This window comes from Heteronotia binoei, chromosome 9, assembly GCF_032191835.1.
Source record: "Heteronotia binoei isolate CCM8104 ecotype False Entrance Well chromosome 9, APGP_CSIRO_Hbin_v1, whole genome shotgun sequence".
In the NCBI taxonomy this organism is placed as follows: domain Eukaryota; kingdom Metazoa; phylum Chordata; class Lepidosauria; order Squamata; family Gekkonidae; genus Heteronotia; species Heteronotia binoei.
Window position 1 is genome coordinate 24,910,283 of NC_083231.1, and position 60,948 is coordinate 24,971,230.

The following is a 60,948-nucleotide window of genomic DNA, read 5'->3' on the forward strand; positions in this document are numbered from 1 at the left end:
AGGCTCCATCACCAGAGGCCCATGTATGGCCCCTCTCCTTCTGATAAGACTGCTTGCCAAAATCTGCAGGTGGGACAGACCTCATGTTCCCAGGCAGATTGCAATTTTGTTTTACATTTTCATTCCTATCACGCTCAGCATTTGAGAGAAAATCTACCTGTAGGTCATTTCCTGCATACCTGCAGAAATTCTACCTTTTGGGAGACTTTAATAAACAAGCTGCCAGTCTTAACAACCAATTTTTCAGAGCGGGGATCTCCTAATTGGGTCATCCATAAAGCAATTGTGAGAGCCAGAGAGACTGATAGAAAAACTTTATCCCAGGACAAAACAAAAAAATATTCAAAATAGAATTAAATGCACTTTTGATTTTACTTACCTGGCTAACCATATTTTAAAAAATCATTCACAGACACTAGGACATTGTTAGCCGTTTACTTGGTTGTACAGTGCCATCTACCGTTGGCTTCAGGAAAACTCAAGAGTCTAAAAAATATTTTGACCAGAGCAGACCAACTTCCATCAGATCAAAGTAGGAGTCAAGTAGCACCTTTAAGACCAACAAAGTTTTATTCAGAATGTAAGCTTTTGTATTTACTTACATTCTGAATAAAACTTTGCTGGTCTTAAAGGTGCTCCTTGACTCCTACTTTGTTCTACTGCTTCAAACCAAGATAGCTGCCCACTTGGATCTTTCCACCAGATCAGAACAACTTCCCTATAAGGGGTCATCAAAGATGTAAATCTGCCCATTAGCATGGGAAACAGATAATATAGACATAGGAAATGAAAGGATTTATTTAAAACAATACACTTAGTTGTTCAACCAAGAGATCTGTGTATTTAATTCCGTATGAATGCAAATGGAGGTATGTGGGATCAAGTGTGCGTGCAATTAGAATCAGAATGGCAGAGCATAAATCTAGAATACGCTGCAAAAATTATGATGCTCCATTGGATGAACATTTTGATATTATGAATCATAAATCTGATTTAAATTTCTTGAGACTGTGAAATCACGATACTCCTGGACAGACACAAGGTGCCTCTTATTGCAAAGAGGCACAATGGATATATAAATTGGGAACCCTCCATCCAAGAGGTTTAAATGTTAGCTTTGACTTATATCTCCTTTTATTTTATATGTTAAACCAGCTGAAAACAATATAGGATACTATCTCTTTAAGAATGCTCAACTTAGATCCAGCTGTTTGCAATTGTGAATGCACTAAGCTTCAGGATTTGCATTTAACCACAGTATCATAGACTCAAAGAGTTGGAAGGGACCTTCAGGGTCATCTAGTCCAACCCCCCCTTCACAATGCAGGAAACTCACAAACACCTCCCCCTAAATTCACAGGGTCTGCATTGCTGTCAGATGGCCATCTAGCATCTATTTAAAAATCTCCAAGGAAGGAGAGCCCACCACCTCCCGAGGAAGCCTGTTCCACTGAGGAACTGCTCAAAAGGTCAAGAAGTTCTTCCTAACATTGAGCCGGAAACCCTTGATTTAATTTCAACCCATTGGTTCTGGTCCTACCTTCTGGGGCCACAGAAAACAATTCCACACCATCCTCTAGATGACAGCCCTTCAAGTACTTGAAGGTGGTGATTGTAACCATGCTTCTAGCACAGCATATCAGGAGAGGTGATACCCAATTTGAGCTTTACCACTTTGAAGAACGCAATCAGGACCTCGGTAAGTAAAGTTTATAACATAAAGGGGTGAGTGACTGTGCATATTGAATGTAAATCTGTATGTTTGGATAGTAACACTACAGATTCTGTATTATTTTGTACTTGTTTCTTTATTTGGTTCAGGCTATTTCCTCTTTTTATATTGCCAGCCTGAAGAAGGGCTTTGATTCCTGAAACACAGATTTATCCGGAAATCATGCAGAAATCGTGTAGAGAAATACTGAAAAATACTGCTCAGAATTCTTTTCTGCATGGAAGCATTTCAGTAGTTTTCTTGATCTGGACCGAACTGCAACAAACTCTATACCTTTAAGAGTACTTTTTTATGTTCCCATGGAATGAAATTTGTTGGTTACTAATTCAGGAAACATCCAGTTTGTTAAACTTATTTATTTGTAACAACAATAATAATTGATTCCTTGTAATTTGCACATATGATAAGAATACAGATTTCATCATATCAGAGTCTTTCAACATAGAGTGCACTATTTTGTTACCAATTAGCTTGGCATGCTGATCTAAATGAGACCTTGGATAATAATAGTTGGCAGTCTATCTGGGACTCATCACTTTTCACTGCAAAATCTCTAAACATCTTCCTACAAAATTATAAGGTTGTGTCGTGTTGGTAGTACCTAACTCCGCTTCGTCTTTCGCATGTGTTTTCAACTACCTTCCCTTGGTGTTGGAAGAGTTGTGGTGCTAGAGGTCCTGCCCAGTTATTCAAACTGGTGGTCCTGCCCAGTTATTCAAAAGTTCTGGGGCTCTGTAATAACAGAAATCACAAAAATTAAAGGCATTGAACTTCCCTTTAAATCGCAAGTTATACTTTTGAATATTTGGGATGGTTTCAAAATTCACAAACCAACAAAAGAATCAATCTGTTGATGTGAAATGCACCATGGCTTTAGGATGAAAGGCAGCAGATCCTCCATGTCTGACAACTTGGTATAACTAGCTCTGGGAGTACTTTGTACTAGATAAACTTGCTGATACTACTACTACTGCCCAAAGCAATTGGTTATTAGATAGGTGGCTCCTTTTCCTATGTTACATGCTGGGCAAGGACATTGTGTCTGGTCGTGATGTATGCTTAAACACTATATTGTCATTGTTAGCTTTCCACTAATTGTATTATAAGCCAATGGTCGCTAGATCATTTATTTATTAGTTGGTGCTTCATAGTGTTTTTTCTGTATTTCCTGCTGTATTTCTGTAAATATCTATATTTCAATAAAATTATTTTAAAAAATTGGGGGGGGAGAGAATACTGAGAAGGTGGAATGCAGCTTTCCATTTCTCTGGAACACCGATTTCACACAGTATGGCACCATCAGGCCTGTGAGGTCATGCTTATTAACCCCCAGAGAGCCTACCTATCCCTCCAGAGCTAACCCAAGTCTGCTTAAAAGTGCCCCATTATGCCTCAAATGTAATCACAGTTGGGCACAGGAGAACTGTAAACCCTCATCCCCGCTTCCCCAATCCATACTCCCTTTCCCTCCAGAATGTTTGAACCTCCAAATCACTGTTCTTGTAAAAGCCAGGAACCAAAGTGTTGGCTTGCTGTTACTCTATACTGTATTCTCTGCTTGGGCTATGAAATAGAAGTATTTTGGAATGGAGGGCTTTTTAAAAAATAACATACATATATTTTTAAAAGATTACTTCGTTACGTCCACTTTCAATGAGGCTTGAAGAAGACGGGGTCATGAAAGTAGGACAAGATCCCCCATGCTGTGATGCCAGAGCACCTGAAGACCAGCTGGCTCAGCAGGGAATCTGATGATACCATCTTTATTATATGGTCCTGCTGAACTATTCTGTTGGATTGAACATCGTAGTTGGTTTTTATTGTCGTGCTGTTGTGATTTTATTATTTATGTTGTACTCTGCTCTGAGCCCCTATGGGGAATGGGCGGAATATAAATAAACGAATAATAATAATAATTGCCAAACAGAGCCCACATAAGAGATTCCAACCAGGCCTGTAGCTAATCAGGGGCCCACGGGGCCTGGTCCCCTGACAGGTTTTTTTTTGGGGGGGGGGCTCACCCCTGGGCTGTCCCTTTCCCTCCTGCTGATTTAAATCTCACAGGAGGGGCACCCAGAAGCAGCCTCTTGCCCTCCCATGCCATTTAAAGAGTCCACAAATCAGCTGATCAGTGGGGTCTAAATCATGCTAGTGGGACAGCAGCCTCCTGCATGATTTAAAAGCCCCCCCCCCCACGGCCCCTAGCTAGGGACCTAATTCCCACCCGCTTTGGAGGATTCTGGGAAGCCAAATCCGGTTAACCAAAATGACTAAAATATCCAAAGCTCCACAGATAGATTCTTTGGCTCCAAAGCGGAAGTGCATGCAGGTATGGGTGCTTGCTAGGTGATCTTTGTTCTCCTCCTCCTCTTCTTGTCCTCCTAGCAAGATCTGCAAGGGGCATCGGAAGCACACTCAGCAGCAGCATACAGCAGTTTTGTTGCTCAGCACCCTCGCCAGCCCCAAGTGCAGCAGCAATGCAGCGTCTGGACCTAGTGACACCATCATCCCCTTATGGACTACAGAGAACAATTATTGCCTTCACTAGGAGAAAGTGAGCAGGGGGGGTCTATGGCCATCCTGTCTGCATTGTCCAGAAAACTCCTTCTCGGAGCCCAGCCAACATTTATTACAATTTCTGAAAAAGCACTGCAATACACTGCCTAGGACCAACATACCTGCTGGACCGTCTCCTCCCATATGTATCCGGGAGGTCGTTACATTCAGCCTCCCAACATCTGTTGGCCATCCCCTGCCCAAGAGACGCCCATCTTGCCTCAACTAGGACCAGGGCTTTTTCAGTCCGGGCCCCAACCTGGTGGAATCAGCTCCTTACAGAGATCCGGGCTCTTCCTGGCTTATTAGCCTTCCGTAAGGCCTATAAAACAGAGCTGTTGGATTTATTACAATATATTTTTTTCAAAGTAGGCTAGCTGCCAGGCTTTTAGTTGGAGCTGCAGGCGTCTTATTCTTAATCTGGTTGGCCTTCCCTGTTGGCAGTGTCATCTGTGCTATAAAATGGAATAATATCTGCCATCTTTATAGGGTAACATCTTGTGATGATGTGAGATAGCCAGGCTGAGCAATATTGTGATGATGTGGAAATTTTCTGAGTGCTGTTGTCTGTTCATACAATGTTTTTATTGTACTTTATTGTTTTATTACATGTTGTACTCCGTCCTGAGCCCTACGGGGAATGGGTGGAATAGAAATATACTGATAATAAATAAAGATATAATGGAATGTACACACACAAACCCACCCCCCACTAATAATTACAAAAAACCTTGCTATTATTTGCTTAAACAAACAGTTGCAGCTCCAAAACGTAGGTCGGTAAGGTGCTGGTTGGACTGCAGCAGGTCCGTAGCTACTGTGGGGGCCAGGTCACTCAATTCAACGCCCCCCCCCCTTCCATCTGTATGGCCCCTCCATTGAAGGGCCTCCAATCTGCCCCTTTGCTAACCACCACTCTGAACATTTATGGTGTATGTGTGGGGAGAGCTGTGTGTTAGTCTTAGTTTGTGGCATGGAAATCATCTTCCTCCCGTTTGCCAGCCGCTGATTCCTCCTTTCCCTGTCTGGACGCACTTCAGGCTCTATGATGTGCCAAGTGTCATTTTGGGCCCTGCAGCCACCCCACCTAAAATTTTATCCCCTGCCCCCCCCCCCCCCCCAATTTTCTGGCTACAGGCCTGGACTGGAATAAAGCATTAATATGCATTCTACTTGATTCATTCTCATCTTCGGACTCCAGGGTGAGAATAATTCCAGTTCTGATGATTGTATTTAGCATATGTGTAGAAAATGCTCAATTTCTTATAATTTTGGTTGCAGCTTTACTGTAGCATTACGGCCTGACGAAAGATCGAAATGCAGATTTACCTGGGACATCTATTGCCATGGTTATTGCTGCAGGTTTAAATCTAAGTTTTGTGGTTCAACATTGTATATGCATATACTGCATTCTTTAAGATAATAATAGCAAGGCTCTTCGTAATTAGTGAATTTTTTGTGTGTGTACATTCCATTACTACAGTGCTTTTTCAGAATTTGCATACTATTTAACACTCTATAGCCATTTATTTGCTACACAACATTTATTACAAGTCTTGAGGAGCCAATAGAAGAGCACTAATAAAGAGGGAAAACAGGAGGGACGACCTTTTCCAAGTGATGTGCTTGCCCTTGAGCAGCCTCATGCAGGATCCAGGTGAGCACTTTTGCAGGGATTTCTCTCTCTCTTTTAGCATTTAGTTTTGTAGTATGGAGCAGTGGGGAGGCCTTGCCAGCATCCTTCTCCAAGTGCCAAGGTAGCCCCAGCAACTTCAGTGACCTTTGGCTCAGGCCTTTCATCACTCTTAACCATGCCTGGTGGAGTCCAAGAACCCCCCTTTTTCCAGCTTTTTAAGCTTTTGTTTTTATTATGTATTCTAGTGACCCTAGAGATTTCCTGTTTCAATCATTCAATGATGAGGAGCTTCAGGTCAGCCAAGCACTGATTCAAAATGGCTGCCCGTGATACTACCTGCCAAGCAACCAGTTAGAAACGCTGCTCCCAGCCAGCCTCTTAAACATTCCAGGCTTCAAACAAAACGGCAGAGGCCTCAAGCCTACCAGTATGGTTTTCATGCTGTGGAATTGTTAGCATTATAAGATTACTCCCAAAGATGCAAAATAATGAAAAGTGTATAAAGCAGCTGCTCAGAATTTTTTTTAAAAAATAAAACTGAAAATACTAACCTCCTTCTTTGACAGGGACACTTAATAGGAAGCACCCTAGAAAAAATTGTTCCTGAGAAACTGTTTCAGTGCAACTGCGCAGCTCACATTTCACCTCCTTTGCACTTGAAAGACCTACATAATCCCATTCCCTTGGATCTGGGGCACCTGAGCTAAGAACGCCCCCAATTTAAAAGGTGACTCCAAAACTGTCAAATGGAAATAGGAGACAAAATCAAAGACATTTCCGACAACATTTGCAAGTCCTTCTTATGGAAATTTCTGCAGAGAAGAAACAAAAAACTCCATAAGCTGCCACAGACAGAAACTACTATCTCAAGTTTTGCATGAACCAAGAGTGAAAGTTCTATAAATGTTTGGATGAACCAGAAGAGTTTCTAGTGGGCCTGGTTTCTCCATCATAAAGTTTCAAGCTGTACCAGGTAATGAAGTGAAAGAGAAGTACAAGTGCACCTCAGAACTTTTCTTACCTGAAGGGTTTTTTTGGACTCAGTAGGCCTGAGAAACAAATTTGACAATCTAGCCACACAGGCGGGAGCAATTTCATGCAAGCACTTAAGTTAACTCAACAGTTTCATCTAGGTGAAGAGGGGAAGGAGAGAAAATCTTGCTCTTCTTCCAGAATCTTCCTCAGAGACATTGCAAAGATTGGTTGAAAAATGTCAGGAGATGTATGGCCCATGTTTCTATCAAGTATTGTCTATGCTCTTAAGTCACATCCTTATCATATCCCAATTCCCTTTTCCCATTTGTGTTACCTACTTTGCCTCATGCTACATCTAAATGGAGCAGTACAGATTGTGGATGCCAATTCCTACCAAAATGTTTATCCAGTTCAACACAAGGATTTTCCTGATGCATTTGAAACAAAGCATAGATGTCCCATCTTTAAATACAGCAACAAACAGGATCCTAGTAACTATTGACTAATAAGCCAGAGAAGTTGTTAGGAGCAAACTTTACCCCACTCTTCCCTTGGCTCAAAGAACTTGCCCACTCTTTATTGTCCCTTACTAAAAGTAAGGCTCAGGAGGGCTGCTGTTCAAGCTTAGCGACTTCTGTTAATTGGAATCCAAAAGTATTAGCTATGCCAAGACAAAAATTGTGGCATTTGGGAAAAAGCCCCACAAATCCCAGTGGTCAACTGATGGAAGTCCCCACAGAGCATTGTAAGAACTTCAACAATCTGAGTTACCTGCTTGGAAAACTCTCCTAGAAGGCCCACTAAACCTACAACTCTGCAGACATTGGGGGCCATTCTAAAATTCTGTTGCACCAAAGGAGCAACAGAATCTTGCCCTGAAATTCTATCAGAGCAAGGCCATAGCAAAGACTTAAATATTGTCAAGAAGGCATCCCCACCACCCACCGGTGATATTTGTTGCGAGGCCGTTGAGAATTGAAGAAGAGACAATCTCTGGAAACGTGGAAGATCTCATTAATCTCTTTATATTCTTCTGTGGAAACATTTCTCACTCACCCTCTCCTAGCAGAGGGTCAGGCCCCTAGCTATGTGGGTGGGGCTTCCTATAGAGGCCCCAACCCAGCTGAGTAAGAAGGGAGGGCGAGAGGCCAGCTGCGAAAGCAGGAAGACCTGGCCTGCTAGCCCTGCCTCCATCTCCCCTCCTGCTGAGTCAAGCAGGCTGGGAGACTGAGAGGCAGCGGGTCTACGTGCTTCTCACAGCCAGCTGGTTGCAAGCAAGACAACCTAGCCAGGGCCAGAGGTGCAAAGGCGACCACTTTATTACTGTCCCTCCCTCCCAAACAATCCCCTTTGACTGTTACCAGTTGCCCAATCACAGAGTTCCGTGACCCATCACTCATGGAGAATTCCATCCTATATACTGCCTTCTACTCATGCATAGTCTTGCAGTCCATCACACCTGCCAACCCCACTTTTTTTAGGGGGGGGGGGCTTTAAAAAATCTTGGCTATGCCCCTTGCAGAGGGTCCTAGATGGAAGAGCACTGAGGAAGAAATACTGTTGATCCAAGGATTAAGGAAGCCTCCAGCTATTTCTGAGCAGAATTTTGCATCTCTTCCCCCCCCCCCTTGATAATTTATTAACATGTAATACAGAATTGGTTCATTTATCCTTGCAAAGAATAATCCCTATGACACCAAATTTTATTGATCTGCGATGATTAGAATTGCCAAATTTACAACCCTGTTTTGCAGTCTGGGAGATGCTGTTGAAAAATGCTTGTTACTGCTGTTAGTGTGAAATAACTTCTTTTGAGAGTTGTCCCCACACTCAGGCACTAGCCATCTCTTCATCAGATCAGACTGGACATACTAGGTACTACAGATTTTGCTCCCTATGTATCTGGATAATAGCTGGATAATAGCAAAAGCATGTACAGGAATCCAGATTTTGCTGCTTTGCATTTGCAAACAAAAGACTACGCAGAAGGTGAATGACTGGTCATATTTTTAATGATTATAAACATTTTCATGGAAAGAAATGTGTGAGAAACAAGATGAAGCATTTGCACCCAGAAAGAGATTTATACAATATCAAGTAGATTTGATAAAATGTTTTTTAATAATACTGACTACTGATGCAATGCCATGTTTTGTACTAACATGTCATGTTACTTTGTTCAGATGACCGTTGTTTCAGGTTTCCACGGTTCCTTGTCATGTTACATTGCTTATTATATGCATCATCCTATTGATTACACTGATCCTTGAGTCCCAGTGAGAAAGGTGGTCTAGAACAGGGGTGGCCAAACTGTGGCTCAGGAGTCACATGTGGCTCTTTCCCACCACCCCTTCGGCTGGCTTAGAGAAGGCATTTCTCTCTAAAAATTGCTTTCCAAGCCAAGCCAGTTGATGGCTTAAAGAATACATTTAAAGTTCAAGTTGCTTTCTTTCCACTTTTCCCTCCCTCCCTGCCTTGTGGCTCTCAAACATCTGAGGTTTATTTTATGTGGCTCTTCTGTTAAGCAAGTTTGGCCACCTCTGGTCTAGAATGTCAACACATAAATAAAATTGTGAACTAAGTCATGCTCCAAGAGAGCACAGACTGGTTATGTCTAGATGTATTCTTAGTTAGCACCATTATAAGCTGCTTTCTCAGATGCTTGTTTTCTCTCTCTCTGTAGCTCTATGGGAGTCAGCGAGATGACTACCTGAACTGCACTGCATTGCATTGCTTCAGTGGGGGGGGGGGGGGGCACATGTCCAGCCTGGTGCAATTAGACAGACATCACTATATGCAATCAGGACTGGAGGCCAGGTGTAAAAAAGCAGTGCCGCCAAGGTGGTGGAATTATTCGCATGCTTCCTTAAGCAAGGATGCTGCATTGTCAAACAGTGCACTAGAAAGGACTCTGATGCTGAGCTCGAGTAAGCAGTAATTACCACACTCTCTGTGTAAAGTGCTGTCAAGTCACAGCTGACTTATAGTGACCCCATAAGGGTTTTCAAGGAATGTGATTAAGAGAGCTGTTTTGTCACTGCCTTCCTCTGCAAAGGAAGACTGGTGATTTCCCACCCAAGTACAGACTCCGCATAGCTTCCAAGGTGGATGCTATTCTGTATTATTCCGTATTCCCAAGACTACCTTGGGAATCGTCTATTCACTCGCCTTAGTCAGCTAAGTTCTCCCAGAGATGTAGCTTGAGAAAGGAAGGGAAGGAAATCTTGTTTTCTTGCTTTGGCAGAAAGATGGGAACAGGACCGCATTAGAGTACTATACGTGCACCAGTGCTGGCTTGTGCTATGCAACACTTTCCCAAAGGAAGTGAAACTAGGCTTGCCAAGTCCAATTCAAGAAATATCTGGGGACTTTGGGGGTGGAGCCAGGAGAGACTGGGTGTGGAATTGGGAGAAAGGTTGTGATAAGCATAGTTGAACTCCAAAGGCCATCACATTTAAAGGGACTTTTAAACACCTTCTTTCCGCTGAAAATAATGAAGGGTCGGGGCACCTTCTTTGGAGGCTCATAAAACTGGACCCCCTGGTCCAATCCTTTTGAAACTTGCAGGTTATTATAGGGAGAGGCACCAAATGCTATACTGAAAATTTGATTTCTCTTCCTCAAGCAACAGCCCCCCCAGAGCCCCACAGATCAATTCTCTATTATATCCTATGGGAATCAGTCCCCGTAGGGAATAATGGAGTAGCCAGCAGACATTTCCCTCCCCGCCCCTGCTTTCTGATGGCCCTGAAGTGGGGGAAGAGCCTCCAAACCAGGGGATTGGCAACCCTAAGCGAAACAGTAACTGCTAGGCTAACAAACCGGTCACACTGCCTGTGGAAAAACAAAGAAGCAGTAACACTGATCTTTTCTACTTAAGCTTAAAACCAGTGGACAAATGAGATTTGCAGTTAAAATTAATCTCACACAATTGAAGATGAAGAGCTGGATTTATACCCCACCCTTCACATGGGAGTCTCAGAGCAGCTTACAATCACCTTCTCTTCCTCTCCCCACAGCAGACACCCTGTGAAGGAGGCGGGGCTGAGGTAGCTCTGAGAGAACTGTGACTGATCCAAGGTTACCCAGCTGGCTGCATATGGCAAAGGAGGGAGAGGGAAATCAAACCTGGTTGTCCAGGATAGAGTCTGCCACTCTTAACCACGATACTGATCAGGCTTTCAGTTATTTTAATTTCATCTAGATAAAGATCTGAGTTCTCATTTTAATACACTAATTTTAAAACTATTTTTATGTAAAGATCCTGTGCTTTAAAAGAAAGGCTGAATCTTACTTGAGTACACCAAGTGTAATTAAAATATCTAGTCTCTTAAGGCATGATCTTGAGTATGTTTGCTGACTTTTTCCCAAGGTGTGTGTGTGTGTAAGAGTAGCCTTTTTTCCCCAAGTGTAAATCTATTAAGACTTCTATTAGCTACATTGCATTTGAAACATCAGCAAGGTGAAAGTTCTGAATTAATTAAACCCTTTAAAGACTTCTTTTCTCTCCTTTCACAAGACGGCTTCGAAACATCCACATCTCCTAAAAGCAAGAAATTGGAAAGGTGGGTTTTGTTCTGTGCACAGCATAATCACCACTCCATAAATAAGAACTAATCACACAAAAAAGGAGTTTCCTGCATATAAGTGATATGACAGACCCCTGTTAATTCCCTTTATTCAGGAAGGGTTTTCCCATCTCTACTCTCCTAACAGCTAGAACAACATAAGAAAAGCCACGTTGGATCAGGCCAATGGCTCATCCAGTCCAACACTGTGTCACACAGTAGCCAACCCCCCCCCCCCCAGGTGCTATCAGGAGGTCCATCAGTGGGGCCAGGACACTAGAAGCCCTCCAGTTTTGGTACAGTTTATGAATAAATCCTCAAAAAGGATATTATAGCATTGGAAAAAGTGCAGAAAATGGCAACTAGAATGATTAAAGGTTTGGAACACTTTCCCTATGAAGAAAGGTTAAAACGCTTGGGGCTCTTTAGCTTGGAGAAACGTCGACTGTTGGGTGACATGATAGAGGTTTACAAGATTATGCATGGAATGGAGAAAGTAGAGAAAGAAGTACTTTTCTCTTTCTCACATTACAAGAACTCGTGGGCATTCAATTAAATTGCTGAGCAGTCAGGTTAAAATGGATAGAAGGAAGTACTTCTTCACCCAAAGGGTGATTAACATGTGGAATTCACTGCCACAGGAGGTGGTGGCGGCTATAAGCATAGTCAGCTTCAAGAGGGGGTTAGATAAAAATATGAAGCAGAGGTCCATCAGTGGCTATTAGTCACAACGTGTGTGTAGATAGACAGAAGACAGACAGACAGAAGACAGATAGATAGATTTTGGCCACTGTGTGAAACAGAGTGTTGGACTGGATGGGCCATTGGCCTGATGCAACATGGCTTCTCTTATGTTCTTAAAACAAAAGACAACTCCTTCTTTGTCCACCACAGAACAAGTGAAGTAACAAGGGGAACACAGGAGTTGCCCAACTTTCCTTATGATGAGCAGAAATGGCACTAGAGAGGTTAGTAATTTAAATAAAAAACAAAATTTATTGGACATAACTGGGTAGGAATAAGCAGACACTTCTAGGATCTTCAGGTGGACACTGTTTCTGCACCACACTTGGTCTCTTTGGCACTCTCCTAGAGACCTCCTCTGTGACACCTCCCAAGAGTCTCTTCTTCCCCAGGCATATTTCTTTTTCCAACCACCACAACAGTCAAAAGTCAACTCCCTCTTTAGAATTCGGTGGGCTTGTTCCAACCAATGGGAGAGCTAGGAAAAGAGCTGTCAATCGTAGCCACTCTTCCCTCTCTGCCCCGCAGTTTTGCAAAATCACCCTTTTTTTGCTCTAGTCCGCCACAGCTGATTAAACATCCCCCGTGTATTATCCCATTATATAATGTATAGCGTTGTATTACCGACAGCTTTTAAAAAAAAAAAAAACTAGAGAGCCAAAGGAAAGCCTCCAGCACTTTCAAGAGGAAGAACCTTGTAATTGTTTAATTAATTTTGGATTGCATTAAAAAGTATCACACGTTCAGTTCCTAGCATTCAGTAGGGATGGGACTTAATGCCAAGAGCCACACCTAGCTGCTCCCAAGGTAGGCACTGGCACTGACTGTGAACTACTTTGCTGCCAGAAGCCGCAAGAACACTGAATGCTCTGAAAAATGAGAGCTGAGCAATAATTCTGTGCAAAGCAGGAATTTTCCATCTAAGCAAAACCTTCTCCTCACCAGCAACTTCAGCCACATTGAGGAACACAAGTGAACAGATCAATTCTGCTGAACTAACTGCATGGAAAACATTTTTTTCAAAAAACACCCCAAAGCCTTACCTGCATGCCGATTGGTGAGGCGATGCCGTACTTCGTTTTGGCAATTTCTATCATTTCTCTTTCAATGTTCTCTTGAGAGGTACCTTTCACATCGATATAATGGCAATCGCTGCTGGCGTAATGGCAAGAGATTGCCTGCGTACGTTTTTTTTTTTAAAAAGGCAATGCGATAAAGTTAAAATGGCTACAAGGGAACATTTCTGACGCTAAATTTATTTTTTATTTATTTACCTTCGATTTATACCCCACCCATTCCAAACACAGACTCAGGGTGGCTAACAGTCATAATAAAACCAATAATCTCAGTGACAAGTATAAAACATAAACAATTTACAATTTAAAACAAGATATTAAGTGCTATACAGAGACTTGAAGCATCAGAGGTTAGATGATGGGGAAGACCTCTGCCTGAGACCATGGAGGACTGTTGCCAGTCGGAGTAGACGGTACTGACCTCGATGGACTGACGGACTCGATAAAGGCAGTTCAGAACTGTGCTCTCCCAAAACTGAACTTGCCCAAGGGAGGGGAACGCGAGGGAAAGCTGCACATCTCCCAAATGCATGTGCAGCACATAATGCAACTAGTGGTGGTTGCACATGGATTGAGCCTCGGAAGTGCATGCCAAATGCACCAACAATGCTCATGCTTCCATCTAAGCGCAGGGTCTCTCACACACTCCAGTCTCTCCTCCCTCTCTCTACAGGCATCCTCCGTCAACGTGTTAGCTTGAAAAGCAAACTCCTTAAGATACAGCAGTCTGAAACCTTGCTAAGTGATTTCTCAAAGAAACAAACTGAGTCAGCAATTCCCATTCAATATTAGTGCATTAAATGCAGAATTGCAGTGCAGGATTATGCAGCACAAACAAACACGAGCGCTAAATCTTTTGGCCTGACGAGCAGGCAAGGGGCAGCCTAGTGCCGACACTCGATTTCCTTCTCAGAACTTTCAGTTTCCTTTTGAGTTCTATGACTGTCTTTGGTACACATGTGGGTGGCTGGTATAAGCAAGGGGTGGCCAGCTGTGGCTCTCACGCATATTGTGTAGTTCTCTAAACCCCCACCGCCCCATCAGCTACCTTGGAGAAGGCATTTGTCTCTTTAAATCACTTCTTCAAATCACACCAGCTGGCAGCTTGGAGAATGTATTTAAAGTTGTTTTCTTTCCACCTCTACCTCCCTCCCCCCTTTATTTGCTTTCTTTCCACCTTTCCTTCCTTCCTTCAGGCTCTCAAATATCTGATATTCATGTCTTGCGGCTCTCAAAGATCTGACATTTATTCTATGTGAGTCTTACGTTAAGCAAGTTTGGCCACCCCTGGTATAAGCTTTCCATATCTTGTTCTCACTGAGGGGTTCTCTCAGATTTTGTTGCTAATACTTCCTGAAAGAGGATGGCTCTTTCCCACAGTGTCCTGGCTTAAATCTATTCAGGTGCAGTGAAGGGCCTTGCCCTCCTCCCCCGGGGTGCCTATTAATTGGCAAATCTGCCTCTCGCTTTTCGTGGAAGGCCTGCCCCTCCTCATAAGGGTGCTCACAAGTGTGCTGGCTTGCAAGCAGACAGCTGGAAGCAACACACACATCTGTCCCATGCCTTGGTTCTCTCCCACTCCTTGTCATACATACCAATGATCTCTAAAAATGCTTAATGCAAATAGGCCTCTAGAAGGCAGGTCCAATTGACAGCTGTGCATTTGTCCCTCTGGGTTCCGCAGCAGAGGAAAACAGGCTGCAGGCCCAGCTGCGAATGGCAAACATTGCATTTTATCATTTCTCTGCTGTTGACAGTTTTTATTGGGCTATAAAAGTACAAAACAGTCACAACAGCTACTGTCCACACAAGCTCTGACTTAAGTCAGCATAAAGTGAAATATGCATTGAAAAGGAAGAAACCTACTGAGACTTAAGTCACTTTCTAAAACTTATTAAACACGATAATGAATTTGCAGCATCAAACGTTAATTAAAAAACATGGGAGTGGTGTGCATGATGCAACTGGCTTTTAAAAACCCATGGCTGTTCAAAGCGTGACTTTTGACTTAGCCGCTTACCTTCCGAAACCCATTTGTCCTGTTCATTCCAGAGCCATGGATCAGTAAGGGATGGAAGAAGACCGTGTCCCCTTTTTCCATGCTAAGGTGGATCCGAGGAGCATCTTTGTCATAATCACGTACACCGTGGTACATTTTGTTCACTCCACCCTGGAAATCAGTTCAACTCAATTTATTTTTTATGGTCTACGACCAGCACAGAACATTATACACACCACTCAGAGTTTTAAAAGTGGTCCATCAGTTAAATGGGATATAAAAACGAATTAAAATTGACCGTTCAGAGACTAGAGTATTACATAAAATATCCCTTACAAACTTTACAGGCAGCAGCAAAAAACGTTGCGCAAGAATCTGTAGTCTGAACATTCATGCCCATAAGAAGCTTCCTGAAAAGCCTGGAGTCAGAACAGTTCATGAATCACTTCCACATTCTGACAGGTCACTCTTCAAAAGCACAAAAACTCTTTAACGCACTAAACCACCTGGTGTGTATAAAGACCTGACTTGATGTGTCAAGTCATGGCCAACTTATGGTGATCCCGTAGGGTTCTCAAGGCAAAAAGGAGAGGTGCTTTGCCATTGCGTAGCAACCCTAGACTCCCCTTGGTGATCTCCCATTGAATAAGAGCTAGGGCTGACCCTGGCTAGCTTCTGAGAGCTGACTAGATTGGGTGAGCCTGAAGCACTTTTGATCAGACTTAACGAACATAAGAACTGCTTAGCACAGTCAAGCTCAAGTCCAGCCTAGCTCAGCAGTGTGTTTTCAAGAGGCCAGCCAACTATTGCTCCAAGTTAACGTCCCCACAATTAGAGAAGATTTTCTTACACACTTATCTCCTATTTTGACTTATTTATTGCTTCAAAGTCATTCCCTCTTAACTGAATCCATATGGGTGTTGACCCTATAATGCTTGGCTTGTTGTTTCTGGTTTGTCTCAAAATGTCTACATCCAGAGCTTTTTTTGCAGCAGCAGCAGCAGCAGCAGGAGCTTCTTTCCATATTAGGCCACACCCCCCTGATGTAGCCAATCCTCCAAGAGCTTAGAGGACTCCTAGTAAAGGGCTTATTGTAAGCTCCAGGAGGATTGGCTACATTGGGTGGAGGGGTGGGGTGGCCTAATATGCGAAGGAGTTCCTGCTACAAAAAAAGCCCTGTCTACATCATTTTATATGCTAATTTGCTTTTCAGCCCTGTCTATGTTTGAACGGTTTTCTTCCATTCCATTGTATCTGAAGAAGTCTGCATGCACACCAAATTCATACCTCAAATACAGAACTTTGTTGGTCTTAAAGGTGCCACTGAACTCTTAAAATTTTATTCTACAGAAACAGTGTGAAAGCCAGTCCCACATCACCCCCTGGTAATTCACACTGAGACCTGCACTGCTACTGAACACAGAGAAGGTTCCATTTTACTAGCATACCTTGGAGAAGTCTACCCAATTCAGACTTGTGGCTTGGGAGACACATGTGGCTCTTTCACACGTTATGTGGCTCTTGAAGCCTCCACCACCCCATTGGCCAGTTTGGAGAAGGCATTTCTCTCTTTAAATCGCTTCTCCAAGCCATGCCAGAGCCAGCAGCTTGGAGAATGCATTTAAAGTTAAAAGTTGCTTTCTTCCCACTTCTCCCTCCCCCATCTATTTGCTTTCCTTCCTGCCTGCCTCTCTTGTAGCTCTCAAACATGACGTTCATTTTATGTGGCTCTTACGTGAAGCAAGTTTGGCCATCCCTGCCTTAAGTTATTGCAGCCTGCCCCCCCACACACACAAGCAGTCCAGTTCATATTTCCCCCCTCCCCCTGCCTCTGTTACAATGTCTGGGGTGGAACTCACAAGTGTCATTCATTATATATCCCAAACTATTTATTTAATACCTTTGTACCCCACCTTTCTTCGCAGTAGGGACCCAAGCTGGTTTACATTGTTCTTCTGTCACCCAACTCTGAGTGTGACTGGCCCAAGGGCACCAAGTGAGCTTCCATGGCATGGAGATTCAAACCTGGGTCTCCCATATATCAGTCCGGGGTGGTCAAACTTGCTTAACTTAAGAGCCACACAGAATAAGCGTCAGATGCTTGAGAGCCACAAGGAAGGAAGGAAGGAAGGAAGGAAAATAGATGGAGGGAGGGAAGAGAGAGAGAGAGAGAAAGAAAGCAACTTCAACTTTAAATGCTTTCTCCAAGCCACTGGCTGGCTTGGCTTGGATAAGTGATTTAAAGAGAGACATACCTTCTCCAAGCTGGCCAACGGGGCTGCAGGGGCTTCAAGAGCCACACAATATGTGTGAAAGAGCCACATGTGGCTCCCAAGACACAGTTTGGCCACCCCTGTATTAGTCCAACAGTCAACCAATTTTTTTTTTAAAAGCAAACCATCAAACACTGCAGCTGAAGACTCCATGGAACAAGACACTGGGATAAAGCCAAGATAATTAAGATTGGTTTATGCTTATAAAAATAAGCCTGGCTCGCAGAGTACAATTCTAGTCACCACACCTCAAAAAAGATATTACAGCACTGGAAGAAGTCCAGAAAAGGGCAATTAGAATGATTAAAGGTTTGAAACACTTTGTTTGTGCAGAAAGGTTAAAGCACTTGGGGCTCTTTAGCTTGGAGAAATGTTGACTCTACTCCCCAGTCCACTGGAAGAACGGAGTCTTTCAAAAGGGTCTGACTCAATCAGATAAGCAGCTATGAAACTTTTCAACTCCTGCCATGCTGACAGAATGGCAGCAATGAAACTACAACCAGCACAAGCTTCTCTTCACACAATCTAAGTTTGCTGCATGAAAGTCACTCCACAGTTTATGTAGCATGAAGGAGAAAATTTCTTTCAATCTATCCACAGAAAAGACCGGGAGAACCCCAAGAGGCTCTCACATCTTACCAACTAAAAACAAATACCTGCCCTCCCAATCTGATAATCCCTTCCTGTTTCTGTCGCTCACTCTCTTTCCCTCACATATAAATTACCTCCCAGTCTGGGTAATCATGCTGTTTCAGAGACTCTGTATGAGTTCCCGGCAACACAACCAGGCATCCGTTGCTGCGGTCGACTCTTTCCATGGCAGTCCAGGCACAAACAATGCGCTCTGCAGGTCGGAAGGGGAAGTAATGCAAGTCCTGGTGCATTGGGTGTCGAGAGGTCTTCTTGCCTACAAAAAAAACTATTCACGTTAGCTTACTGGCAGAATGATACATAAAAACAGGGATGGCCCAACTGCAGCTCGAGAACATGTGGCTCTTTCACACATATCGTGTGGCTCTCTTAAGCCCCCACTTCCCCATCAGCCAGTTTAGAGAAGGCATTTGTCTCTTTAAGCTCTTCCACCCTCTTCCAGCTGGCTTTTTCTTAATGTGGAATTATTTTACCGTCATCACTTAAAACTGTGTCATGATGAGTAACATCAAGATTGTAGCACCGAATTAATTTGTTGGTTTTAAATTTGATCATTATAATTGATGGTTTTAATGTAATAGTATATTTTAATTGAGAAATATAATTACGTAATTAGTGTATTTTATTATTTTATTATTGTAATCTCTGCATTTTATGCCAAGTAAGCCGCCCTGAGCCTGCTTCGGCGGGGAGGGAGGGATATAAATTAAAAATTATTATTATTATTATTATTATTATTAAATCACTTCTTGGAAAATGCTTTTAAAGTTTGCTTTCTTTCCACCCATCTATTTTCCTTCCTTCCTTCCAGCTGGGAATTTTCTATCTACTTTGGAATACATGCAGGTTTCTTATTTTATTAGTTTTCATATGGAAAGATCTTGAGTACTAGAAGCATTTGTGAAATTAGGTTGGTGAAATTACGTTCAAGGGACAGAATTATATTTTGCCAGTTGTCTAGCCCCACCCCAGTTCCGCCTCTGCTATGACTGCCTTCAGTGGGGCTAGAGTGGAAGGAGTCTTGGAGGAACAGGAAGCAGCTGCTGACCACTTCCTGGGAGCTGTCTGGGCAATCACTCTATCCCTCTTCCAGCCTGGGCTGTCAGCTTCTACGGGGATCTGCCAATGGTGACAGGAAAACCAATTGGATTCCTCCTCTGGGGAGGTAACCTCCTCGCTGATAGTGGATGGTGGGAAGACAGATGTGCTTGTAACGGTGTGAATTGTGGCTTTGTAATGTGTTTGCTTTAGTGTATAAAACTGCGCTGGTGCTGGCCCTCGCCATCACTGTTATCTCGTCTCTTCCAGTGCTTAGTTCTCTCTAATAAAATCCTAGCTTTGTAACCAAGTATGGGATCTGTTTGAAGTTCTTAAGTTCTGACACAGAGTGGGCAGGTTATAACACTGAGTTATTTTTAGGGGAGAAATAGCCCAGCTTGGCCAGTGCTAGAGCCCTTCTTTCAGACTTCTATCACAGCAGCTCAACAAGTATGCAGTTCCCTTTCCAAGACGATAAAACCCAACAGTATTTTAACATTACAATGTCTTCTTGTTTGAATAGACTGTTTTATTTCTCATCTGGTTAAATGTTCCTTACCGGGATCTGGAGGTTTATTTATCAACATGGTGTGCATAGCCATGATGTTTGGTCCAGTAAAGCATTCAACGTATTTTACTATCTACGGAAAACAAAAAGTGTTTATTTCAAAAACTTCTAGATAACAAATGGGTCTCAAGGCACTTGGCTCCACCTATTGCAGAAGACATTCTGACACCCTGTGCCCACAGAATGAAAAATGCTGAGGACCCAGGATGTAGGACATCAGATATAATCACATGATGTGGATCAAGTTTGAGCCCAGTGGCATCTTTAAGACAAACAAAGTTTACTTTGGGTACAAGCTTTCCAGGCACATGCACACTTCTTCAGGAGAAAGCTTATACCCAGAATCAGGGCTTTTTTGGTAGAAAAAGCCCAGCAGGAACTCATTTGCATATTAGGCTACACCCCCTAACACCAAGCCAGCCAGAACTGTGTTCCTGTGCGTTCCTGCTCAAAAAAGCCCTGCCCAGAATTAAACTCTGTTGGTCTTAAAAGTACCACTGGACTCAAACTTCCCCCCCCCCCTATTGCTTCAGGCCAACACGGCTACGATGTCGACAGTAAATGTTACTCATTTAAAAAATGAGAACAGCGAGGCCTAACAAAATGTTATGTGGTCAGTGAACCAATGCTGAAGAAGCAATCCATTTTACATATTACTGATAAGTCACCTAAATTTGTTTCCAAGACCACTGGGCTCTGCAAAAATTGGCAACACACAAGTCATGGTCACAACCCACCAGGGACATCTTGTTGAAATTAATATTCCACACCTTTAGGGGCCCCGTGCCAGCTCCCCCCCCCCCGTTTTCCCTTTGCTTGCACCCCTCCCAGCCTGCACGTGCAGCCAGCAACTGAGCCACTCTTTACCCAGCTTGCCTGGTGCAGCTGCTGCTGGTGTCATTGCCAAGTTTGTCTCTCTCTGCCTCTCCCCCACAGTTTTGTCAAAGGGGCTTTTGCGAAGGTGCCTGGCAGGCTGCAGTCATGGGCGGTAGGGCGGGAACTCTGACTTAGAGAGGATTTGCAAGGGGGCCCCCAAGATTTTGACTGCCTAGGGGCCTCCACAGGGTTTAATCCAGCACTGGGTAGGCACCAAGTCACCCATGGGCACCACAGCTGGGAAGCATGCTATACCACAAGTGTGGTTAGATCTCCAGGACTAGAGACACCTGGATTCCAGTCCTCACCCAGCCATGAAATTCTCCAGATGACCATGGTCCAGCATATCTTCCTACCTATCTTTTGAATTAGTTTGAAGATGTTATTCATGACCAAGGTTCCCTTTAGTGTGAGCATGTGAGCAAATACGCACAGATTTTTGCTGGTCTGCTAACAGCTTTTCAGTCTAAACGCACAGATGCTTCCTCTAGGCTAGGTTTACATGACGGACAAATGTAGGTTTGCTCACAACTTTAAAGCTAGTAGCTCACACTGTAGAATCCATGCCCACAAGAACCCCCAGCTTAGAGACAACATTGTTTATGAGCTCACATATAATGCAGATACAAGTGAACTTCGGGACACTAAATAAGTTTATTCTTTTACCTGAGGCAGGGTGCAATATCTAAAAAGTTCTTCATCGTGCTGAAAGTCCTGGATTTTCGTAACTGCTGTCTCATCAGGAACAAACTCTGACTTGGCGATTGTGATATCTCTCATGACAACCAGCCCTGGCACTTTCAGTTCTCTTCTGCAGATTCGCGCAAACTCCTCTCTAAAGAGAAGATTGTAAGTGGCAGACTTTGAGCTACTGTGTGGCATTTAAAAACTGAGACGAATTGTTTACACACTGAAAATTCTAAGTAAATGCTAGGATCAAGAGATCCACACAGATCACTCTACACTGGGGGAACCTTTTTGCCCTACTCCTGTATCAAACCGTTCCCATTTTAAGACCACCATTGAAGACAGGCTTTGCCGTGTTCTCTTGAAACACCCTCCCCCCTCACACTTTTGCACCAACTATTTAGTCAGAAGGTGAGTTCTAGCTTGTATGCTGTTTTGTAATCTTTTGGGGAGGTACAGAGGCTCAGTGGTAGAGCATCTGCTTGGTAAGCAGAAGGTCCCAGGTTCAATCCCCGGCATCTCCAACTAAAAAGGGTCCAGGCAAATAGGCATGGAAAAACCTCAGCTTGAGACCCTGGAGAGCTGCTGCCAGTCTGAGTAGACAATACTGACTTTGATGGACTGAGGGTCTGATTCAGTAGAAGGCAGCTTCATATGGTAGCCAGTTCAAGGTTGACTCAGCCTTCCATCCTTCTGAAGTCGGTACCCAGCTTGCTGGGGTTAAAGTGTAGCTGACTGGGGATTGCCCCAGCAAACCACACCATAAAAAGTCTGCCATGAAAATGTCATGATGTGATGTCACCCCATGGATCAGTAACAACTGTGCTTGCACAGGAGACTACCTTTACCTTTAATGTCACTACACGTGTATTGTTCCTGTTGGTATTCCCTGCATCTGGAAACAGGCTACATCCAATTTGTCAAATGCCAAACTGAAGGAGGAAAAACAACCAGTTTCTGTAATGCAACAAGTGTGTTTGCAGGCAAGTTCAATCAGTCTAAGTAGTTGTATTTTACCTAAAACATTCAATGTCTTCATCAGAGACCAGGTTTTTTATGAGTAGATAACCATTCTCCTCATAGAAATGTCGTTGTTCCGGGGTTAAAACGTTATTGTCCAAAGTATAGCTATGAAGATAAGAAAAATAACAAGTATCAGAGTCGTTATCATCACGATGAAGAACATTGCAGTACGGCGGGATTTTTGCAACAATGCAAAAAAAAATCTGCGTGTGCTGAATATTTTATGAAAAAGGCTACCTAATGTCAAGTTAGTCAGCCGTGATAGCTGTTCATATGTCCCCCAACATGTCCAATTCTTTAATTTTGTTCCGCTCCATCCTGTCCCCAGTCTTCTCCTATAACCTTTGTGGCACAAAGTTGATTTAAGAGAACACAGTATGGAGTGGATATCTTAAACAGCTTCATTTGTGCACATTATGTTTCTAGGTTTTTTTTCGTTTGTCACATGCCACCCAGAATGGTATACGTTTCAAGACATAGTTGCTTTGGTATATTTGTAGATTTCTACAGATTTGCAACTTTATGTACGATATTTTTAAGTGAATAGTGACCAAAGGCCTTGTGGGAGATGATTCTTGGTCTTTTCTTGGAACTCTTTATATTACCAACTCTACGCTACTTTATACCAGGGGTGTCAAACACGCAGTTCAGGGGCTGAATCAGGCAACTGGCTGTCATCTGGTTCCTTCTCCCTCTCTCTTGCTTCCTTCTGCATCATAGCTTGCTTTGCAAGCCTTGCTGAATTGGACAGGAGCTACAGAGCAAAACTTCTATTTTCTCCATTGGCTGAGGCTCCTCCCTTGGGGAGGAAGGGGGTAGGAATAGCTTGCTTTGCCAGGCTTTCTCAATTGCAAAGAGCTACTGAGCCAAGCCTCTCTTCCTTCTATTGACTGAGGCGCCTCCCTTCAGTCCCTTGGGGAGGAAGGGGGTAGGAATCATTTGCTTTGCCAGGCTTTCTCAATTGCACAGAGCTACTGAGTCAAGCCTCTCTTCCTTCTATTGACTGAGGCTCCTCCCCCCCAGTCCCCTGGGGAAGGAAGGAAAGAGCCAGAGCTTCCTTTGCCCGGTTCCCTGGATCTCATGGGAGAGATACAAAGAAAGCACCTTTAAGACCAACGAGTGCTAATGTTTTAAGCATGTTTTAAGGTTGTTTTTTTAAAACAAACAAACAAACACACACCTTTGTGTTTGTGTCCTTTATAAAGTTTCTCTCTCTGCTACCTAATCTTAAATAGGTACACATATGGCCCAACCCAACATGGCTCGGCCAGACAAGGTCTCACTTATGTCAGACCTGTCTCTCATAACAAATGAGTTTGACACCCCTAACCCTATAAATCTAAGGACTATTTGCTTTTGTTTGAATTCAAGAAGAAATAAGGTAAAATATAACATACAAGAACTGTGCTGGGTGTTTTGCAGAAACAACCTGGGATGAAGTAGGAAATGGTGTCTTGAGAATAAATTAAGGAAATAAAAGAGCCATATTCTTGATCGTTTTAATTTCAGAACAGATTCAGAATAACATGATCGAAAGCTACACAAAACAATTCTATTACAGTTATTTCCCATGCTTATCTTAGGTTAAATTCTATTAGCACTTTGGACTTAAAGATAACACTGAAATGCCAGCGGGTACGTATGTTTGCTGTTTCAGCTCAACTGAAGCAAATGAAGAATTGTTTTTTATGCCCTGCTTTTCTCTATCCGAAAATGTCTCAAAATGGCTTATAATCACCTTTCCTTTCCTCTCCCCACAACAGGCATCTTGTGAGGCAGGTTGGGCTGAGAGAGCCCTGAGAGAACTGTGACTGGCCTAAGGTCACCCAGCAGGCTTTGTGTGGAGAAGTGGGGAATCAAACTCAGTTCTCCAGATTAGAGTCCACTGCTCTTAACCACGCTGGCTCTCAAAGATATACATGTGTACCTTGCCCTTCTTCCAAGCAAATCATACATAGGCACACACAGTGTCATTCCTATCTCCTTTACCCTTACGATAATACTATCAGTCAGGTTAAGTTGAAGCGCAGTAACAGGTGAGAGCCAGTTAGGATCAAAATGTACCAGATGGAGAGATGACAATCACGTGAACTTGGCAGCCAAGGAGCACTTCAAACGCAACTCTCCCTAGCAGTATGGCCCAGGGGTTAGAGAGCTGTCTATGAACTGTTGCTGATCTCCTAATCCTATGCATTCTCATTTTTTTTGCCTTGGGAACTATTCTAGTCAACTCTGCCACCCACTATATGCCCACCCACTCTGGGCATTTCAGCTGTTCTGCAGAACCAGAAATAAAGAAACCACTGTGCACAGCCATACTAGAAAAAGCTTGTCATGCCTTCAGGAGCCATGAAGATTCAGGCACATACGTTAAGATGAACAGATTACTCACATTCAGGAAGTTGCATAAACAAAGGTTTATCTATCAAGCCACAAATTATGAAGTGGAAGCAAGGATTGCCCTGGCAGCCCACTCAGCGTCCCCCTCCCCCCATTTTTTCTGGGAATCAGCAAGCCTTCATGAACAGCACAGGGGCAAAATGAGGATATGCAGGTATGTATGGAATCAACAGAAATCACACACTGGGGCTGTTCAGACTTGACACTATAATCAGTTGTTGGTGCTGTTTCATACTGGATTAAAAGTCGCTGATTAGACAGCAACATCTGCCTCATGGTACTAACTTGTAGTAGCCCCTCCCAATCCTTCTCAGAACTAGAATATTTTGTTACCTGCTCCTTTGTGGTGTTTTTTGAGTTCTCCGGTTTCACCTCGTAGTTTCCCTGTCTGGATAGTTCTCAACCAACTTCCGGATGTCTGAAGGCTGTCCCGGAGCAAAAGGAGCCTCAGATATCCGGTTTACGGTCGCCATTTTTTTTTACTGCTTAGCGATATGCGCATAACCGCATGTTTTAACCCGTGCATGCGCATGCGCATAATGCATGCAAGTGCATAATAGTGGAGAAAAAAGAACTGCATGGTGCCGTCGTGTGGACGGCAGAAGACGGTTTCACCACAGAGTGATTCGAATTGCTGTATGGCAATCTGATCGATAATATCTGGAACAAAGATATTCGGAACAGAACCAGGTCAGTTTAACACGGACTCAACACGCTGTGTGAACAGGCCACTGGGTGGTTTCACACAGGAGATATGCCCCGACCAAGCTAAGCCTCCCATTCGGATTAAAAATGCATGATCACACAAGCACATCTGCCCTCCGAGCTGCACTCACCCCATCTCCAGATGCCTCCCAACCACATTAAAAAGCTACCTGGATTTTCCTGGTAGCATCCCCCTGAATCGGATGTAGGCCGCATAATCAGCTGCTGTCTGAATGCCCCAGGGTGACTCATAAGCGGAAGAGCTGTGTGATCGCACCAAGCCATTTCCGGCAAGGTCGGTGGGGGGGGTTTCCCCCTTCACCCCTCTCTGAGATGCGCTCCTCCAATTCAGCGCACACATGGGGGCCTTTTTTAAAGAGACAACCCTTACCGCAGCAGGTCCGTGGTTAAGCCAGGCTAGCAGTGTAAATGGGCAGCCACTGACTGCTGCCGGGATCCTGTCACTTCAGCAGCAGCTGTCTGATTGCCCAGAAACGGTTCAAACTTTAACGGATTTTTTCTGAACGGGATAAAATTGTGTAAATTTCACAGTGTAAAACCAGCCTCAACTGCTTCTCAGGTGGTATGTATCCGACACATTTGGAAACAGACCTGTGCTTGAACTGATGTGACTTCCCTCCTTTACATGGTATCTAGCCCATCCTCTGATCCAAAAGGATCCTCACTGTGGCATACATAAAATACAATTAAAGTGGGGCTGCTACCAATCCTCCCAGGAGTCTTGTGAGCAAAAATTCTACTTTGAGAGTCACTGGCGTTAAAGTTGTGAGTTTGCTCTGAGTCCATTTTTCCTGAGCGAAGATAAAAATGTGTGAGCCAGAAGCTTAAAAACAGAGCTCGCTCACACTAATTCAGCTTCCAGCAGGGGTGTCAAACATGCAGCCCAGGGGACGGATCAAGCCCCTGGAGGGGTCCTATCAGGCCCATGAACAAATCTAAAGTAGGTTTTCAACTTACAGATACAAACCTGAACAGCATACTCAGGACTGCTACAGCACAGACGTTGTCTCCTATTTTTGATGCAGTAATTCAGAGCAAGAGGTGCCAGCTATCACAAACTCTTAAATAAACAAAATATTGCAAGAGTGCTAATGTTTTAAGCATGTTTCATTTTAAGTTTTAAAAAAAATCTTTAATTGTATTTGTGTCTGCTACCTGGTATTACATTTCATGACACACATGGCCCGGCCCAGTAAGGTGTCATTTATGTCAGACCTGGTCCTCATAACAAATGAGTTTGACACCCTTGGCTTAGAGGGAACGCCACCTACCACAATCCTTGCTAACCTGTAATACTGCTATGGTCATCTGCCTCCACCTTATTCTAATTTTCATTTTGGACACTGTGGCCATTTCCATGCCCTTTCATCTCATCTCAGTTCCAAGTTCCAGCCGTTGGAAATCCTGCAGCCTCACTGGAACACGTGCCTTACTATTCCTTCTTGAGTTGTGGGTATTTCAGTGTTCCCGGACTCAGCGAGGTGAGCTGGGTGCAACTCCTGGTCATCCAAGGAGGTGCTCAGCAAAGGAAAGGTGCTGCACTTGCTCCTGCACAGATCCTTCCATCTACCAAGACGTCTGCCCAAACTGCTCCTCGTGGAAGCATGTTTACTGAGTTAACAAACAACACATCTCACAGGTAACTAGGTGGCACACGCATCTCACCAAAGGAGCACTTGGGGAGGGAAGCTTAACATACACTCATTAGAGAGACAACCACAGAGATGGCAGAAACCAACACCAATAGCATTAAAATAGCCAAGCACTTAACAGGTGCCCCATCTTTAGTGCTGAAACACATTCCTGCTTCTTGGGGGCTGGCCGTTGCACCAGTAGAAGGTAACATTCTTGAAGGTGAATCTCAGACTGAAGTTTTCTGGGGGTTCCAATCGTTACTAACAGCCAGCCCCAATGCCACCTGCAGCTCCTTCAGAGGGAAGAAGAGCCCAGACCGTGCCATCAACTGCCAGGGGCCCAAAGATACTGCAACACATACACATGCTGTTTTGTAATTTTGTTCTAAACCAGGGGTGGCCAAACTGCAGCTCAGAAGTCACATGTGGCTCTTCCACACATATTGTGTGGTTCTTGACTTGACTTGGAAAAGGCATTTAAATCAGTTATCCAAGCCAAGCCAACTAGCGGCTTGGAGAATGCATTTAAAGTTCCTTCCTCCCTTCCAGCTCTCAAACATCTGGTGCATCTGATGTTTATTCTATGTGGCTCTTTATGCAAGCTTGGCCACCCCTGTCCTAAGCTATTCTGGAAGCCAATCACAAAGCAGAATATGAATGCAACAAGCAGCTGCAGAATCTTCTACAGCGAATCTAACTAAGAGAAGCAACTGGTCCTAATACCACATCATGTAAGCAGACAAAGCAAGCCACACACAACGAGGCAGGAAGACCTACATGCTCTCTGGGCATGCAGAAGAACATGACTATGTAAAATTAACCAAAAAAGGTGGGTGTGCGGAAACCCCAAATACAGCCTTTTGATAATTGAAAGCACTTCAGAAAACGCAGAAAGCTAGGAAGCTGAGATGTTAAAAAGAAAGAAAGCAGGGGAGGGAAAGTTTGCCAGCTCAAGCCTCAGAAACTATTGCGTGCCCTATAATTATCACAGTTTATTACCAAGCTGTAATGGTTCATTGGTTTTCCTTGTTTCAAGATAGCAGTGAGAGATAAACACAGGCAGGTCCATGCTATCAGCCAGACTTTTGCTGGTAGTTCTCCCCCAGAGAAGCAGCCGCCCTAAAGTGCCTCCTGTGCCATGCAGTATTTCAAGCTGCTCAGCAGTAATCCAGGTGTGGGAAATAAGGTGAAATAACCCCAGCTTCCTTAGGTCTTTATGCTTTCTGCTGCAAAATGCCCCATTATCTAGCAGACTTCACCATTCCAAGTCATCGCAGGGCATTTATACTGGTTAGACTAAATGCGTTTCTGCCCAAAGTTTTACAAGGGAGATATCATCAAGTCCCTTTAGGCAACAGACTCTGTTCCTGTGGAGCAAATATTCCCGACTCAATTCAGCATATATTGCTTGATTGTTCCTTTTATCATAATCTCCATAAAAATTTATTTTGCGAGCTTTCTTTCTCCCCACATTTGTCTATTCTGCCACCCTGTTATTATTTATTGAACGATACTGAGGTGGAGGTTAATGAGGCTATGGCAAATTTTTTGGCTGACATCCTTAAATTTAAATCTGACCATGTATGAATGCATCTGTAAACTTGGTTTCATTTTGATTTTATCTCCAATGTTTAAATTTTTATATTCTATGTATTTTTATTTGCAACTATTATGCCATTAAAGGTATGGTATGGTATGGTATGGTATGGTATGGTATGGTATGGTATGGTATGGTATGGTATGGTATGGTATGGTGGTGAAATAAGGTTTCAAACAGGAGTCTACCTAGATGATACTGATCATTAGATTATCCATAAGTTTAAGGAGTTATTGGTCATTTTTTTTTGTTACAAGAATTACATTATTATGCTTAATTATGACAAAATGCATTTTTAGAAAATGTTTTCCATAAGTGGGAACTGCCATGTATGCCCAAAATAAAAACAAAATGTAGGCATCTATCTACCATCCAGCTAAAAAAGCTTTTTCAGTATTAATTATAAATCAACAACTACAGAAAGAACGCTCAGAAATGATACGGACTACAAGTTTCAAACATCGAACACTACAGGTGGTCCTTTGAGCAAGGTCTGTTTTTTGGGTCCACAACTTAGGATTTTGTATTTTATTATATTACTATATATAATTTGTTTAGATTTTAATACTGAAGTTCAGGTGTCAAATTTCAAATTTTTAATGGATTTCCTAATATGACTTGTCCTGTTTGTTTGGACTGCACCGGTCATTGACTGCAATAATAAAGTAAGACAGACTACAAGTTTCACAGACAGAACATTTTGATAATGAAGAAAAGTATTTATCAAAATGTAAAAGGCCCTTTAAGATAAAAGAAGTGAGAGGTTTGCCTACGGCATACTATTCTGACTTTCAATTAAAAAAATATTTCAGCAGGGTGGTGCACGGCAGGATGCTTGAAAATGCCACTCCATTTTTAAGGAGATTTTATCTCTACTTATGTTACATTTTATTAAATTATCAAAACCAGCACATTCTAGCACAAATTTTAATTAATTTAGGATCAGCAAGTTTGGGTTATTAGGATGCTCTGTTTTATCATTTCTTTTTGGTTTAGTAAGAAGAAAACTCCCTGCAGCAGCCAGTGGATACTCCAATGCGGGGAGGGGGGGGGGGGCACAGAATGCAGAACAAGCCTAGACCCGCACTTCTCCCAAAAGTCAGCTAAACAACTAACACCTGATAACCTGATCACATGGAAAGTCACAGTGAGTGAATCTTCCAGCGCTGCCTCCCCAAACAAATGCAAGGCTTTATAACTGGATTCAGAAGCTCTGTCACTATCAGACTGTTCTATTACTTCAGTAGATAAACTATGTCCAGGAGATGGTTCGGTAAATGCCCAAACAGCACCCCATTTTATTGGGGAAGTTTGCTGCAAGGGAGGAGAAATTGTCCACAACCCACTAAAAGACTATTTGCTAACCTTTATAGGAGACCATTGTCTCCTCACCGGTGAAACAGCCACCACAGATACTTAGCCGCAGCTAATTTCAATTTCTAACTGGATCTATAACAGAATACTCTAAATGTTCACGATCCAAGAGGACCTCCACAAAACTGGGTGAGTGGGCGACAATGGGAAAGTTCAGGCAGCCTTTGGCCCTGATATGCCACCCCCCCCCCACCTCACATCTGGTGAGTATAAGGTTTTTTCAAGCCATCTACATTTGTATACTGAAAAGTGGGGTTTTGCCTTGGTAAATCCAGGGACTGTCCTGTCGCTGACTGAAAAATCAGCGTGAACATTGAGATAGAGCCCATCAGGTCACAAACTGGAAATCACATGTGCTTCGCTTCAGCCATGCTGCAGCTCCCAGAGCGTTTGTATGGAAAGTGCCCCAATCTGGATATCCCAGGCAAGCCTGACCTTGTCAAATCTCAGAAGCTAAGCAGGGTCAACTCTGGTAAGTACTTGGATGGGATTCCGCCTGGGAATACCAGCAGTCAGGAGAGCAGGAGCAGGCTTTATTCAACCACCTCTCTCAATATCCTCCAGAAGGGGTCAGTCACTAGTGGTTGCCATGACTTCCAGGTGCGCACATACATCTAAATACAAAAAATGCAAGAAAGGGCCCAGAAATTATTAATTTCTCTTGCTACACCCCTAAACTTGTATTAGGGCTGTCAATTCCCAGGTGGAGGCCCTCCCCTCACTTCAGGGTCATCAGAAAGTGGGGAGGGGAGGGAAATGTCTGCTGGGCACTTCACTATGGAGACCGATTCCCATATGGTAGAATGGAAAACCGATCTGTGGCTAACTGGGGCTCTAGGGGAGCTGGTTTTTGAGGTAGAGGCACTGAATTTGCAGCATTGCATCCAGCACCTCTCCTCAAAATACCCCCCCAAGTTTCAAAAGATTGGACTCGGAGGGGTCCAATTCTATGAGCCCCAAAAGAAGGTGGCCCTATCCTTCATTATTCCAAATGGAGAGAAGGCATTTAAAAGGAGTATGGTCCTTTTATGTGAGTATGTGATGGCCAGAACTCACTTCAGAGTTCAATCGTGCTTGCCACATCCTTGTTCCTGCCTCCACCCCCCAAAGTCTCCTAGCTCCACCCCCAAAGTCCCCAGATATTTCTTGAGTTGAATTTAGCAACCCTAACTTGTACCTATGTGGGTCTCCACCGGAGAATGCATGCTGAGGACGAGCCAGCTTTTGACACCCCTCAGAGGTGGTGGGGAGATTCTAGGATGAAACTGTATGCACCCAGCATTTAGGTACATTCTCAGACTGACACCAGTGATTTGCACATCTGACCCTAATCTCAATAGCAAGAGAGGAGGAGAGCTAATCAGCACGCAACAGTATCACTACACACCTTACGTAAGTTGCAGGTACAAAGGTTGGAAGGAAAATCGCGCAGAGTTTCAAGTTTTGCTGGATTTTCTGGGGGAGGGGGGGAATTATCACTGCTGCCAGCACCAAAGTTCTAAAATGCAATGGAGAACCCCCACCGTGCATCCTTAGGAAACTGCTAAAAGCAGTGTAGAATCAACACAGCCTCTAATGAGTTATCAAGGTGGCCAGTGTCAGAATGCTTGCTGTTCTGCACAGATCTTTAACAGTGTCAACAACAATCTAAATGTTTTCAACATCACTGAGACTGAAAGTGCTGTAAGCTAAAGATAAAATCAAAGATTTCAGGTTTTCACGGCTGGTAAAATCATTAGGGTTTGTAGAATCTTTCGGGATCAAGCGCCGTGTTCTACTGGAGAAAGTTTTCCTTCCAGACGTTTCGTTCTCAGCTGCGGAGAACATCCTCAGTGGCGTTGCAGCCGGAGCAGGCGCTCAGACCTTCTTGGCTGCTGTGCATTGAGTGGGGCCAGGGCTGCTGGAGAGCTGCTATTTGTAGGCTGGAGGGGGTGTGATGGAAGGGGTGTGATGAACACCCCCTCCAGCCTACAAATAGCAGCTCTCCAGCAGCCCTGGCCCCACTCAATGCACAGCAGCCAAGAAGGTCTAAGCGCCTGCTCCGGCTGCAACGCCACTGAGGATGTTCTCCGCAGCTGAGAACGAAACGTCTGGAAGGAAAACTTTCTCCAGTAGAACACGGCGCTTGATCCCAAAAGATTCTACAAACCCTAAAGATAAAATGACAGTCAGCATTAACCCATTTTTCATTAAGTGACTCAGAAGTCACATTTAAATACTGCAGTTTCATAGCTTTGAACTGAAATTGTAACCGGTAATGAAGAGAGGAAAGTACTGCTCAACCTGGCAAAACCAGAACATATGATGGGGAAGGGAGTTGCAGTCTAGGATCGGCATGGGAGTAGTAGTAATAATAATAATAATAATAAATTTATTTTTATATCCCGCCCTCCCCCGCCAAAGGCAGGCTTATGAACACCTAGTTTCTTTATGTGAATCTAAGCCATTGGGGCAAGATGAACTTCATCCAAGGCTAGTAAAAGAACTCACAGAAATCATTTCTGAGCCTCTGGCCATTATTTTGAGAATTCTTGGAGAATAGGTGAGGTGCCAGAAGATTGGAGGCAGGTAATTTTTGTCCCAATTTTCAAGAAGGGAAAAAAGGAGGATCCGAGTAACTACCAACACATCAGCTTGACATTTATACCTGGAAAAGTTTTGGGACAAATCATCAAAAAGTCAGTCCTTGAGCATTTAGAAAGGACGGCTGTGAACGTGATTACTAAGAGCCAGCACGAATTTCTCAAGAAGGCGTCATATCAGACTAACCTTATCTCCTTTTTTGAGAAAGTGACTACATTGCTGAATCAGGGGAATGCTGTAGACATAGGAAAGGTCCCCTGTGCAAACATCAGTCGTTTCCGACTCTGGGGTGATGTTGTTTTCACAATGTTTTCATGGCAGACTTTACACTTTCCTCGCATTTTACTGACCTTGGAAGGAAGGAAGGCTGAGTCAACCTCGAGCCAGCTACCTGAAAACCCAGCTTCCACCAGGGATTGAACTCAGGTCATGAGAAGAGCTTAGGACTTCAGTATTGCAGCTTTAACACTCTGCACCTCGGGGCTCTTGCTGTAAACATAGTTTATCTTGATTTCAGTAATGCTTTAGATAAGGTTCCACATAATATTCTTGTTGACAAACTGGTAAAATGTGGTTTAGATCCTATTACTGTTAGGTGGATCTGTAACTGGTTGACATCATAATCAAATTGTTCTTCACCTTCTTGGAGAGGAATGACAAGAGGAGCGCCTCAAGGATCTTTCCTGGGGCCTGTTTTGTTCAACATCATTATAAATGATTTGGATGAATAGAGGAAATGCTTATTAAATTTGCAGGTGATACTAAATTGGGAAAGGCAGCAAATACAGTAGAAGACAGAGACAAGATACAGGATGACCTTGATAGGCTGGAAAAGTGGGCTAAAACAAATAAAATGAATTTTAACCAGGGCTAATGTAAAGTTCTGCATTTAGGTAGGAAAAACCAAATGCAATATTATGGGTTGGGGAAGACTTGCCTTGGCGGTAGTATGTGCAAGAAGGATCTAGGGGTCTTAGTGGACTTTACACTAAGCAGTGTGATGCGGTGGCTAAAAAGGCAAATTCAGTTTTGGGCTGTATCAACAGAAGTATAGTGTCCAGATCATGCAAAGTGATTGGTAAGACCTTACCTAGAGTATTGTATTCCGTTTTGAGCACCATAACTTGAGGATATATGGAACATGTCCAGAGGAGGGCAAGGAAGATGGTGAGGGGTCTGGAGACCAAGTCCTATGAGGAATGTTTAGCATGGACAACTGAGAGGTGATATGATAATCATCTTCAAGTACTTGAAGATGGTGCAAAGTTGTTTTCTGTTGCCCCACAAGGTCAGGCCAGAACCAACAGATTGAACTTAAATCAAAAGAATTTTAGGCTAAACTTCAGAAAGAACCTCCCGATAGAATGACTGCTCAGTGAAACAGGCTTCCTTGGGAAGTGGCGGGCTCTCCTTTGGAGGTTTTCAAACAGAGGCTAGATGGCCATCTGACAGCAATGCTGATTCTGTGAACTTAGGCAGATCCTGAGAGGGAAGGCAGGAAGGGTTGCACTTGTGTTTAATTCTCGTGGCTCTTTCTTATACGCCCAGGGAAATGCTGACTGCCACTTTGGGATCTCTTTCGGCTTGGCTTCGCGAACGAAGATTTAAGAAGGGTGCAATAGTCCACGTCTGCTGCAGGCTCGCTGGTGGCTGACAAGACCAATGCGGGACAGGCAGATCCGGCCACAGTGGCTGCAGGGAAAAGTCTGATTTAGGGTTGGTGCTGTAGCAGTGCGATTCTTCCTCAATCTCCTTTTGTCCTCAAGACCAGCTATGCGTGCGTTCTCAAAAGAAGAGACAGCCTGGTGGATGGTGTGCCTCCATGCTTTGCGATCTGAGGCTAGGTCAGACCACTGGTGATGGTTGATGCGACCTCCAGGCCAAGTCCTGGAGGGTTTTTTTCTGGGCACGGAACAGGGGTCACTGGGTGTGCGTGAAGGGAAGGAGGTATTTGTGCATTTCCTGCATTGTGCAAGGCGTTCAACTAGATGACCCTGGAGATCCCTTCCAACTCCATGATTTTATACCTCTCAGAATCACAATGCTGGCTTGATGAAGCACCATATCCATATGCAAACCAACCTGGGTTTCAAGCTGGTCGGTGGAAATCATTTTGCAGCAACACAGCCTTCCAGTATAACTAATCACAGGACAGAAGCTGAGAAGTATGGCTGGGCATTTAACTTAGAAAAGTGATTTAAATTCCATCACAGGTATAGCCTTGGGTCTCTCTCTTCCCTTTCTCTAGCAAAGCTCCTACTAACTGTGTAACAAGCAAAAAATGAGATGATACAGTGTCTATTATTGTCCATTTGCAGGTCAAGGGAAATTGAATCTGTGGAATTCTTTCAGCTGCACAGTTGTTAAATGCAAAAGACAGTGGCAACCTACACACCCTTTACTTGGAAGCAAGCCCCAATGAACTCAATGGGATTTACTTTCCAAAAAAATGTGCATAGTGATTTCACTGGGCAACTAAACAATCACACAATATAAAGACTGCAGAACATATTACATATTTTAAGTACTATATAACAAGTGTGGGCAAACTGCAGCTTGGGAGCCACATGCGGCTCTTGAAGCCCCCACCTCCCAACTGGCCAGTTTGAAGAAGCATTTGTCTCTTTCTCCAAGCCAAGCCAGCAAAGTTAAAGTTGCTTTCTTTCCACCTCTCCCTCCCCCCAATCTTTTTTCTTGCCTTCCTTCCCTCTCTTGCAGCTCTCAAGCATCTGACATCCATGTCTTACAACCCTCAAACATCTGACATCTGACATTTGGCCACCCCTGTACTATACAGTTGTTTAAAAGTATTTTACCACACTTATACGAATGTAGTGGCTTACATGCACTTATGCAGTACAAGTGATTAGAACAATATACGCAACATAGTGTGACAAAAACTACCCACACAAGCCCAACAGACATCGATTATTTCCCACACCCTCAGAAGAAACACTCAAAACCAGGTCATCCGCAACAATAGCACAACAATTCTACCTCACTGGCTTGCTGGAAAATAGGTTAAGTGCACCTCTGCCATATCCATTGCAAGGTTTCAACTAACCAGAAGAAGCTCTGCTATTAAACAAACACTTAGGGCAGAGGTCAACAACATTTTGCAAATAAAGAGCTGTACTATGTCAAAGTTCAGAGCAAGAGATAATAGTATAAGAGAGTTAGTATAAGAGAGCTCATTTGTGTGACTGAAAATATACAACTTAACTTCATTGCTAATTGCCATATTTATGTTCTTCAGCCCAAACACTGGTGATTATGTGCCCTTTACTAGGAAACAAAACACAGAAGAAGAGGAGGAGGAGATTCTGTTATGCGTCTCTAAGAAGCCCTTTAGCCATATTACAGTTTTTGCTTGCCATTCCCTTCCTATAATGATTATTACAGCATCCCACTTACTGCAACGGACCTTAACTGAGAAGTTTTCATTTTGTTTTTAAAGAGTCATGACTGATTCAGCTATGGCACCATAGGGTTAAAGTCCTGGTTTAGTGTATACGAATACGAGAGCAAAGACAGATCCACCTAGGGAAAAAGTCTGCAATCCCATGCATACAAAACCGCAGCTATTTAAAATAGCGCTCCATCTACTGTGTGTGATCAACTGCTCTACAGTATAAGGGGGGGGGGGGATTTGCTTAAGAAGAACAAGATATTGGATTTATATTCCGCCCTATACTTTGAATCTCAGAGTGGTCACAACCTCCTTTACCTTTCTCCCCCACCCCACAACAGACATCCTATGAGGTAGGTGGGGCTGAGAGAACCCTTACAATGGCTGCCCTTTCAAGAACAACTCCTACGAGAGCTATGGCTGACCCAAGGCCATTCCAGCAGGTGCAAGTAGAGGAGTGGGGAATCAAACCAGGTTCTCCCAGTTAATAGTCTGCACACTTAACCACTACACCAGACTGGCTCTCAAGTTTTTGTACTGGCCATTAACAAAAACACAACATTCACAAAAGACACACACAAAAAGTTTCATTTGCTTACCTGATGGCAAGTACAATATGCCCCCCAAAAATCAAGGTATTTTGTTGCCCAAAACAGGGTTACACAGACGCTTTCCTGGCAGCAGATTCAGCGCAAGACGAGACGGAAGTGCCTTCCCTACTGTTGCTATCTAGGAGCCAGTATTCCAGCCCCCCCCCCCCCGCCCCTCATTCTCCTCTCTCTGAAGCCACAAGAACCTGCTTGGGTGCCTTGGAAAGGAGTCATTGCTTTTTTAAATGCACATCACCTGCAGTGTTCAAAGGACCCAGAGACAGGCAAACAGGTATGCATGCCCACCCACGCCCCGTTTGTGACCAGTGTTCCCCCTTAGATGATCCAAGTGAGCATCCGTATTTGGTCTGAAGCAGTAGAACAAAGCAGGAGTCAAGCGTCACCTTTAAGACCAACAAACAAAGTTTTATTCAGAACGTAAGCTTTCATGTGCTAAAAGCACACTTCTCCAGACCAAACGGTTAGCATGAGCTAGCTCACAGATTTTTAGCCTCCGGCTCACACATTTTTGTCTTAGCTCAGGAAGGATGACCCCACAGAACACACTCATTGATGCAGTCGCTCCCAACTTTATTGCCAGCTTAGAGAGAACATGGTTTGTGACATACAAAAACCAGCTACCGAGACTCCAGCAGCCATTTAGAAATCTAACCAAACCTATTTCCTCCCAAGCCTTGCTGAGCTCGACAGATCACTTCAACTCACAACAAACGCAGGGCGAAATGACATTTCCCAGGCACCCGAGGAAGCGAGCTATGACCCAGGAAAACTATTGCTAGGACCACCCGGGTGCGTCTTTAAGGCGCTACGGGGCTCCTGTTTAACGTTTCCTGCAAGAGAGTAACAGAAAACACCCCCTGCAGGAATCAGCCGCCGCCAGGAGGATCTGAGCCAAATTCGGGACACCTCGAGTAACTGCAAACGGGGTGTTTGCAAGAAGAAGAAGATATTGGATTTATATCCCGCCTTCCACTCCGAAGAGTCTCAGAGCGGCTCACAATCTCCTTTACCTCCCTCCCCCACAACAGTCACCCTGTGAGGTGGGTGAGGCTGAGAGGGCTCTCACAGCAGCTGCCCTTTCAAGGACAACCTCTGCCGGAGCTATGGCTGACCCAAGGCCATTCTAGCAGGTGCAAGTGGAGGAGTGGGGAATCAATCTGGGTTCTCCCAGAGAAGAGTCCGCACACTTAACCCCTACACCAAACTGGCTCTCCAGCACTTGCCGGGGAGAGAAAACAACCGGCCACGGGAGCCACCGGCTGCACTGCCTGGCTGTGGTCCCCGCCGCCTTCCCTCCCCTCCGGTCCAGGAAAAGGATACTAGAGAATTCGCGGCGACAGGGCGGAGGTGTCGCAGGAGAAGCGCCAGCCGGCCAGCCACAGCCTCCGAGCTCTGCTCCATGTCGCTCTCGCAGGAAGACAGGCCAACGGCGGCTGGGCCAAGGAAAGTGGCCTCAGCTGGGCTCCCCCATTGGATGGTTCTGCAGCCCAAGCCTCGCCCTTGAGGGGCGGGGGAAAGCTGTGGGGAGGGCGGGGGAGATCCCGGCTGAGAAGGGATCGCTGGGGAAGCCTCAGGAAGCGAGGAGAGCAGACTGAGGGAGAAAAGCAAGGCTACCTGCTAAAAAAAAACCCCATCCACAAGATATCTTCCCCAGCCTTTCACTGCATGCAGACGGCTGCATATCTGGATACTTTGGGGATGCAGACGGCTGCATGCAGTGTTGTAAACAGCTGGACAGAAACTCTGCTTCAAGGGGAGATGTCTGGACAAGATTGGCTGGATTGCCTGCCAGTCTTCTGCTACTTGTCTACATGCCTTTCCTTGAAAACAGCTCCGGCGGTCTGCAGGCACCGGGCTCAGCTTCTAAGAGGCTTGCAAGAGCTCCGGAGGGCCGCTTTCTGCACTGCTCTCTGAGCTTTGTATGGATGAGAGGGTTGTCAAGTCCGATTCAAGAAATATGTGGATACTTTGGGGGTGGAGCCAGGGGCAAGGTTGTGACTAGGGGTCGCTTTGCAGAAAAATAGATGGTGGAACTCATCCAGGGTTTGTTATGGAGCTGCACCTATTATTCAATAAACAAGGTGGGGAGGAAGAGGGAGAACCCTAAGAAAGGTTCAGGAGCTGGGCTCCTGTGAGCTCCTGCTGAATCCGAGGCCTGGTTGTGACAAGCATCACTGAACTCCAAAGGGAGTTCTGGCCATCACATTTAAAGGGACGGCACACCTTTTAAATGCCTTCTCCCCCACTGGAAATAATGGATAGGGGCACCTTCTTCTGAGGCTCATAGAATTGGACCCCCTGGTCCAATCCTTTTGCAACTTGGAAGGCATTTTGAGGAGAGGCATTGGGTGCTATGCTGCAAATCTGGTGCCTCTGCCTCAAAAAAAAAAAAAAAAGCCCCACCCTCTGGAGCCCCAGATACCGGCAGATCAATTCTCCATTATACCCTATGGGAGTTGGTCTCCATAGGGAATAAGAGAGTGCTCTGCAGACATTTCCCTTCCCCTTTTTGATGACCCTGAAGCAAGGGGAGGGCCCCCAAACTGGGGGGGGGGGAATCCCTTGCCCCCACCTGTGGATTGAATAAACACACTACCACAAATGGTTATAGTAACCAACAATTACTAAGACCATATAGCAATACAATAATGTGATAATGGTGAGAATACATAGATACACAGAGACATAGGCAAAACTCTCGAAGAGTGCATTCATGGAAGATAGTAGAGCACCAAAGTACAGGGAGTCGACTTGTAGCTCCTGCTTTGACAAATCTCCAAGCAATGGAAAACTCTGCTCCAGGGGTGGCCAATGGTAGCTCTCCAGATGTTTTTTTGCCTACAACTCCCATCAGCCCCAGTCATTGGCCATGCTGGCTGGGGCTGATGGGAGTTGTAGGCAAAAAAAAATTGAGAGCTACCATTGGCCACCCCTGCTACTCCGTATTCCTTCAAATCAAATAATTCATGAACCAGTTTATACAGCTTCACAGTTAATCAGTATCAACCTCTTCCATATAACACTAAAGTAATCTCACAATGTTTCATCACAGGACATATAGTCTCAACTAACTTCAAACAGGCACCAGCTCAGAAATGGTTCAAGGCCTAAAACCATTTGTGGTTGTGTGTTTATTCATTTTCCAGTGATCCCCACCTGTGGATTGACAACCCTAGTTGATTGTTGCTAACTTAAAGTGCTGTTTCTTTTTTTTGTTAAAACGATTTTATTTAGTAACATATGGTAACAATATCTATTTCTTGCATCATTAATAACTTCTTTTTATCTATCCCATATTACTTTCTAACCACCACCACCCCGTTACTTGACCCCCGCCGGTGTTATTTACTTAAAATACTAATATTTAAAGGCACCCTTAACTATTAAAAACAAAGATTAATATTCTTCCTTCTAAGATTTAATCATTATCAAAAATTGTCCAATGTCCTTTTATTTTCCACTCTTTTTCTACATATCTTCTGAACTTTTCCCATTCCGTCTTAAAAATTTCTAAGTCATAGTCTCTTAAAATTCTTGTTAATTTGTCCATTTCACTCCATGTCATAACTTTTACAATTCAATCCCATTTCTCTGGTATTTTTTTCTTGCTTCCATAACTGCGCATACAATGTCCTAGCAGCTGAAAGCAAGTACCAAATTATAGTTCTATCTTCTTTTGGAAATTTTTCCATTTGTAATCCCAACAGAAAATAATAATAATAATAATAATAACTTTTATTTATATCCCGCCCTCCCCGCCAAAGCAGGCTCAGGGCGGCTAACAACAAGTTCAAATATACAGGATACAAACAACATTATAAACCATAATTAATTAAAACTATTAAAATTCTAAAACAGTAAAATTAAATTGTGCTATTGTCTAGGTGGCGGCCTTAATTAACAGTTCTAATCTGCGAAGGCCATTCGAAACAAACTGGTCTTACAAGCCCTGCGGAATTGCTCAAGGTCCCGCAAGGCTTGCATTTCTTCTGGAAGTTGGTTCCACAGCTGTGGGGCCACAACAGAAAAAGCCCGGTTACGGGTGCTTTGAAGTTTTACTTCTTTTGGCCCGGGGATAGTCAGCAGGTTCTTCCCTGCTGACCTCAGTGCTCGCTGGGGTTCATGTGGGGAAAGTCTCTGCAACTTTCTTAAATTCATATCCCAAGACCCTAGAAATTTCTTGTTGAATCATCTGCCAATACTTTTTTGCTCTTTCACAAGTCCACCACATATGGTAGAAAGAACCTTCATGTTTTTTACATTTCCAACATCTGTCTGGCATCTTATTGTTCATCTTTGCCAACTTTTTAGGAGTCATATACCATCTATACATCATTTTAAAACAGTTCTCTTTAATACTATGGCATGTTGAAAGCTTCATAGAATTCTTCCACAAATATTCCCAAGTTTCCATCTGTATTTCTTTATTTACATTAATTTACATTTAATCATTTGAGATTTCACTACATCTTCTGCAGACAATTTTAAAAGTAATTTATATAGTTTTGAAATTAATTTTTCATTGTCTCCAAGCAGAACTTTTTCCATTTGTTTGCTCTTTTCTTATTCCTTCTGTTTTAATATCATTTTCCACCAAACTCTTTATTTGTTGCATTTGGAACCAATCATATTTATTATTCAGCTCTTTAGCAGTTTTCAATTCTATTTTGCCACTTTGTATTTTTAATAATTGATAGTATGATAACCACTTTTCTTCACCCGTCTCAGCTGTTATTTTTATTACTTCTGCTGGCACTATCCATAATGGCTTTCTCTCATTCCCATATTTCTTATATTTCATCCACGTATTTAACAAATTGTTTCTTATATAATGGTGAGAAAAAAAACCATCCATCTTCCTTTTGCCATAATACATATAAGTGTGCCAGCCAAATTTATTTCCATGACCTTCCAACGCTAAGAGTTTTTGTTTAACAGCATCACCCATTCTTTTGTTTAACAGCATCACCAGGGGTGGCCAAGGGTAGCTCTCCAGATGTGTTTTGCCTACAACTCCCATCAGCCCAGCCATTGGTCATGCTGACTGGGGCTGATGGGAGTTGTAGCCAAAAACATCTGGAGAGCTACCCTTGGCCAGCCCTGCTATAGACCATGTCTTAGTTTATAGGCAGCATAACAAAAATCATGGATCCATGTCTTTGTGGAGAAACCATAGTGCAAAAACATTGTTCAGAAGTATGGATCCTCAGGTTTTGAATTGGGTTGCCCTAAACTCATCAAATCACCTATCATGGCCACGGCTACAGCTTGTGCTGCAAAAAACACAGATCTTAATGAATACTAAGGGGGTTTTGTATTGTCATCCCAAACTCACCATCCAATTTCTTATCATGTCCATGACCGCAGCTTGCACCACAAAAATCAAGGACCCACAGCTTTGTGGTAACACCAAGTGGCAAAAACATGGTTCCAAAGCAAGGATGCTAATGGATTCTCACCATCAAATCACATATCATGTCCATGGCCAAAGCTCGCACAACAAAAATTACAGATCTGCTGCTTTGTGGCACCACTGGGGCTCAAAAATGTGGTTGAAAAGCACAGATCCTCCGGGCTTTTACATCACATTGCCCCACACTCATAATCAAATCACATAGGCAGAGCCTGCACCCCGAAAATCATGGATCCACAACGCCATGACACAAATACATGTTTCTGAAGCATGAATCCTTATGAATCCCTCAGGGGTTTTTTGCACCGAGTCACCCAAACTCACCATCAAATATCATATCATGTCCATGGGCAGAGCCTGCACTACAAAAATCAGGGAGTCATAGGCTTCATGGCAATATCATGGCACAAGAATATGGTTCCAAGGCATGGATCCTCAGGGTTTTTGCATTATGTTGCATCACCTGCCGCACAAAAACCAGGGGAACCACAGCTTCATGGCAACACCATGACACAAAACATGGTTCCAAAGCACAGATCCTCATGGGTTTTGCATTGGGTCATCCCAAATTCACCATCAAATTACATAATACATCCATGGCTACAGCTTGCACCACAAAGACCACAAATCTATTGCAGGGGCACAGAAACATGGTAGGAAACCACAGATCCTCATGGATCGTCAGGGTTTTTGCATCACAGCACCATAAAATCTCATATCTGGTACATAGTGCCAAAGATTGCACCGCAAAAATCATGCATGTATCACTTCATGGCACTGCCACATCGCGGAAACATGGTTCTAAAGCATGGATTCTTATTGATCCTCTGGTTTTTTGTCTTATGTTGCCCCAAATTTACCAGCAAATCACGTATCATCATGTCCATGGTCACAGGTTTCGCCACAAAAATAACAGATCCACTGCCTTGTGCACCACAGGGGTACAAAAACATGGCTGTAAAGCATGGATCCTCAGGATTTTTGCATATCTTGCCCCAAAATCACATATCTTGTACATAGCCACAGATTGCCCCCAAAAAATCAAGCATCCATCACTTTGCAGCACTGACACGTTGCAAAAGCATGGTTCTAAAGCATGGATCCACAGGGTTTTTGCATTATGTTGCCCCAAACTCGCCAGCAAATCACATATTATGTCCATAGCCACAGACTGCACCACAAAAAATAATGGATCCACTGTTTTGTGGAGCTGCAAGCCTGCAATGGTGTGCAAAACATGGTTCCAAAGTACGAATTCTTGGTCTTTTTGCTTCAGGTCACCCAAAATTCACCATCAGATCATATAAATGACCTAGAGCCACGTATATGGTGACTACTCCCTCCAAGTTAACAACGGCTCCTACACCAGCTAGGCATTGAATGTCCTCCCTTTCACCTCCCTATTGAAACTGACCAAGTAATGTACACGGATTCGGAGGTTCCCCCTGCTAAGCTACTTCAGATAAACGACTTGGTGCCAAGACTCTCTAATTACCAGCCATGTCTGGTGTTGCAGGCAGTAGTACAACAGTCTCCACAGTATGTGGGCTCCTGGAATCAGGAGCTTGGAGATTATGATTTGGACACCTCACAAATGCCTTTGTTGCCCCCTGAACTCTTGGTTGAGCCTCCAGGGGAGGGTACATACCCTCTGAGTCCACCCCTGAGGTGGCAGGAGAGGTTAACTCTATGTCACCCAGTGAAGATTATAAGATATATAGTGCACAGATGATACGGAGATTAATGTAGCTGTCTCTGATTCTATGCAGAGAAGACATCAATGAACAACAGTTACAGGTAAGTGCCACCCTGTTTACCTGTTCCAGGAGCAGACACTGCTCTGGTTCCAGAGGGGACTGTGGTACCGAGATGCATGAGTTGGATGCTGGTTCCAACATTGCCTCCATACCATCTCCTGATGACCAAGATTGGCAGCCATGCTACACTGTTGCCTTCAGAAGATATGACGTCTTTTGCAGATCTTATCATTTGGAAGGCCAAAGCTTCAGAACTGCAGTTCCCAGCTTTGGCCCTCAAGACCAAAGATCCACTGATGCAACCACCAGGCCCATAGCCAGAAAATTTTAGGTGGAAGGGCCCACGGAATAAAATTTCCAATGGAAGGCCCCCCCCCACTCTGGCGGCCCCTGCTCTCTCTCTGCCGCTGCTGCTCTTGCACCCCAATCTCCCCACCGCTTTTGTGGCCCCTACCCCCCTCTGTGGTGCCTCCTCTTCCATCCCAGCCGGTGAAGTGCCAGCTCCTGGAGCTCTTTCAAGGCCTCCCCACCAATGAGCTCTTTCAAGGCCTCCCCACCAATCGGGGAGGGAAGTGGGGAGGAAGCAGCGGAGGCGGTGGGTGCTTTTTCAGAGGCTTGCTGGTCCAGAGAGCGCCCGAAAGCTGGCATAGGAGCGGCCTTTTCCCACTGATTGGCAGGGGGGATCTTGAAAGAAGTGATGTCATCACGATGGGCGCGGTGTGTCCCCTGGCCAGCAGCCTTGTCCCACCTCTCTCCCCCCGCTGTGATGCACTGCACTCATCCTTTCCGCTCCACCTCCCCCCTCCCCAGCGTGATCACAACCCTCTCCCTCTCGGCTCTGCACCCCGGTGCCTCATTGTCCACTCCAGTCCCATCCCAAGGCCAGTCCCAAGGCCAACAGGAGGGAGTCAGCCAGCCAGCCAGCCAGCCAGCCAAGGAGGAGTGGGAGCTGAGCGGATTCCTCCTTGAGGAAACATGCTGTTGCCGCGGCATGAGCATGCTCTCCCAATCACCAGCCAGCAGCACCATGGGATGACAACAGCAGGGGATGCCGAATGCTGCTGATTGCTGGGAAAGTGAGGCAGGTAGGCAGAAGGAGAGAGCAGCAGCCAGCAGCTTCCAAATAAGGCAGTGGGGGGGGGTGAGAAAAGCCAAGCCAAGGAGGAGGGGGAGCTGAGCCAGCCAGCGGAGAGGAGGATGCTGCCACGGCATATGTGCCTGCTCTCCCAATTGCCAGCCAGCGCTGCGGGATGATGACAGCAGGGGGCGCTGAGCACTGCTGACTTCTGGGAAAGCGAGGCAGGCAGGTGCATGCAGGCAGCAGTGAATTAGGGGTGCGGGCAGCATAGCACTGCTGGGAAAAGTCCTACCTCAAGGGTACTGGGGACTTTATTAGGAAGGTGGAGGGGATAGCAGTTCCAGTGGGGGATCCACATTACTGATCATGGATGTGGCTTCGCTCTATACGAGCATCCCTCTAGATGAAGCCTGTAACACTGTGGAAAGAACGCTGGAATCCAGATTAAACAAGTATCCTCTGACTTTTGTTTTGTTAGAACTTACTGACATATTAGAAAAGATTTTTTTTCAAATTTCAAGACACATTTTATTGGCAGATTAAAGGCATTGCGATGGGTTCGACATTTGCTCCCAGTATGGTGAATTTATTTATGTCAGAACTAGAGTCTTCAATTTACAGAGAGGAGCATAATCCTTTTTTTGGTGTCCTTAATTTACTTTCGCTTTATTGATGACGTTTTTGTGGTCCTGAATAATTTGTCTTCAGTGGAACCTTTTATGATGTGGATTAATAGTATCCACCCCAACATTCAGCACACAGGCAATGCTAGTGTTGAGTCGATCAATTTTTTGGATGTTACAGTGTATGTGGACACCTTAGGGTGCCTTGCTGTTAAAACCTTTTAGAAAAATCACTGATAGAAAGTCTTTCCATCCCCAGCATCTGAGATGCAATTTGCCTTTGGGGCACTTTTAAAGAATCAAACAGAATGCTATGAATCAAGTAGATTATGCTAGGGAACGGGAGAAAATGTCCAGAGATTTCCAAAGCAGGGGATATCCAAGGGAAATTGTATATCAGGCAGCAGAGCTCGCAGACAATGTTGACCACAGGAGTTTGGTTCCAAGCAGAACAACCCTTGGGAAGAGCAGCAACAGACTCGTATGAGCAATTGACTATACTCCCATATCACAGCCTATCAACAGGATTATCTGCAGACATTGGCATTTACTTTCAGAAATCCCTGGGTGTGAACAGTTCCCACGGGTGGGTTTTAGGAGGACTAAGAGCATCAGAGATCAGTTGATTAGAGCCCAACTTCCCAGACTAGGGTCAGTGGAACCCGATAGGACTCCGATAGGAATTTTAAATGCGGAAGATGTTCTTTGTGCCCTCAATCTATGCAATTAAAGCAGTTTCTGAGCCCCAGTAGGGTTAGGGTTAAATTAAAGTCTTTTACAACCTGTCAGTCATGGGGGGTCGTGTACTGCCTGGTCTGTGGATGTCAAAAAATCTACGTGGGTAGCACCACCAGGTCCCTTAGGACTCGTTTGCTCGAACACAGGTCAAGGGTGCGTCTGGCTGTTCCTGACACCCCTCTCATGAATCATTTTCAACAGGCCCGTCATGCAATAGATGATTTTAAATTTGTTGCCATATACAAGGTGCTGGGATATATGGATAGCTTTAGTGCATGGAGGACTCTTCTGCGAGAGGAGTCCTTTTGGACATTCAAGGTGGAACCAGAAGGTTTAAATTTGAATCTGGACTTAATTTGCTTTCTGTGGAATTGGTGTGCCTTACTGTTGGAACATACACATAAGAACAACATGTGTATGGGATGCTTGCATGTGTATATATCAAGGGTGGCCAAACTGCAGCTCGGGAGCCGCATGAGGCTCTTTAAGGCCTCCTTTGCAGCTCCTGAAACTGTCTCCCCCCCCGCGCACCCCACAACCCCACTTTGAAAGCAGAGAGCAAGTAATTTTTTTTAATTGAAAAGGAGGGTGGGCGGGCAGGCTGGCAAGCAGCCAGGAGGCTCTGTCCACAGACAGCTAAGCCCTGCCCCCAGCTCCTAGCACTAGGACAAGCCCGGGGTGCAGCTGCTATCTCTTCTTGCCACAGTTGGAAATGACTACCAGAGAGAAGGAGAGAAGTCTCTTTCCTACCCAGCCATGAAATCTGCAACAGGAAGGGGGCAAGGGAAGCAGGCATGGAGCAATGTTGCTCTTCTAGGTGATGTTGTGAAGCTGCACTGATCCAAAGAGAGGAAGAGAGCAGTCCCCTTGTAGGTTTTTCAATGTGCCTCATTTTACTAAGGAGTCTCCTTCCCCCTGAGTCAGGCAGGCTCCTTAAAATCCCTGCGAGAGGAGAGATGGAGGCATGGAGCAATGTTGCTCTTCTGCTGTGAAGCTGCAGTGATCCAGAGAAAGAAAAAACAGTCCCTCCGTGCTTTTTTCAATGTGCTTACTAAGAAGTCTCTTTCTCACCCACCCCAAGCAACCCCCTTAAAATCTCTGCGAAAAGAAAGGGGTGGGAGAGGGAAGCAGGCATGGAGCAAGTCTCTCCATGGGTTCTCCAAAGTGCCTCCGTTTACTGTGTAAATAGTTTTTTTTTTTGAGGGGGGCAGAACACTGTATGGAGAAGAAAATAAAAGCCTTTTTTTTGCTTTAAATATAACTTGGGTAGGAGGTTTCTCTTTGCCCTTGCTTAAGGTGTTAAGCTGAGCACTCTGAGTGCTTGCCATCTGTGTTGCAGATTCATTGTTTATTTTGGCTGCACAGTATGTGTCCTATAATAAAGCAATGCTTGGAAATGCTATCAGAGCCTGATAAGGGGCTTGTGATTGTGGGGTGCAACAAATGACACTTTGGCCGTTTTCGCACTAGCGTTTACTCCGGCGTAGCACCCCATTTACCTCCAGATCTTTTCCTGGTTTTCCCACCTGTTGCTCCGGCGCTGCGGTTTGCTCCGGCGCTGCAGGGGTTTCATGCCGGAGTATCTAGATCCACCTCCTTCCGGAGTTTTTGAAAACCTCCGGATCCACTCCGCGGAGTTTTCTGTGGGAAATCCATCCACGCCGGATCGACTGCTGTGTGGGCGGCACCCTCTCCCTTTCCGTCCTCCCACCCCATCCACCCCCTTGGCCAATCATCAGCCTTTCGCGGCGCTTCCCCAAAGTGCCGGCACGGCCATTTTTTTTTTAAAACTTCACAGTTTTGCGTAATAGCGATATTTCGAAATTAACAAAGGGAAAAAAAAAACCTCCTGGAATAGCCTCAATTGCCACTTCAATTGGTTTCATTAGAATTTTTTTTAATTATTATTGACTTTAGTTGCGTTATTTCGCTGTTGCGTTATCTCGATAATGCGAAAACGACCATTGTTGGGGGGGGGAATCTAGTGCCGGTGCGGGCCAAAGCGTTCATGTGTGTGTGTTTTAAAAAGGGAATGCCTCCCTCAGCTGTGCCACCAGGATTTCTGGACCTGCACAAAATCGCCATGTATAAAATGGGAAGTTGGAGTCCTGCATTCTTCTCCCTGGCTACATTCCGCTCGGTTAGAAAATAGACGCGAGCTCGCTCTTCACACGTGCCACAGAAGGGGAAGGAGAGAATGGGACGGGGGGGGGGGAGCTCTGGCAGCAGGAATCAGTCAGGTCCCCGTTGCAAGCGCCAGCCGGGGAAGGGAAAGAGAGCGGAGGAAATCCCAGCTTCGCCACCCGGGAGGGAGCGAAGGGAAGAAGCTGCCACACACACACACACACACAAACCCCTCGATTTCTCTCTCTTCGTTATTGCGATATTTCGCAACTTCAGAATTTGGGGGGGAATATAGTGCTAGGATTCTCCACTGTGAATGCTTCTGTTAATACATAAAGGGCTGTGGAGGATTCTACAGCTGCAGCCAATCCATAAGCAGCAGCAGCACACGTGATGCGGTTTGTCCACGAAAAGAAGGGGAGGGAACAGCTCGATGTTACGTTAGTACGTTAGTACGTCCTTACGCAACCAGACTTGCGCTTAAAAAAAAAATGATTGACAGGGCATCGAACTCAAGTCGATGCCAGTGGGGAAACGATTTGAGCCGGGGCTTCAGGGAAGGCGACTCCGCAAAGAGTCACTAGTGGGAAAACGAGAAAAATGATCCGGACATAACTGCGCCGCGGAATAAGGGGAGCAAACGCTAAGTGCGAAAACGACCTTTCAGTTAGTGGGGAAAGCAAAAAAGAGGAGGAAGTGAAGGCTGCATTCAGGGAATGGGAAAACTCTTGTTTAAAATATTAAAAAGACCAGGGAGGATGTCTTTACTGTTCCTGTTCTGGGTTTCCACTGCATTTGTGTTAAAAGGTAAAGGCAGTCCCCTATGCAAGCACCGGTTGTTTCCAACTCTGGGGTGACATCGCACCATGATGTTTTCATGGCAGACCTTTTACGGGGTGGTTTGCCATTGCCTTCCCCAGTCATCTACACGACCTTTAAGAAACCCTGCCACAGTACTGTACAGTACTGTAGGGTTGAGTGTGTCAGATTGTGTATATAAGATGTATATTATCCTTATGACTTTACTCAGTTATTGTATTTTCTTTAGTTTGAAGTGTTGGATGCCTGTAATAAGTATTCAGGATAATAACTTCCAATTTAGATTGTCAGATGTTACTAAATGTGAAGATGGAACACTGTTCTGTTCCTTCATTCTGCAATACCTTTCTCTTTTCCATTTTTTTTCTGTTCCTTCCACACTCTCTTACTACCCAGTAGCAAATATTTTATTGATTGCTCTTTTTTGCTTAGTTGTTTCATGAAGGTTTTACTAATATTTTGATTCAGGAGAGGATATTTTCTGTTTCTTGATTATTTTCTTTGGTGTTATCTGTTTTAACTTTTGGTTTTTATTGAGTCACAGTGTGGACTCTTAGTGAAAAAAGATAACTAGAAAGTTCTTAAATATCTCATATATACAGCACAATTAAGAAGTTAAAAATCTGCTCCAGATAGGACTGATGTTTCTGCCTACTCTCTGGAGACAAACAGTCCAGAAGGCTGATGCACAGACAGGGTGTAATTTTAATTACCAGAATTCTGGGAGGAAATAAGGGGAAAATGCTGAAAAGGGTTTCAAAAATACCAATTTCCACCTTTGCTTCTCTGCTTCTAGGTGGCACCTAGCAAGGTTGTGACATCACTTTGTGATGTTATGCTCTGTGATGCCACTTCAAGATCAAATGTCAGGTGATGTCATTTCCTAAACCCCACCTCTTCTAATGATGTCACATCCTGTGCCACCCTTCCTGTGATGTCATTTTTAGGCTACTCCCCCAAACCCACCTCTTCCTCTGAAGTCACCTTGTGGCTCTCAAGCATCTAACATTTAGTCTATGTGGCTCTTACATGAAGCCATATATCCATATATCCCCAGGAGAGCGTTAAGATCTAGCTCCCAAAACCTCCTACAAATCCCTGGGGCAAATCCCTGGGCCAGAATGAAGATAACTCGGGAGCAAGCCTTTTCATTAATGGCCCCTCGCTGGTGGAACCAACTCCCAGAGGGGGTGCGAGCCCTGCGGGACCTGAACCAGTTCCGCAGGGCTTGCAAAACCTCTCTTTTCCAGCTCACATTTGAATTAGGACCAGACTAAACTGATTAAATCATCGTAACTTTAGCCATCTTATGTGCAATTGTAACTGATGTTTGATAGTATGTAATTGGGATGACAGAATTTATAGCACCTATTTTTATCTATTTTTATCTATTTATGTAACTGTATTATATTTAAAATGTTGCTTATTTGTTTTAATTGAATCATGACGTGTCATGTCTGTAAGCCGCCCTGAGCCTGCCTTCTGGTGGGGGAGGGCGGGATATAAGAATAAAATTTGATTTGATTTGATTTGATGAAGCAAGTTTGGCCACCCCTGGTTTAGCCCTTGCTCCTAATACTAGAAAGGCATGTAGGAGGGCTGGTCAACAGTTTGTGGATTTTTTAAACCAGGCTAGGTTGCAAAGTGTTGCCCATTCCTGTTGCCCACCTTATGCAATTTTGGGTTTTCTTGAAAGGCAAGGACCTGTTGATCCATTCAATTAGAGAAAAGTTATCTTCCCTGACTTATGCTAGTAAGGCAACGAGGCACAGCGACAATACAGGGAAGGAAGATACTTGAAGGCTGGTGTTGGGAAGATGGCACTTGCTAGGATGCCCGTGAGCCTATTTCACCTGGGGTCCTTAAGGCCCAATAGCCTAAACTTTCTTTCAACAGACATGAGGTTTTCCTTTTTCATGCTGCATTGCTGGTTGCATTCTTTGGAGCACTGAGAATGAGTGAGCTCGTTGCTGGCTCCTGGCAAGATATATCCAGGGGGTGCCATCTGTGGCTGTGATATATGCTTTTCGGAACCCAACATTAAGATGACAAGTCAGCGATCCAAGACCAACCAGCGGGGCTAGGGGTCTTTGACTGAATTGGGTCCATGTTCGGATGCTGAGTTGTGTCCAGTGTTGGCTTTGTGCCAATGCATGGCTATGTGAGGGGGAGCATGATGGGTTTTTTAAATTTGTGCACCCTGAGGACACCCCCCTTACTACATTTCAGTTTTGGGCTGTGACCCATAGAGCTCTAGATCAATTTAGATTGGCTTTCGAATTGGCTTGGCTTCCATTGCAGCTGCCTTGCGTATTTCACTGCTGATGTCCAAAAGCTGGCGAGATGGAAATCTCGTAGTTATAAGGGTTGTGTTCTTGCTTGCAAAGTTTAATGTATGTTCCAATCTAACAGAGGGCATTTTCCCACAGAGCTTACCTCGGAGCGACGTCCCTCTTCACCGCGCAGCGTCTGCGCGGATTTCCCACCAACTGCTCCGCATAACCAGGAAGAGCCGTGGCTTTTGTGTCGCTAACGTAAACTGGTTTTTAGCGGTTTACATCTGTGATGCAAAAGGTCCGGCACTAAGCTCCGAGGTAAGCTCTGTGGGAAGACGCCCACTGTGTTTTTGGTTACAGATGCTGAAGGCTGCTGGGTGAAAAGAAGAGTCACCGTATGCTGTAACAGCATGGGGTTTTTTGGCTGTTCACCTGGCACGGAGGACGCTTTTTGGTTCCCAATTAGGCCTGAGTGAATTGGCTTCTATTGAATGGTTGGGCTGAAGGGGCTAGAGATGGCCTGGCCTTCTCCCTTTGTTGTTTGAAGAGAGGCAGGGTTGGTCGCCTTATGTTTTAGTTATTCATCCAAGAGGTAATGACCTGGGTCTTACGAACGGTTTGGCCTCAGTTATCCAAGCCAAGGCTGATCTAGGGTTGATAATGGCTCAATGGCCAGGAGTGCAGATAATTTGGTCTGCTATTCTACCTCACTTGATGTGACACGGTATGGGTGATTCTAGATGCTTGGATCATGCAAGGCATAAGGCCAATCACCAGATGAAGAAGGCTATGGAGGATGGTTTGGGTCAGTATTTGGCACACCCAGCTATACAGGTGGAATTTCAGCACCTGTATAGAAATGATGGGGTGCATTTATCCAACTAGAGCAATGACATTTTCTTAGTTGATTTGCAGCAAGGGTTGAGGGCAGCTTTGAGCTGCTAACTGGGGCACTAAGGTCTAAGTAGAGGCTTGGCTTTAGTGGTGACAGTGTAGGGCAGGTCTGAAAGCGGAACCGGTGAGCATCTTATGGCATATTCCTGTTGGAATTACTCAGGAACAGCCTTCCAATTTCAAGGCCCAGGGCTGGGAATGGGGACCACTGCTGGGAACTACCTGGTTGGGTTCATTCCTGCAAGTTGTAGGCTTTGAAGATGGCATTCCAGGTTAGCAACCAGTTTTGTCAGGTTGCTGGCCATAAGCCAAGTGTATGGCTCTGGGTCAGGGCTATGAGCTTGCCCAAAGTAGTCAAATGATTGGTCAAGGAACGACACCTGTTTTGCCTGTTCCATACTTGAAATGCTTCCCTTTCCCTGGTGCTGCCTAGTTTTAATTAAATAAAGTGGCCCTTGTTTGATTCCGAACTGGCGTCCATCTCATCATTTTGACTGGAGGGGAGCAAATTAACATCCTTCTGCTGGCCTTTGTGTAAATGGTCAAGTTTTATATCGAGGAACCCAACAAGGTTGCCCCCTGTAATTTTCACTAGCTATTGAACCATTAGTTCAGACGCTTGACTAAACACTGAAATTCAAGGATTATTAAAGTACAGGTTCCTAAAATAGGATTGTATGCAGATGATATAGTATTATTTTTAACTGATCCATATAACTCGTTAAAAGAAATACAATCTATTCTTACTGCATTTAGTCTTATATCAGGATTACAATTTAACCAGCATAAATCTGAAATCTATCCAGGGCTTTTTTTGAACCAGAACGCACCAGAATGGAGTTCCGGCTGGCACAGCCAGCGTTCCTGCTGAATATATTCCCCCAGAAACAGAGCAAAGAACATAAGAACATAAGAGAAGCCATGTTAGATCAGGCCAATGGCCCATCCAGTCCAACATTCTGTGTCACACAGCGGCCAAATATATGTATATATATACACACACATACACACTGTGGCTAATAGCCACTGATGGACCTCTGCTCCATATTTTTATCTAACCCCCTCTTGAAAGTGGCCATGCTTGTGGCCGCCACCACCTCCTGTGGCAGTGAATTCCACATGTTAATCACCCTTTGGGTGAAGAAGTACCTCCTTTTATCCGTTTTAACCTGTCTGCTCAGCAATTTCATCGAATGCCCACGAGTTCTCGTATTGTGAGAAAGGGAGAAAAGTACTTCTTTCTCTACTTTCTCCATCCCATGCATTATCTTGTAAACCTCTATCATGTCACCCCTCAGTCGACGTTTCTCCAAGCTAAAGAGCCCTAAGCGTTTCAACCTTTCTTCATAGGGAAGGTGTTCCAGCCCTTTAATCATTCTAGTTGCCCTTTTCTGAACTTTCTCCAATGCTATAATATCCTTTTTGAGGTGCGGTGACCAGAACTGCACACAGTACTCCAAATGAGACCGCACCATCGATTTATACAGGGGCATTATGATACTGGCTGATTTGTTTTCAATTCCCTTCCTAATAATTCCCAGCATGGCATTGGCCTTTTTTATTGCAAACACACACTGCCTTGACATTTTCAGTGAATTATCTACCACGACCCCAAGATCTCTCTCTTGGTCAGTCTCTGCCAGTTCACACCCCATCAACTTGTATTTGTAGCTGGGATTCTTGGCCCCAATGTGCATTACTTTGCACTTGGCCACATTGAACCACATCTGCCACGTTGACGCCCACTCACCCAGCCTCAACAGATCCCTTTGGAGTTCCTCACAATCCTCTCTGGTTCTCACCACCCTGAACAATTTAGTGTCATCCGCAAATTTGGCCACTTCACTGCTCACTCCCAACTCTAAATCATTTATGAACAAGTTAAAGAGCATGGGACCCAGTACCGAGCCCTGTGGCACCCCACTGCTTACCGTCCTCCACTGCGAAGACTGCCCATTTATACTCACTCTCTGCTTCCTATTACTCAGCCAGTTTTTGATCCACAAGAGGACCTGTCCTTTTACTCCATGACTCTCAAGCTTTCTAAGGAGCCTTTGATGAGGAACTTTATCAAAAGCTTTCTGGAAGTCAAGGTAAACAACATCTATCGGGTCTCCTTTGTCCACAAGTTTGTTTACCCCCTCAAAGAAATGTAACAGGTTAGTGAGGCAAGATCTTCCCTTACAGAACCCATGCTGAGTCTTCCTCAATAACCTGTGTTCATCAATGTGCCTACTCATTCTGTCCTTGATAATGGTTTCTACCAACTTTCCCGGTATTGAAGTCAGACTGACTGGCCTGTAATTCCCTGGATCTCCTCTGGAACCCTTTTTAAAGATGGGGGTGACATTTGCTACCTTCCAGTCCTCAGGAACAGAGGCAGATTTCAATGAAAGATTACAGATTTTTGTTAGAAGATCCACAAGTTCAACTTTGAGTTCTTTCAGAACTCTGGGATGTATGCCATCCGGACCTGGTGACTTATTAGTTTTTAATTTGTCTATCAGCTGTAGGACCTCCTCTTTTGTCACCTCAATCTGACTCAGGTCTTTCAACACCCCTTCCAATATTAGTGGTTCTGGGGCGGGCAAACACTTCTCATCTTCCACGGTGAAGACGGAGGCAAAAAATGCATTCAGCTTCTCAGCCATTTCCCCATCCTCCTTCAGTAATCCTTTTACCCCATGGTCATCCAAGGGCCCCACTGCTTCCCTGGCTGGTTTCCTACTTCTAATATATTTGAAGAAATTTTTATTGTTGGTCTTTATGTTTTTTGCAATATGCTCTTCATAGTCCCTTTTTGCCTGCCTGATCACAGTCTTGCATTTGATTTGCCACTGCCTGTGTTCCCTTTTATTAATCTCACTTGGACTGGTTTTCCACCGCTTAAAGGAGTCCTTCTTACCTTTTACAGCTTCCATTACTTTGTTTGTTAACCATGCTGGCCTCTTCTTATACCTGTTTGTGCCTTTCCTAACTTGTGGTATGTATTTTATCTGAGCTTCTAGGATTATAGTTTTAAATAGTCTCCAAGCTTCCCCAAGGGTTTTGACCGTATTTACCTTTCCTTTCAGTTTCCTCCTCACATGCCTCCTCATCTCAGAGAATTTACCCCTTTTAAAGTTAAATGTGGTTGTGGCGGTCTTTTTGGGCAACTCCCTATTTATACAAACGGTGAAATCAATAACATTATGGTCACTGTTCCCAAGCGGCGCAATCACTTTTACGTCTCTCACTAAGTCTTGGGCATTACTTAGGACCAGATCCAGGATCGCCCCACCTCTGGTAGGTTCTGAGACCATCTGCTCCATAGCACAGTCATTGAGAGCATCAAGAAACTCAATCTCTTTCTCTCGACCAGAACACATATTGACCCAATCAATCTGCGGGTAGTTAAAATCACCTATTACGACACAGTTTTTACGTTTAGCCGCTATCTTTAATCCTTCCATCATATTATAATCGTCCTCTCTCTTTTGATTTGGTGGGCGATAACAAACTCCCATAGTTAAATTTCCTTTTGGGCCCTCTATTTCAACCCAAAGCATTTCTAAAAGGGAATCTAATTCTCTGACCTCAGTCTTACTGGACCGTATATCCTCTCTGACATACAGAGCCACCCCACCTCCAACCCTTCCCTCCCTATCCTTCCGATATAACTTATATCCAGGAATCACCGTGTCCCACTGATTCTCCTCATTCCACCAAGTTTCTGAAATTCCCACAATGTCTATGTTTTCTCCCAACACTAAACATTCCAATTCACCAATTTTACTTCGGACACTTCTAGCATTTGCATACAAACATTTATAATTTCCCAGGCAAGCTAGGCCCGCCAAAGTTCCGGGTGTTCTTTAAATTCTGTTCCCTCCCCAGCTCCTTGTTAATTTCTCACACTGATGAGGTCGACACCCATGAGCAAGCCTTGAGATTAAAAATTATAGGCCTATCTCCTTGTTGAATGTAGACTATAAGATATTTGCTTCAATTTTTGCTACAAGGCTGAAAAAGGTTTTAATTGAGATTATACATCAAGACCAAATGGGTTTTTACCAAAGAGACAATCGAGAAATAATATTAAAATTATTTGTGATATTTTGGAATATTATCAAGTACACCCAGAGAAGCAAATGGCTCTTATATTTTTAGATGCTGAAAAGACCTTTGATAATGTTAATTGGAATTTCCTGTTACAACAAGTGGAAGAGAATTGTGGACTTAATTTTTATAAAGTTATTCGAGCAGTATATATATAGCAGAAAGTCAGAGTGACTGTAAACAGGGATACAACAGATAATATTAATATTGCTAAAAGTACCAGACAAGGATGTCCCTTATCTCCACTACTTTTTATCTTTACACTGGAAATGTTGAACGATGAGATTAGAAGTGTACGGAACTAAAAGGTGCAAGGATAAGAGGTGAAGAATTTAAATTGCAAGCATTTACAGATGACCTAGTATTCATATTGGAAGATCAGTTGACCGCAATTAGACAACTGGAAACAAGGTTAAATGAATTTGGAGAAGTAGGGGGTATGAAAATAAATTACCAGAAAATGAAATTCATAACAAAGAATACGATCATGGGGCAGATAAAGGAATTAGAAGAAGCAACAGGCTTTACATGGGTGAAGAAAGTTAAATATTTAGAAGTTCAGCTTTCAAACAGATGTACAAGACTGTTTCAAGAGAACTATATGGAACTTCTAAATTAAATCAAGAAAGACTTGGAATGGAAAGATTTACAAATATCACTTTTGGAGAGAATTGCAACAATGAAAATGAACATACTTCCACATCTGTTATTTTTGTTTTTAAAATACTGATAAAATTGAATCAAGCCTTTTTAAAGGATCTAGAGAATTACTCAAAAGTTCATATGGCAAAATAAAAAAAACCCCAAGAATAAAAATAAAGGCCATACAAGACATGAAGGAGAGAGGAGGTTGTGGATTACCGGATTAGGAATTATATTATAAGGTATGTGCTTTGACATGGCTAAAAGAATGGATTCTACTTACCAATAAGAAATTGCTAAAACTGGAAGGTCACGACCTCCAACAGGGTTGGCACTATTTTTTGTGGTAAGCCTGAAGGACATAGATACTTCAAAAATAATTGGATTAGGAAGTCTCTTTAGAGTTTACGGAATAAAGTGAAACGATTGTTATATTTGAAGATTCCTTTGTGGGTCTCCCCAGTGGAAGCATTTACACAACCAACCTTATTGTATCCAGAGAAAACTGACATATCAGAATCTATTGGATAAGAAAGGAAATTTGAAATCTAAATATAGATTGAAGGAACAGAAAATAGATTTGGAGTGGTGGAAGAGTCTACAAATAGAATCAAGATTTACTAAAGATAAACAACTACGTTTCCATTTAGAGGCTGGACAATTTGACAAGATAATAAATAATCCAGATGCAAGAACGATTAAACTTATTTACAATTTTTTATTAGAATCTAAGATGGCAGATGAGATGGTGAATGAGTTGGTGGTGAAATGGGCTCAAAATATAAGTCATAGTATTGATTTAGAAAGATGCTGTCAGTGCTGTCCCCTTTCCTATTTGCTAACTCCATCGAGCTGCTAGCTAATTTCATTAGATAATCCCCTTCAAATCTTGGTTTCAACATTCACAGCATTGATTACAAAATAAACTTGTTCGCCGATGACATTGTTCTTTACTTGCGGGACCCTCTCTCATTACTACAAACTCTGAAACCTTTCTTCACAGAATTTCATCGCTACTCGGGCCTGTCCTTTAAGCTTTCCAAGTTTTTAATCTATCCTATTAATCTCTCTTCATGTTCTTCCTTACAAGTTTCTCATCTTTACCCCTGGGTTACTACTATTTGGTCTTATTTAGGGATCTCAGTCCCTCTAAACCTTGAAGATCTTATTAAAGTCAACTACACAGCAACCTATCACCAAATATCTTCCTCTCTCCAGTTATGGACTTCACTCTCCTTATCCTGGTTAGAACATCTTAACACGTTAAATCCTTTATTTCTCTATTTGTTTCGAGCCTTCCCAATCCCCATTCCTATAGCTCTAATACGTAATTTTATATGGAGCAACAACCCCCCCAGAATTCGACAATATACCGAGACCAAAGAATAAAGGAGGTCTAGCATTCCCAGGTTGCCATTTATAGTAAAAAGCCTCAGTAATTTCCTCCATGGTTATACGGCTGCACATCAACCCATGCCCACAGTGGGCCTATATTGAAGAGGCCCACATCACACTTTTCACATACTACGAGTTTTTATGGTTGAAACAAAAAGATCACCCTCGCTGGCTTAGTACTAGTCCGTTCCTAAATGCCACTCTTGTTGTTTGGGATCAGGTCCACTCCACACTGGCTCCAGATCTGTCTTTCATGGGCCAACCATGGTTCTCCCCAGCACTTCTGACTTCATTTCCAGTTTGGAGAAAGGCCTCTTTGGTTTTTCTCTTCCAACTTTTCCCCAAAAAACACCTTGTTTGAAGCCAAAACATCTTCTAAGCTCCCCTGGTTTGAGTACCTGCAAATTTGTCACTTTTTAAATAGTCCTTCCTTTCGCACTTTATTGCGTCCTCAAACTGAATTCGAATGTTTACTTTTTCACTCCCCCTTACAACCTGAAGGACTTATCTCCAAAATTTATTGTATTCTGCTATTTCAAGTTCGTGCTACTCTACCTTTGTTTTGCAGTTGCTGGCACTGAGAGTAACATCTGATTAACTTCAGTCCTTGATAGATTTTATTTATGGCAAAACCCAACATCTAAAACAAAAGCGATAACTATAAATATCCATAAGAACTATCTGTAAAACATGATAAAAGTATTATAACATTATTAAAATTGAAAAAATATATAGAAATGGCCATTAAAACAAATGTACTCTGGCATTTTAGGCTACTAGTAATTTTCTCGTCCTAAAGGCAAACCAACCAAATTTAGCTATTTTAAGAGTAACTACAGGATATTTGCCCTCCAGGAGTTTTTGAAGTTGGCTTTTTTGACTGCTAGTAGGGGAAGTAATCATGGAAGACAGGAGGGATTCCCTATGCTTACTGTACACCTTGCAATCATAAAAGACATGAACTAATGACTCTATGCCATCATTACAGCAAGGGCATATACGAACTTTGTAGGGGATTTCCCTGTATTTACCCTCTGTAACTGCAGAAGGGAGGGCGTCCCACCTCAAAAGGGAGAATATTCTTCTGTATTCATGGTTTTCTATGGCGTGGGAGATAACCTATGAAACGGCTCTATAAAGGTGAGCCATTTTTGTGAGTTATTTAAGTCAGTTTGTCTGGCAGTATCTAATATCCTTTGAGCCACCATCACTCTTGCCTTATCGTATGCCAGGTTGCTAAGGTATTGACTTGAGAGGCCATAAAAGGGCCTCTCCCCTATCGCTTTCAGCCATGGGGGCTCTATAATATCTTGAAGGATTAAGCCTGTCAGCCCTTTGAGATAAAAAATGAGTTTCAGCCAGTATTGGATGGACAGTATCCAGAGCCTTGCCTCTACTGGGACCGTGCCCAACTCAATTCTAATAAGAACATTTGGAATGCCGGGAGGGGCCTGCAGAACTGATCTCAAAAATTTTGCTTGGACAGTTTCTAATTTTGGGGGGGTTGCAGTGATATTAAAAGGGGAACCAAATGTAAGCTGACTAAGTGTTTTTGCCTTGAACAATTTGAGGGCTGCTCAGTAGGATGCTATATGGGAATCTGAGGCTCTCCGTACTAAATCCATTAACACATTCCAGCAAAACTATAAACTGATGTCAAGATGGTACCACACCCCTCAACACTTTGCCCATATCAATCCTCAATATTCCCCTACCTGCTGGCGGCAATGTGGTTTAATAACCTCCCCTATTCACTGTTGGTGGGAATGTCCGATAGTTCAATCTTTCTGGCTAAAGGTCCTGTCTCATATCAATATTACAGGCGTTATAGTTCCTAGGCAGGTGGACATTGTACTCCTTAACAACTGACAGTCAGTTAAAGCTTCTCACTCTCTCAAAAAATCACTGCTCATTACTCTTATAACAGCAGCTAAGTCCATTATAGCGCAAAACTGGAAATCTCCCCAAAATCTGAGTATAGACTGTTGGTTCCTAAAAATATGGGACTTCAGAACTATGGACAAAATTACCGCTGACCTAGATATCAACGACCCAGTAAAAGCTGCCCAGAACTTTGCTAAATGGTATCCTGTACTTGAAAAAACTGATGACTCCTTGTTCATTAACTCAATCAAGAAACGTTCTGTATGTAAGAGCATTTTACGTTCCTGAATTGTTGCAACTATTTGATTTGACACTCTTCCCTGTAGTAATTTATTGTTAGTGTTGACTAAGATGTAAATTTTATTTTATATGTTACACCTTTGTATTGTGTATATTGGCTTATTGCTTCATGTTTTGTCTTTTCCTTCTTTGAATTAAGAAAAAAATAAAGATTGGCTGTGGGGGAAAAAA

General features: G+C 43.8%; 1 protein-coding gene across 1 annotated transcript; it reads right to left on the reverse strand.

Moving 5' to 3' along the window:
- Nucleotides 1-8,893: 8,893 nt before the first annotated feature.
- On the reverse strand, nucleotides 8,894-38,156 carry PHYH (phytanoyl-CoA 2-hydroxylase). Its single transcript, XM_060246309.1, has 9 exons — nucleotides 38,057-38,156; nucleotides 23,800-23,855; nucleotides 22,397-22,507; nucleotides 21,359-21,527; nucleotides 19,808-19,889; nucleotides 18,285-18,466; nucleotides 15,308-15,457; nucleotides 13,255-13,389; nucleotides 8,894-11,442 (listed from the first exon to the last, which is right to left on the reverse strand). The coding sequence occupies exons 1-9, from the start codon at nucleotides 38,135-38,137 to the stop codon at nucleotides 11,389-11,391; spliced, it is 1,020 nt and encodes a 339-aa protein (XP_060102292.1). The 5' UTR covers nucleotides 38,138-38,156; the 3' UTR covers nucleotides 8,894-11,388.
- Between the last annotated feature and the right edge of the window lie 22,792 nt (nucleotides 38,157-60,948).

Bases quoted from the DNA above. Each gene is read 5' to 3' on its own strand.
- PHYH (XM_060246309.1), bottom strand. From the start codon at position 38,137: ATGGAGCAGAGCTCGGAGGCTGTGGCTGGCCGGCTGGCGCTTCTCCTG. The intron at 22,508-23,799 runs GTATGTTATATT...TTATCTTCATAG, and splicing joins AAACACCCAGCACAGTTCTT to CTATACTTTGGACAATAACG. The intron at 13,390-15,307 runs GTAAGCGGCTAA...AAACGTACGCAG, and splicing joins GGACAAATGGGTTTCGGAAG to GCAATCTCTTGCCATTACGC.